Source organism: Curcuma longa, chromosome 2, assembly GCF_044706935.1.
Source record: "Curcuma longa cultivar G26 ecotype Majalengka, Jawa Barat chromosome 2, ITB_CL_G26_1.1, whole genome shotgun sequence".
Taxonomy (NCBI): Eukaryota; Viridiplantae; Streptophyta; class Magnoliopsida; order Zingiberales; family Zingiberaceae; genus Curcuma; species Curcuma longa.
In genome coordinates this window covers 12,421,411-12,493,499 of record NC_133862.1, presented here as the reverse complement: position 1 = coordinate 12,493,499, position 72,089 = coordinate 12,421,411, and the positions used below count along the sequence as shown (strand labels likewise).

The 72,089-nt window shown below is 36.3% G+C and overlaps 5 protein-coding genes and 1 long non-coding RNA gene across 6 annotated transcripts in view; 4 read left to right on the top strand and 2 right to left on the bottom strand.

Annotated features, from left to right (window-relative positions):
- LOC141822000 (uncharacterized) overlaps positions 1-1,568 on the top strand; it is a 7,009-nt gene extending 5,441 nt beyond the window's left edge. Inside the window, exons 8-9 of the mRNA XM_074709409.1 lie at positions 724-1,285; positions 1,354-1,568. Of these exons, the coding sequence (XP_074565510.1) occupies positions 724-1,285; positions 1,354-1,568 (777 nt within the window). The remainder of the gene's footprint in view (positions 1-723; positions 1,286-1,353) is intronic.
- An 877-nt stretch (positions 1,569-2,445) lies between these two features.
- LOC141822389 (uncharacterized) lies at positions 2,446-3,773 on the top strand. Its single transcript, XM_074709838.1, has 3 exons — positions 2,446-2,891; positions 2,987-3,112; positions 3,209-3,773. The coding sequence occupies exons 1-3, from the start codon at positions 2,515-2,517 to the stop codon at positions 3,678-3,680; spliced, it is 975 nt and encodes a 324-aa protein (XP_074565939.1). The 5' UTR covers positions 2,446-2,514; the 3' UTR covers positions 3,681-3,773.
- A 5,282-nt stretch (positions 3,774-9,055) lies between these two features.
- LOC141822001 (NAC domain-containing protein 76-like) lies at positions 9,056-10,231 on the top strand. Its single transcript, XM_074709410.1, has 3 exons — positions 9,056-9,224; positions 9,314-9,594; positions 9,680-10,231. Exons 1-3 carry the CDS (start codon positions 9,056-9,058, stop codon positions 10,229-10,231), a joined length of 1,002 nt encoding a protein of 333 aa, XP_074565511.1.
- A 4,629-nt stretch (positions 10,232-14,860) lies between these two features.
- Positions 14,861-16,926, top strand: LOC141815832 (putative polygalacturonase). The gene is made up of 5 exons (XM_074703706.1): positions 14,861-15,187; positions 15,341-15,461; positions 15,559-15,733; positions 15,849-15,919; positions 16,115-16,926. The coding sequence occupies exons 1-5, from the start codon at positions 14,861-14,863 to the stop codon at positions 16,732-16,734; spliced, it is 1,314 nt and encodes a 437-aa protein (XP_074559807.1). The 3' UTR covers positions 16,735-16,926.
- On the bottom strand, positions 15,662-16,152 carry LOC141815839 (uncharacterized). Its single transcript, XR_012600617.1, has 3 exons — positions 16,054-16,152; positions 15,836-15,949; positions 15,662-15,741 (listed from the first exon to the last, which is right to left on the bottom strand). It is a non-coding gene; the product is annotated as an uncharacterized LOC141815839 (long non-coding RNA).
- Positions 16,927-23,963: 7,037 nt separating the features above from the next.
- On the bottom strand, positions 23,964-71,825 carry LOC141821637 (ubiquitin C-terminal hydrolase 13-like). Its single transcript, XM_074709008.1, has 31 exons — positions 71,686-71,825; positions 71,368-71,431; positions 71,061-71,208; positions 70,798-70,955; positions 63,150-63,415; positions 62,853-63,071; positions 62,667-62,775; positions 62,459-62,574; positions 60,068-60,166; positions 57,904-58,013; positions 47,019-47,093; positions 46,133-46,211; positions 45,905-46,051; positions 45,763-45,843; positions 42,476-42,598; positions 41,582-41,659; positions 41,412-41,500; positions 41,215-41,323; positions 41,014-41,082; positions 40,675-40,785; positions 38,826-38,881; positions 38,545-38,722; positions 38,351-38,452; positions 38,146-38,217; positions 37,877-37,942; positions 37,473-37,538; positions 37,204-37,290; positions 36,727-36,840; positions 26,301-26,375; positions 26,128-26,214; positions 23,964-24,450 (listed from the first exon to the last, which is right to left on the bottom strand). The coding sequence occupies exons 1-31, from the start codon at positions 71,704-71,706 to the stop codon at positions 24,409-24,411; spliced, it is 3,216 nt and encodes a 1,071-aa protein (XP_074565109.1). The 5' UTR covers positions 71,707-71,825; the 3' UTR covers positions 23,964-24,408.
- Between the last annotated feature and the right edge of the window lie 264 nt (positions 71,826-72,089).

Sequence of the window (72,089 nt, the reverse complement as noted above, 5' to 3'; positions counted from 1 at the left end):
GAGAAGTATGCTCTAGATACAACACATTGGGATTACATGCCTTACTCACTGAGAAATAACCATCACTAGTGACAAAGTAATGCCAAATTATACTGCCTCAAGCTCGGAATACCAATGCCATCCAATAAAATTGACTATTAGACAACACTCCATCTAGCAAGATCTCAGACCCGAGAGGTTATCTATAGCTGATTCAAAAAGATGTGTCTTTAAATGAACTTTATTTAGCAATATCTAAGGTAGGAGTTGGTAAACCAAACAAGGATACACCATTGTAGAGGAAAACACACTACTAACCCTTATAAGCCAGCTACTCATCAAGAAAAAACCTTGTTGTCAGGGCTCCCCTTGGTTAGCCGTTCATCACACTAGTCTCTGCTCGTCCTGTAGGTCCCCAACTGAAAACGAAGGTATTGAATTGGAAGCTACTGTATGGAACATTCAGATATGTTTGCCAATAGAGGGCCCTAGTTGCTAGAATAATCAATATATTTAAGTATGGTGTTAAAATCTTTAACTGGATGCATGTTCTGGATATGAATTGTAACCATGATGAAATCCTTCTGCTGCTTTCTTTCCAGGTGACTTAAATTTGGTCGAGAATTTTGTTATGTACCTATGGCAGTTCATTGTGTTTTTAAATGTTGTCATGCTAGAATACTTGAGGTAATAAATGCTGATTTCTACTCATTGCAACTTGGTCAATTTTAATTGATCAAGCAGATTGAAGAGCTAGGGCGCTTACTATGCAACCTCGTGGCAATTGTTCCAGAAGGAATAGTAGTGTTTTTCTCTTCCTTTGACTACGAAGGACGGGTTTATGATGCATGGAAAGCTTCGGGAGTTCTTTCAAAAATTTCAAAGAAAAAAATTGTGTACAGGGAACCTAAAAGTAGTAACGACGTTGAGCATGTACTAAAGAAGTACAAGGAAACCATTGCGAGTTGTGATACAATATTGAAAGATACTGGAGTCAGTGGAGCACTACTGTTAGCAGTGGTTGGGGGAAAGATATCTGAAGGTATAAACCTTAGCGACGGCATGGGTCGTTGCATTCTAATGGTTGGGCTTCCATATCCAAGTCCTGATATTGAACTGATTGAAAGAGTACAACATATAGAAGGACTTGGACAAGCCATACCACAGAGGTGCAACAAGCCCTTTAGGAATTCATCTAATGATGGACACAAGGCTGAGTCTGGTTTTGACTTCCTAAGAAGGTGCAAGCAAAGAGGAAAAGAGTATTTTGAGAACTTGTGCATGAAGGCTGTAAATCAATCAATTGGTATGTTCTCTGTTTAAGATTTAGCCAATCATGCTGAAGTCTTTTTCATCAAAATCTTTCAACTGCAGGTCGAGCGATCAGGCACGTAAATGACTATGCTGCAGTTTTGTTAGTTGACTCACGTTATGCTTGCAGCCAATTAAACCAAAACTTGTCACACCCGACGAACAAACTACCGCTCTGGATAAAGCAGCAGCTTGTCTCATCTACTCAAAACTATGGTGAAGTCCATCGGTTGCTGCATAAGTTTTTCCTATTTAATCGACAAAAGCGGCATACATGAGGAGTAGAGGCACAGATAGGAAACAGTTCTTATCAGCCAAACTCACTTCTATAAACAAAATCTGATGCGTGTTCAAGTTTTATCTGAAAATTTCCAGTAGAACGATGGATCTGCATCTAGGTACATTTCTGCTACTTCCATCTGATATAATAGCAATTTTTTTTCCACAAGAATAGCTATGCAAAGGATTGTTTAGTTCATTCAATTTTCCATTTTGTGTAGCTTAAAATGTGATATATCATGGAAAATGTTTCCACAAGCTGAACACTAAGGCTTTAGGACGGTTGTATAAACATTGAAGGAGAATATGTCAAACGTGTGATCAAAGACTATAATGTTTCAACTAGATTTAAGTGTTTTCTCTTTTGTCCACTAAATTGAGAATAATTCAATTTTTTTTAATGCTCTATAAGTCATGACTACGACTTGTCTCTGGTCTGTTCTCTTTAATCTTATTTATTGCATATTTAATCTGAAATTCATTTTAAATATTTTGGTAAGTCGCAGAGACCGGAGTCTGGACCCTTCTTCTCTTGTGTCACTGTTGAAGCATCTACGTGCTATTATTTTCTCTATTTCTCTTTCGTCCTTTTGTCAGCCGACATCGTTGTTTGCATGCATCCACTCTCATCGTCTCTCTCTCTTCTTTCTCACACCTTTGACATTGATCCAAAGTCAAGCTGGGGAATCCAAGGAATTCTTCTGCTCCTTCCCAGAAACCAAACCCAAACCCGGTTTTGATTGGTTTTGCACTTTTGCTTTGACGAAGCCAAAGGATCCAATGCTCGTCGCAGCCAAAAACTTCGCTGTTACTTTTCTGTTTAAATGTCAACTCCACTATCTCTTACCTTATCCTCCCTTCCTTCCCTTACACAAAGTCAGCGCTCCATTCCTGTAGCCGTTCATTTCCTTCTTTTGTCAACGCCGGCGACCGTTGGGGTGGAGGATGTTCACGGTGGCGGCGGAGATGGACGGAGACAACTGGGACCTCGGCGCAGTGGTGCGGAGCTGTCGGCCGTCGGGGTCGGCAGCAGCGAGGGACGCCGTGTGGGCGTTCCCGCCGCTTCCACAGCCCCTCCGGGCGGTGGAGGGCGGCAAAGGCGGCGCCTTTGTGTGTCTATCGCAAGCACTCCGGAACCAGAGCGGCTTCTTGGAGTTGCAAGAGATCTCCAGATCCTCCTTTCCTAAAGTCCGTCCCCTGCCGGAGCAGGAGACGGTTTCTTGGTCTCCTCCCTCCGCCGCTGTTTTGGGGTCGAATCTACTTCCGCTTCGTCGGGAAGTGGATCGGCTGAGTTGTCTAACTCCCTGCTCTAGGAGGCGAAGGTAAGCTTCGTTCCTTTAGACAATTTTTCACTTGGAAAATTACCAAAAGAGCCGAGTTTTTGAGCTAAAAATTGCATCTTTGGTGGTGTTCTCAGGAAGAACCAGCAGCGGCAACAGCAGAAGAAGGTGGTGCGTCATGTCGCCGCCGACGATCTCTCCTCGGACATCTGTGCATGGCGGAAGTATGGTCAGAAACCGATAAAAGGATCGCCGTTTCCTCGGTAATTAAGCCGTTTCTTGGGCTCCTCTGTGCTTCTTACGTTGCTAAGAGAACGGAGATTAAAGCGAAAAGGGACTAACTTTGATGGGGGAAACAGGGGATACTACAAATGTAGCAGCTCGAAAGGATGCCCGGCCCGGAAGCTGGTGGAGCGGAGCCAGGCGGATTCAGCGACACTCATCATCACCTACACCGGCGAGCACAACCACCCCACACCGACAAACTGCAACTCTCTGGCCGGAAGCACCAGCTCCGAGTTTCCCAGGTCGCCCTCCGGCAGTAATCAAGAAGCCAGTCCTCTATCCTTCGCCGCCACCGCACCTGAGCTCTCCACCACCACGCCGCTCGCCGCCTCCATCCTCAGCCGGCCAAAGAAAGGGGAAGGCCACGTGGACGAGGCAGAGGTTGAAGTAGCAGAAAACGACGACGAGGGGGAATTGCTGGTGGAGGACATGGAAATAATAAGCGAGGACGACTTGCTCTTCCTGGGCGCCACCGCGCCCACAGACATGACCAGGATGTTGGACGGCGACGGCGACACCGGCGACCACCTCTTTCCTCTGTTGTGACTGTCAACCGGCGAATGCAACGCGACTACGGTCGCCGAGACATTCTTTGATTCGCAGGGTAGGAACACCATGGACGAACATCCAAGCATGGGATCCGATCTAAGTAATTATTGCTTGTTAATTCGTATAAAGATGAAAAAAAAAATCTATTGATGTACACGATCCGATCTCTCATCATCTCTTCTTTACGAAAGTCTGCAATCGATTTCGTAAGGATTCTTCTTCTCTACTTCTCCGTTTCATACCCTACCAATCTTTACTCCATTGTCGTTGACCTTTTTCTGCTAGTGGCACCATATTATATGGTTTCCATGGTTTTGGAGGTCACAAGTCAACAAAACTTTCTTGATCGACCATTAGAGTCAATCCAACATGCCCCATGACCGCAATCCCCGCCTCAACGATCGCCTTGGCGGCAGCGATCCGGGACGGCGCACCGCCTTCCAGTTTGATCGCATCCATTCCTCCTCCTTTCAGCATCCTCACCGCCGAGTCCACGGCCTGGCACCCATCCCCAAGCCAAGAAACAGATCGAGAAGATGAAAACGAGTTCTTTGAGGTCAGAAAGGAGGGTCCTCTGAGAAGAGGCTGTACCTGGGAGGCGGAGGACTCGTAGGATCCGAATGGAAGATCGCCGACGAGGAGGGGGCGCGAGGCGCCTCGGGCGACGGCGCGACAGTGGAGGAGCATGTCGTCGAGGGTGATGGGGATTGGGGAGGGGCGACGGTTAGATTGAGCTCCTCTACCGGCCTTCTTTTTTTATCAAAAATCTCAGGAAACAAAACAGTGTTTGTGTAACTAAACAAGGAAAACCCCACTAGATTTTAGGGTTTAGATTTTTTAATAAATGAACAGAATCCAAAATAGTGCATCAAACCCGAACAGCCTGCCCGACAGAATCGACCCAGTAAAATGCGATCCACCGAAATCGCTTTCAAGTTTCCATTTTTGTTTTCATCTCAATCTCATTAGTCATTCCAATCCATCTGCGCGTCGCAGCAGCGTCACTCCCCTGCTCCTGCCGCCTCAGATTGGAGAATAGAGGAGGAGTGAAGAGGAGGAGAAAGGATGTTTTGGCGGCTGGCGAGGGCGGCTGATGAGCAACGTGCTGGAGAGCACGGTGTACGTCGGGCCGAAGCTTCAATCGCCCGCCCACCGCGTCACTCTCTCCCGGCCTCCGCCAGAAGCACCGCCGCGGCCATCCATCACCGTCGTCACCGCCTACGACTACCCGTCCGCGGCCCACGTGGACTCCGCGGGCATAGACGTCCCCCTCGTCGGCGACTCCGCCGCCATGGTCGTCCACGGCTACGATACCGGCCTGGATCGGATCTGTCTTGCAACATCTCGCTAATGACAACTAGCCCTCCGCAAAAATATTCATAAAAAATTATGACAGAGTAAAATGGACTTAAAAATCTTCAACTAGATGAATTATGAATTAGACGAATTAAATTTATTAAAAATTAAAAAATATATATATAATTAAAATTTTTATATTTAGATTATGAATTAGATAGGTTAAATTTAGAAATCTATTAAAAAATAAAAAATATATAAAAAATATTAAATTTGATTACGGATTAAGTAAGTTAAGCCAACCAGCACATTAAATTTCTTATTTTTATTTTAAATTTTAGAAAAAAAAAATTTTCAACTTGCAAATCAACTTAACTGATCCTCTCATCAATTTTGAATCTAGACAGATTAATTCATCTAAATTTATTTTAAAATAAATTAATAAAATATAATCTAATACACTTAAATTAAATTATTTAAGAAGACAGATCCACCTAACGAATCTAATCGAAGCTGACAGCTTTATATACAACAGTCGAGGGCGGTGACGGTATCCAGGCTTGGTGAGGTTGGTGTTGGGTTAACTTAATCACCTTTTATTAAGGCGCTCTGGATACCATCCTGCAGGCCCATTGGGCCACACAATATGCATGGCCCATTAATTCCTTTTGTGTGGTCTGTCTAAGACTTCTTGACCATATAATTCATTCTTGAACCTCACTTAGCATACTTAATTATCCTCTCTAATCGACTCAAACACTGACTTAGATAGCCACCTTATTAATTATCTCCTCCAACCAATTCCAATTTATCTCTCTTTGTTCACCAAATCCATTTAATTAGTCCAATCCGCACAACCCACACTAAATTACACCAAGTGACAAAACTAGCTCGCCTTGGAAATTAATTAGGGTCAAAGTAGAGTGGTGCATGGCATGAGACAGAGCACAGAAATGTTGGCGAAGAAGAAGGGACACAAGTGACAAAACGAAGTTGGTGCCTAGCTCCATCATGCACCTCCTCTCTCTTCTCACCCTCTTCTGCAAAAGGTGGAATCTGCCACCTTAGCGGCCCCACACGGTCGGCCCTACGACCATCTGTGAGAAGGTAAATCAAGAAACTGCAGTTGGTCACGACGCAGGAGGGTGTTGTCTGGCTCCGTCAGGATTCGAACCCTTGCCTTCTTCTGCAACTCTGCTGCGTCGTAACCAACTCAGCTATGCCTCAGGGGCTCTCTTCTCACCCTCTAACTTAGAGCCTGAAAGACACATGCATGAAGGCTTCTTAATTAATTATATTCATTGTGGTAATTATTTAATTTTTAAATGAAAAAATCTCTCTTTTTAAAATTATTTTCTTGTGAATTTGACCGTCGAATAGAATAATGACTATTCTATGATCTAATTCTAAAGAAAATTATCAAAAAAAAAGAATTCTTCTCTTAATTTAATTAAATAATATTAATTTAAAAATCAATTAAATAAATATTTAAATAATTTTAAAATTCTAAAGATATAAAAGATAAAAATAATAAAAAGGATTAAAATTTTTTAGAACTTTTAAAAAGACTTTAAAGGATATTTTTTTTCATTCAATTCAATGAATACAAAATTATGATCTTTTAAAATTTATGATTAAAAATTAAAACTTATGATCTTTTAAAATTTATGATTAAAATGATCTTAAAACCTTAAGCGATGTTGTTTAGCATCTAGAAGTAAGAGAATGGTTAGCTATATCTCCTCTCTTAAAAAATAATATGCATGTCTGCATGAATAATAATAATAATAATAATAATAATAATAATAATAATAATAAGTTTCGTGTTTGACCAGGTGATCATGGATGAAAGATAGATGGATAGCGTGGGAATCTCATGTAATTGTCTTGTGATTAGTATTATAATCACAAGGTAATTAATAGGAGATGGGATTAATTGTGTGATTAGGGTTTTGGGTAGGTGCGAGGAGGCGGCCTCGAAGTGAGGGTGGCGGTGGAGTGCTGCTGCGGGATCCTCTACAACCCTCGCACGTGCACGCCCTTCCACTTCCCCCTCTACCGCGCGCATGCCTCGTCGCGCGTGTCAGTCCTTGCTTTCTTCTCTCTTTTATACTTAATGAAGTTCTCTCTTTGAGATTAATTAATCAGCTAAAATTTATAAAATCCTTGTAATTTCTCTCCAAAAATTTGAATTTCATTGACATCTACTTTAACTTTCAATTAGCAACATAGTCTTAAAATTATGTAGGTTTAACAGAGAAATTTACAAGAAAGGCATTATATGAAATCGTCAAACACATAGAGCTAAGTTTAGGTTTAATCAAATAATGTTAACTCAAAAACAAAGATCAATATCCCTAACATCAACCAAATAACAGTTTAAATAGTCACAAAACCCTAAAGATGCATAGATAAAAGGAGAAAAAAATATTCGAAGTGTTTGAAAAAGTTTTAAACGATATTTTTTGGGCCTAAAATTGGACCGTTACGGGTTAAATTTAATAACAAATGTAAATCTATGAACGAACTTCGATTTGATATATTATTATAGAGTTCGTAATTCTACCCAAATTAAAAATTATGATCTTTCAAAACTTACAAATCTCTCAGCTGCATCAAAATCTTTATATTTTGTGGATGGAAAGTAGGTGCAAGTGGTTCGTAGAATTATGTTATTGTCGTAGTCATCTCATTTGGAAATCTATATAGTGAACTATATGCTTGTAGTTGAACCATTTAAAGGGTCGCATCCATACTTGTTATTTGGATATATCGCTAATCATTTGACGATAATGACTTATCACTTTGATACGATTAGCCATTCAATTAGTGAATATCGTTCGTAAAGTCTATACATAAATTGGAAGTCAATTGAGAATGAACATTCATTTTACATTCAATTAGAAACTAATCTATCTTAATTAGTTATGTCATGATATGATAAGTTTTCACGTCTTTTAGAAAATTGGATAGTCATATTAGGGTACTAATTACGTAATACACAAAAGTTCATATTTATGGCAGACAATATAACTAAACAATTAAAGATTAATCCTTGCAATTATGAATAATTTAGAGGGATATAATTAAGATTTATTTCATTTCAATCACAATTAATGGAGTGGTGGAGAAGCAATTAATTAACCTAGCTAGCTAGCTAACTAACTGATAAGAGAATTAAAAATTTGCACAAGAGATAAATTAATTGATTAATCCTAAAAGATCACAAATTAAAGTTTCTAAGAGATCTTTGAAAACGATATTTCTAATTAATTAAAAATTGTGTCCACAAATTATATATACAGGGACTAAACCATCTTAGCTTTATCATGGAGGACAAACTAGTCACTGAAACCCAGTTTATGTGTGTACATCCAAGTGGAGAAACACTTTAATAAAGAAGAGGAGAATCCCACAATTCAATTCTTTCTCGGTAGAATAAATCTAACCCTAAATCCAGTGCGATGATGGGAATAAAATAGGTGATATATAGCTGGTGAGGAATAGAATAGAATTGAAGCTGATTAATTAATTAATCAATTAATGTAGAATAGAAGAAGAAGAAGAAGAAGATATGGAATGAGATCAGGAAGTTTGCAGTCCCCTCATTCTCTTAATTTGACTATACTCCACACTGACAGTGCATGCATGCATGCATCATTAATCCACTAATTAAATTATAATCCATCAATTCCTAGTCTTCACACAATCACAACTAATGAGGCCATTTTTTGGGGAGCTGGCCTTTGACTGTCACCCTCTCACACACTGAACCTACACTACACACCTAAATGTCTGCTCCTTGCACATTCTTTTTTTTTTTTCTCTCATGGCTGGCTGTGGCCACATCTCATGCTTCCCTGATCCTCTTCCTTAAAGATCATCTTCACAAGAAGAAGAAGAAGAAGAAGAAGAAGAAGTTGAGAGTTTCCTTTGCCCTCTTCCTCTTGGCTGGTCCTGCTGAGGCCTTCTCAGGAAATCAAGGTCAGTATATATATGTTCTTCGAACCGAAAATTTTGTGTGTCGATCTCTTCATCTTCATCTTCAAATAATGTTTAGTGCATTCGAGAATAGAATGATGCCGAGCAGCGGGCAGTTAGCCGTGCCGCCGGGGTTCCGGTTTCACCCCACAGACGAAGAGCTGCTGCACTATTACCTGAGAAAGAAGGTGGCTTATGAAGCCATCGACCTCGACGTTATAAGGGAGGTGGACGTCAACAAACTGGAGCCATGGGATCTTAAAGGTTAATAATTTTAAGTTTACCATTATTCTGTCTGTAATTTTACACGTTAAGTTTGGATCGGAGACATGCATGTATGTGCTCGATCGCAGATAAGTGCTTGATCGGATCCGGGCCTCAGAACGACTGGTACTTCTTCAGCCACAAGGACAAGAAGTACCCCACCGGGACTAGGACGAACAGGGCGACGACGGCCGGGTTCTGGAAGGCGACGGGGAGGGACAAGGCGATCTTCCTCAGCAACAACTCGAGGAGGATAGGAATGAGGAAAACCCTAGTGTTCTACACCGGGAGAGCCCCCCATGGCCACAAGACTGATTGGATCATGCATGAGTATCGTCTAGATGATGAAACCTTCAGCAGTCATGGTCAGGTATATATATATAATCCTAGATGATATAGATAATATCATTCGAACCCTCCCTAATTATTCCTTGATTATTGTGTTAATTTTTCAGGATGATGGATGGGTCGTGTGCAGGGTATTCAAGAAGAAGAACTACCAAGCAGGAATCGCACCAGATCATCGAGCCATCCTTGAAGAAGAAGAAGAAGAAGAAGATCAGCAATACATGAACTCGATCGCAAGTACTGGCTCTCAGAACAACAGCGTTCCGCCGCTCTTCCAGATCCCCTGCACCGACGTCGACGACCACACTGACAGTTTTCGATCGTTCCGTCGTCCATCCTCCATCCACCTCCCTCGTCTCCTAAGCACCGACGCCGTCGCGGCTTCCGGTCACGTACCACCGCTGGTCCTACCTCCTCCTCCTCCTCCTCCTCCAATTCCTCCACTTTCGAATCTCAATTACCCCCCACCGGAGAGGCTCACTGCGGACTGGTCCATCCTCGACAAGCTTCTGGCTTCTCATAGAAACCTGGACCAGCTCTTCAAATGCAGCAATTCCCCTTCTCCACTCACCGACATCGCGGCTTCTTCGGCTGTCTATAGGAGCCCACTGAGCTATCTCGGATGGGATGCTACTGAACTTCTGAAACACTCAGACTGAGAGTTGCCTCTGCAATCACCAAGGTGTGGGGATCGATCGCCTATGTTTTTAAATCGATATATATATCGTCGTGTTTGAGTCGATCGTCTGAACAAGAAGCTTAAGTATCGTTTTAAGTAATTGTATATAGACTCTGACTTGGTAGTAGTCATGCATGTTTAGACCATGCTCGTAATTAGGGTTTGTGACCTGGAAGATTCAAACACATATTCATTCAGTCTGCAGTATGTTCCATAAAATGATGCAAGTTCCTATCTACAAAGCTTAGATGATGAACATATGAATGGTTTAATTGCTAAGAATATCATGAAAATCACATACCTAAGCTTAGTAAATTCATTGCAAAGTTAATTTTAAATTTAATGAATTGATCATTAAGGTTCTAGAGTTGTAATGTAAGTTAGGTTGTTACTTACTGTTATGATAGCATAATACTGTGCTTTATCAACAAATTTACAATAGTTTTTTTTTAAATTTCTTTATAAATGTTTAATTTGATTGCGGATATATATGGTGAATTTACTAATAAACTGTGATAGGTTTGTTAATAGATTTATTAAACTGTGTAAATTAACTTTGTTAAAGTTTTAGCAATTAATCCGATCGAATATGAAATATAATCTATATTGTCTAATTTCCATATCTAAAAATTTTAAAAATTATATTTTGTTATATTTTTTTGATGTGGATTATACTTTAAAATACCTTTTCTTTAATCTTATATTTGAGTTGGGGAAAAAATACTTTTATATCTTTAGAATAACAATAATAATAATAAATATTTTAATTAATAATAACAATTGAAAAACGGAATGCTTGCACATGAAATATAATAAACTAGATATTTTTCAATAAAAAAATATATGAGATTGGTAGATCAGAGCACCCGGTAGGAAAGTTTAGATAGATTTGAAGGATCAAACGTCTAACAGTGGAAGTCTTGGGGGCCGAAGATCAAGGCTAGCAAAAGTTCAACAAGTTTGAAGGATCAGATTAGCAAAAGGTAAATTCTCCCTAGTAGTGAATGGGTGAGGACGTGTTCCCAGGAAGGGGAACAGTAAGCATTGATCTGACTTAGGATTTCACTGAAAAATTTAAAAGTCAAAACTAGACAGTTTGCCAAAACTATCACTTTCCTGTTTATGTTTTGTTCTGGACTAACTTGTGATGCAGGAAAAGAGAGACTAGAACTTTGAGTTTCAAGCGCCTTTATCTAGATCTAGACGATCGGACGGTCCAGGTGCTCGAAAAGGATCCAGGCACTCGGACATCAATCGATCAAGCCAACGAGGAGAATGAGGTGACAAAATCTTCGTGGTTATGACACCTCAGTCTCCAATCGCCCGGAAAGGCTTCAGGTGCCCGGATAGGGATAAAATATTGCGGAGTCAAAGTTGATTCGACAACCTTCATATCAGCATCTAAGCGTCTGAAAGGGATACAGACACTCAGAAGATATCGAATTAGCGTCGGAAGCGGATCGACGAACTGCGTGGAGGCATTCGGAAAGACTTCTAGGCGCCCAGATTGACCTTTATAAGCAGCTGTGAGGGGAAACCCTAGAACACAATTCATACACTACTATGACAACTTTCTATGCGAGAACAACCCATTTAGTACGCAGTCGTAATGTCGAGAAGTTACACCAATTTTTATGTCTCACTTCTATTTTCCTAATCGGTAACATTTGTATTTTCGCTTTTATACTTAAGTTATTAGGACAGTAAAGGTTTACTGTTCTTAACATATTTTGTAAAGCGAAAACTCCTTCTTGTAAGAGGGGGAGTTTAATAGTAGTTTAATAGTGGATTGTTCGTCGGAAACGATCAAGGATCGTATGCTTTGGAGTAGCAACATGTGGCTGTAAACCAAGTAAATAAAAGTGTCCCATTTATTTATTTCCATTGCTTTCAGTACTCTGAGTTTACTTAAGTTTTTCGAACGAGTGAAAAAATAATGAAACGCTATTCACCCCCTCTAGCGTTTTAACTCGATCTTATAAATCTGTTTATCATGATTACGATCATGACCATGACCACGACAACCATCCATGAGATCTAAGAAGAACTTTGATATCCTGGTAGCCGATGGGAAACTTCCGTGGGACCTGACCTTTGATCATCCTCAGGGATAGTCAATGAGGCTAACTGAAGATTTATCATTAAAAAGAACTTTGATATCGCCCCAGGGTGTAGCGCAGACGATGGATGCATGATATTTTTAGTATAACAGTAGGGGTCGAATATTGCGGGAACTCACAACCTGCTATTTACCCCACCATGTGTCTCCTGTCTACAACCTATCATTCACTCCACCATGCACATCTTGTCTGTGTACCTAAATATACCGTCCTCTATATCCATGGGGCCGACCCAAGGGATCATTGAGGTGGTGGATCCATTTTTTTTAGAAGAGCTCTGATACCAACATATGTCGGGCAGGATAGTGATTATCCTACAAGTTTTATTGATTTCATTGATCGACTGTGAATGTCAAAAATAATTTTCTAAAATCTATTAATTGAAAGAATATCGGAAGATATAAAAATAAACGATACTGTCAAAAATATTATTAAATAAAAAATTTCTTATAATTATCAACTAGACAATTACTTAAAATAGACTAAAAACGTAAAGATATAAAAGAAAGAAAAAAAAATCCTAACTAAAAAAAATAAATATTAACATATTCTAAATCATAAAAATTTTAGACGAGTTTAAAATCTTAAAATATAAAATAATAAAAATCATAAAAATATTATAAATTTTAAAAATTATTAAAAAATAAAAATTATAATAAAAATCTTCAAATTCTTTGAGAAAAAATTCTCTACAATGCACTGCAACTAAGTGTCAACCCAAAGATACTTGGGGTCCACGTTGAAGATCTAACCACCATACCGTAACCCCGGGCAATCATGTACCTTTCTTGTATGTGTGATTGCTTAAGTTGATTCTATGCTTGTCTTCATTTCCATTTAACATGGCAAGCTCGTCAGACTACACTTGATCTAGTCAGAGTATAGGCTGGATTTCACCATGATTTATCGATACAACACCTGTTCAGTGGTTCCTTACTTTCAAATTACTGATCAGTGGCTAGTGTCGCAGGATTATTTGTAGTGTCACTTGTGTTGCCTAATTTACAACACATTGTTCAGTGGTTCCCCACCGGCCATAAATCAACAAATTACTGATTGTGAGAGTATCCCTGCAAATAGTGTCGCAGGATTATTTGTAATGTCCCCAGCTTGCCTAATTTATTAGAGACTCATACAAGAGAAGTTATGATACTGATCAGTTTATCTACATAAAATATATCTCCATTTGCTCTTCCAATCATATCCATTTTTATAAAATATATCTACATAAAATCCCTACTCGTCTGATCGATTAGAGCCTCTTTTCCCATCGAATTGTTGTTTTCAGCTCTTACATTTCTCCAGTCACCATTTGATTACAGTTCTCCTATGTTTCGACGAAGACGAAGACAAAAAAAGATAAAAAAAAATTTCTCAAAACTTTGTCGGTCACTTTCACTGAACTTTTAAATCTCCGCTGCTCTTTTGCAAAGGTGGAATCTGCACCCAGTGGTTTTATACGGTCAGCTTTACTCTATTAGGAGGTAATCAAGAAATTATAATTGACCACGACGGAGGGAAGTTTTGTTCGAGATTCACTTTCACTGAACTTTTACGATATCTCCGCTACTCAATTGGTGAGCACTGGCAAATTAAGTATTATAATTGTCCATCGCCTTGGATCTTCATTGAACCCTAAATCTCTGAAACTGGACACTGAGCTTTTGTTCAGGCATTCTTGTAGTCTATAAGATTACCTTGGATCTTGCATTCTCTTTAGTGAATCAGATATAAAGCAGAGTTTTATCAAGCTCTATCAGGTAGGAGTAGACAAAATCACTCAAGGACTGCGAGCACAGCTGCACAGTTCGTGGAGTCGTAGTTATCTCCTGCTGTTCTGCTTCTTATCCGTTGTCTCTGCATTGAATGGTCATCTTCCATGGCTCCATCCACATGCGAAGTGATAATACAGACAGAGCAAGCCATGGCTCCTCGGGGACCCTCGGTGGTGGCCAATTAATGCCAACCATTACAATTGAAGTCGACCCCGAGAAACGCCACAGAAGAGCAGGTCATTGCCAGATTCTCTAGAGCTGGAAAACCAAAAAAGTCCCCATCAACTTTCAGACAATTTCATTAATCAGTGCACGGCACAACTGTGATGCCTCTCAGTCCATTAATGGAGGGCGGGTCGTCCTTTCTTATAGACTCCCCAATCAATTTCACAGCGCTCCCTTCTCTTCACTCTTTTGTTTGATCTCGGGAAGCAAATTTACACTTCTAGCTGAGGTTGAAGTTACAAAAAAAAGACAACTTTTTGCAGTTCTAAGCGCATATACTCCCTTGTTTGGATGCCTAAAGTTTCATCTTGGAGCCTGTTCTTGGACCATTCTGAGACAGGAAATCCACAGCTAGTGCACTTCTTAATTTGCCCAAAAATCCCACAACCTTTCGCTTCCTTAAATCCTCTTTCAGTCAGATAACTACTGTGAAAATCATCCTTGCATCATCTTTTTGGGAATTCTTTCATCGGCATAGAAGTTGTCATCATGCAAGCCTTGGCGTTGCTGGTGGCGCTGCTATCAGTGTTGCTACCGCAAGGTGGAGAAGCAGAAACAGCACCGACTTGCGCCAGCATAGTCCCGATGAGAAGGCGGCGGGAGGTGATATCGATAAGTGACTTCGGTGGAGTAGGAGACGGGAAAACCCTCAACACCTGGGCCTTCCACAAGGCCATATACAGAATCCAGCACGTCAGGAGAAGAGGTGGCACACTGCTCTACATTCCTGCAGGGATTTGGCTCACGGGAAGTTTGAATCTCACCAGCCACATGACACTGTATTTGGCCAGAGGAGCAGTCATCAAGGCAACCCAGGTAGTGCACTTAGCTCCAGCTACACTGATCCATTAACAGTGCATGTAGAGGAGCACAGGAGCTTCGAGTCATAGCAAGATTACTGGAGCTGTCTGAATCTTGGTTGTTCAAGTTCCCTTTTTTTTAGCTTAAAAACAAGGTGGTTGCTTGCAGGATGTATGGAACTGGCCCTTGGTGGATCCTTTGCCATCCTATGGAAGAGGAAGAGAGTTTCCTGGCAGTAGATACGCAAGCTTCATCCAGGCAAATGGGATTCGTGATGTCATCATAACAGGTTGACGAGGGATCCTCGAAAATGTTCTGGTCATGACTTTTCTTATTCTCTTCAACATTCACTCTTCAGTTCTTCTGATCCTTCTTCCCCCTTGCAGGAGAAAATGGAACAATTGATGGTCAAGGTGAGATCTGGTGGAATTTGTGGAAGCAGAAAAGACTTCTTCACACCAGACCGCACCTGTTAGAGCTTATGAACTCCAGGGATATCCTTGTTTCTAATGTGGTGTTTCTCAACTCTCCTTTTTGGAACATTCATCCTGTTTACTGCAGGTAACCATCTGCAGAATTCTCATTGTTATATAAGAATTCACCTAAATGGTTATTTTCAGTCTTCATAAAAGGAAAAAAAAAATGAAGAAAGACACTTCTTACATATTTCTTGCAGCAATGTAGTGATAAAGCTTGTGACAGTGTTGGCTCCATATGACTCTCCGAACACTGACGGAGTCGATCCTGGTATGCATCCTTCTTGAACATTGTCAGCCTCTAGTGTAAAAAAGAAACGTCAAGTGCAATTGAAGGGGAGAAAAACTATGAAAATTTGGAAATTGTTTAAACATGTTCTTCACTTTCAATAACTCGATGATTACCTTAAGGAACAAACATCAAAGCCTACTGACAATTTTGGAACCTCTTGGATATGTGACTTAGATTCCAGCTCAAATGTCTGCATTGAGGATTCCTTCATTTCAACTGGCGATGATTTGGTCGCTGTGAAGAGTGGTTGGGATGAGTATGGAATTGCCTATGGTCGGCCAAGCTATGGCATTACAATCCGAAGGCTCACCGGCACAACACCCTTTTCTGGATTTGCCATAGGAAGTGAAACCTCAGGAGGTGTTGAGAATGTCTTGGTTGAGAACATTAATCTCTACAATGTTGGCACTGGAGTCCATATAAAGACTAACATTGGAAGGGGAGGCTACATCAGAAATATAACAATAAGCGATATCACCATGAACACCGTTGGCAAGGCAATCCAAATTGCCAGTGACGTCGGCGACCACCCTGATGAGAACTTCAATCCAAATGCAATTCCAATGGTTGACGGGATCACCATCAAGAATGTGTGGGGAACAGAGGTCGAGCAGCCTGGCTCCATAGAAGGCATAAAGAACTCACCATTTACTAATATATGCCTCTTCAATGTCAAGCTCTGGGGTGTTGGTGCCTCCCTGTGGAAGTGCACTGATGTTAGTGGAGGTGCGCTCGGTGTCAATCCCTGGCCCTGTCCTCAGCTAACCAGCAGCTATGCAATAAACTCTTGCTGAAAGGAATTCTAGTGCTTCATCAGTGTGGTGTATATGTTGAAACTCTCTGTTTGTCTTTTTTTTCCTGCTCAGATTTCATCAGTGGATGTTGGATGTGGCTTTAAAGATATGAATTACTGTGTAAATGTTGAGATACGTTCCGCTCACGATCCTTTGAGCAACTCAGCAGCTATGATACTTCTACTTCATTTAGATGCTCATGTATGTTCTTTCAACTCAGCAATTAAGAGGAAATGTAACTGAAGAGATATAGAACCTGATAGTGATACAATACAAACTCAAAGAAGGAATTTTTAGTAACATAGCTAATGTATAATGGTTGAACCCACACTACAAAACTTGTAGAAAACACTAACCAGGTGAAGTTTCCATAGCCAATTATCAAAGCAGAAGCTAATAGATAACAAAGTATTAGAACTGAAGCTTCCATCACACAGCTGAAGAGATTCGTGAAACAGACTCAAACCTGTTACTTTTATTGACATAGAATAGCATAGGTGATGCATAATGGTTGAACATGCAGTACAGAAGTTGCATAACACACCAAACTCAAAGCAGGAACTTTTTACAAAGCTAAACATAGCTAATACATATGGTTGAACCCACACTGCATAAGTTTTAGAAAACACTAGACATAGCACTCAATTTCATGATACAAACTTAAAACCTATATCTAGTATTGACATAGAATAACATAGATGATGCATAATGGTAGAACACAGAACGCAAGTTGGATAACACAGTAACCAGGTCATGCTGAACAAATACCATACCCATTGCAGTAGATGAAGAACTGAAGCAACCTGCTAACCTTCATCACGAAGTTCTAAAGCGGTAGCTCTAAGTTGTTCCAGATTTCCTTAAGCGACTCCATCCACACCGCTCCCTCTTTCTTCTTCTCCATCACTTCCTCCTTGTTCTTGTCTTTGTCCTTGTTCTTCTCTTTATCTTTATCCTTGTCTTTCTTCTTCTCTTTGTCCTTGTTCTTCTCTTTATCCTTGTCTTTGTTCTTCTCTTTATCCTTGTCCTTGTTCTTCTCTTTATCTTTGTTCTTCTCTTTATCCTTGTCTTTGTTCTTCTCTTTATCCTTGTCCTTGTTCTTCTCCTTATCTTTGTTCTTCTCTTTATCCTTGTCTTTGTTCTTCTCTTTATCCTTGTCTTTGTTCTTCTCTTTATCCTTATCCTTGTTCTTCTCCTTATCTTTATCCTTGTTCTTCTCTTTATCCTTGTCTTTGTTCTTCTCTTTATCCTTATCCTTGTTCTTCTCCTTATCTTTATCCTTGTTCTTCTCCTTATCTTTGTTCTTGTTCTTCTTAGATTCAAGCTCCGATTTCTCGTCCTGGTCCTCGCATCGCTCCTCCTCCGACTCTGAATCCGTATCTCCTTCTTCTATTTCCTTCTCATTTGATTCCTCCGAGTCCGATAAAACCGAAGTCAACTCCTCCAGCTGCGTTGATCCGTCCGACGCTTTCCCCTCGCCCGTCGTCAGATCGAGGCTCTCCTCCATCTGGTCAGCGCCAGAAAAAGCGATGCCTCCGTCGGGGAGGCGATCGCGGAAATGGCCGCGGCGGTGACGAAGCAAGAGGCGGCCCTGATCATCGGTAGGGATAGTGGAAGCGCGAAGGGCGTCCTCGGAGAGATAGGGATCTGAGGCGACGGTGGACACGACGACGGTGTACGGATGGGCGAGGCGTGCTGCGTGGGAGATGAGGAAGAGGGCGGAGAGGAGGCAGAGCAGGAGGGGGATTTTGTCGCCGGCGGAGGCCATGGATTGCTCGATGGATTGCGTGTGAGAGAGTTGGGTTACTGTATAAAGAAGAGCATTTCTACGGTGAAAGTATCCTCAAGTATATGACAAAAAAACAAGCGGACATCCAATAATTTAAACTTTATGGCTCTGTTTTTTTCTTTTTAAATTAATAATATTAATAATTCATTCGTTAGGTAGTGTGTTAACGTCGGAGCATGTTGAGATTCAAAGTGCCCCGGAGTGGTTGGATAGAATTGAATTGATTATTGTAGAGTAGATATTTTTATAATAAATAAGAATTAAATTTTGATAAAGTTAAAAAAAATATTTATTTTTATAATGATTAATTATAATTTTTTAATTTATCTTTATATATGGTATGTTAACGTGATGAATTTTATTAATAAGTTATTTTTACAAATATTAGATATAATATTTAATAATCTAATATCATATTTAATATTATTCTATACGATCATATAACATATCGATAACAATACCGTAGAAATCTACTGCTGTATCACATAGTGAGGATGATACTTTTGAGATTGCTGAAGAGACTTTTCTTCGTCTAATAGGATCTATTTTGTTAAAAATAATTATAAAGAGCTCATCAAGGATTATCCGCGATGAAATCCTTTCGATGTTCAAGTCAAACTCCAAAAAAAAAAAAAAAAAAGATAATCTTTTTTTTTGATATTATTACCTTAAATAGGGAGAAAATTATACGATCTCTTCCCTAAAAGAGCACATGTTTCATATTTTTTTTTTATCAAAGGGTGCATCCCTTTGTAACCAACGTCACTATTTCATAATGACCATAATTGCCACATCATAATGGAGATACTTATTATGCTAATATGTTACCTTAGATAACGATTTAGATTCTTCAACTCATAAGTCTGAATTCTGCTTATAGAGTATCTTGCGACTCAAGCTCGAGCTCCTAAAGACTTTGACTCCCAGTGTACTCAAGCTCGGACTCTTGAGTCCTCAGCTCCTAGGCTAGATGTTCAAGCACTTGGATTCATTCCTAAGTCCTCTAGGGTTCTCAACGCTTGGGCACTCGACGATTCAAGTGAACTTGGTAGATCAATAGATAGAAGATAGAAGGTCAGGGGATCAACAACTCAGACTAGCTCGACAATCAATCATTTGGTGACTTGGCACTCGGGCATTCGGTGATTTAATTTGGGCGCCCAAGTCCTCTCGGGTCCTCGGTGCTAAGGCGCCGCACAGTCACTTGGGTCTTCATTGCCCGAGCGCTCAATCACTTAAGTTATTGGTTCTCAGACGCTCAATCACTCGGCCTATTCTACGTGTCTTAAGTGACTCAGCACGATGATTTAGCTAGTTTAGGAGATGGGACTGTGTAGGTGTGTCTGCTTGAATGAATTGGATATCTACAATATCATATAATTATATTACACTTTGAATTATCTCTTTATCATACGTATTCTCTAGTAAAATTTAATTCTAAGATTATGTATTGATGTGGCGGGAATTTGTTACCTCCACGTATCATGTAGAATAAAATCATAAAGTTGGTTTATCCTTAAGATTAGAAAACTTTAAGACCGTTTTACTTGAAGAATCATCAAAGGACATCCTTTTTATCCTTTTTTATTGGAATCATCAAAGGACATCCTTAAAAAAACTAAGAGATACATTTTTAAAAATTTTCCATAGTTAATGGTGAGTTTTGAATAAAAATCGGAAGAACATCCTTTTTTTTTATTAGAATCATCAAAGGACATCCTTTTTTAATTTATTATCAAAAGGGCATTCCATCTATATCCGTATATTTTTATTTTCAAAACCATCTTTAATTTTAGCATTATTATAATAGTTATGGATTCATAATCATTATAACATGGACCCTTCAACTCTGATCAATACAAATAAATTATATTGTAGTAGTTATAAACAATAGTTACTATAACATATATAGACACTTTAATTTTGATCAATGCTAATAAACTATATTATAACAATTATAGTTCATAACACTTATAAAATGGATTTTCCATATTTGATCAATATTATATCATAGCAACACTTTGACTCTGATCAACACTAATAATATCGTGTTATGTGTTATGATCACTACATTTCATAATTTTTATAATATGAATAATTTATCTCTAATCAATATTGATTAACACAAATCAATATCATCTTATAACAATTATAAACCATACCTATTACAACATAAATAATTTATTTTTGATTAATATTAGTCAATATTATATTATAGCAACTACAAAATTATAATTGCAACAAATATATAATTAAGTATGAAATCGTAGTTGTTACAATTATATATCAACCACTAGATCATAGTTGTATCCTTACGTAGCAATAATAATCCCGTAACTATTATAATTACAAAATCATAATTGTTATAATTGTATAATTGTAATAATTATGAACTTATAATTGTTATAATTGTGTAGTAGCTATCGTAGCTGTTATAATTGTGTAGCGATAATAATTTTATAACTGTTTTAATAACAGTACCAATAAAAATAATTGTAGAAAGTAAAATATATAGAGGTGAGATTAACGTCTGTCTTTTTATAATAGATAAAAAAGATATTTTTTCGAATGATTCCCATAAAAAAAGGGACGTTTTTTTTTTTTTAAAAATTCACTAAATAATTTTGAATACTTATTTCACAAGTGGAGGGGAAACAAACAGGATGTCAGGTCTCTGTTTGATGCTGCTAAAAACAGAGACCTAAGCATCAAACAGAGACCTGACATCCATTGACGGACGCAGTTTGTCTCAAGGCATGTGAATACTTATTTCAACATTCTGTTTTTTTTTTAAATTTTCTATCAAATTCTTGTTTCTTAAAAAATCAAGAATGAGAGATCAATAAGTTCACTCCAGCAAAACAATAAAAATGATCTCTATCCAGCATGATGGAGATATAATTCATATACGACTTACTTGTTGGCATTACTGTTCAGGCTTAATACATCTCCAACTTGTTGATTGGTGATCAGGTCTGCCATTAAGGTGTTTGTTGGAGCTTCCTGCCTCCAGCTGCTGCGGGTGCTAGCTCTCTGCACTTTTGTTCCTTCCCTCCCTCTGCGACCACAAAGTTGCTTGCTTCTTTTTTTTTCTGCCCACTTTTGGAGGATGAAACTGATGCATTCAAAAATTTTATTATTACTTTTAATAATTTTTATTTTTTATAATAATTTTTAGAGTTTTTGATATTTAAAATAATTTTAAAAATTTTTATTAGTTTTAAAATTTTTTTATGAGTTGATGTTGAAAGAGAAAAAGTTTTTGATTTAATAATATTTTTGATAGAGCCGGTTATTTTCCTATATCCTTATATTCTTCCGATTTAACATATTTTAAAAGATTATTTTCGACATTCGTAGTCGAACCAACGGATTGAATATTGCTCGTAGGATAATTGCTATCTCGTCCGGTGTCAGTTGGTATCAAAGCTTTTAGATTTGATGGATCATCGTCGAGGTTGTGATCATGGTCGTGACAGGCAGGTTTCGGATGAGAAAGTCTCGCATCGTGATCGTAACACTCGAGATGAGATACTTCAAGATATACAAAGACAAGTCACAAAATTAATCATCAAGCGTCTAGCGGCGCAAGATCGTAAAGCGTCAGCTCTAAGATCCCATGGATGGTAATCATTGTCGTGATCGTGGTCGTGACAGGCAAGTTCTGGCTGAGGAAGCTTTGTACTGTGATTGTAGCACTCAAGACGAGATACTTGAAGATTTACAAAGACAAATTACAGAGTTATTCCAACGTCTAGCGGCGCAAGATCTTGAAGATCGTGAGGTACATGGTCGAGGTCATGATAAATAGGTTCTGACTAAGGAAACCTCACACTGTGATCATAGTGTCCAAAATCTTAAAGGTCGTAAGTTCTTTTCTTTTTACTTGGATAAAATTTTTCTTGAAAAAGATATAGATGATAAGATTGAAATAGTCAATGATTCAATTTATGACGAAGACGAGACCAAGTCAACTGGCAAGCTAGTGGATGTAGTATATTTTTCATCAGAAGTACAACAACCGTCCAGAAATTTGACTGAGTTAATATCAGAGGATCTTCCTCCTATTCTACCACTTACGTGATGACTTTTGATTCATCAGTACATAAGGATTTTTTATTTTTAAGACACCATCATGAACTAGAGGATGAGTTTTTTTTTTCAATCTGGGACATTTGATGCAGGAGCATTCGATAACATGATTAGTTTATATTTTTTAATACAACTATATTCTCTTCCGAGCTATAACGAAAAGAACTCAAAGCTATCAACTTCCCTTTTAGATCCGTTGGTTCGACTACGAATATCCAAGGAACTATTAATTGATGTGCACTGACCAATTCTTCAATTTGAAAAGGAGTTGATGTACACTGACCAATTCTTCAATTTGAAAAGGAGCACCAACGAGGATGACGTTTGACAGTTAATGGCGCCAGTAGCAAAGGAATTGAGAATTGCTCGGGCAGCAACACTAACGATCTAAAGTCAATGTGAGATTTTTATTAGGATGGACAAGATTTTTATTAGGATGGACAAGAATTGAATTTTAATGAAACTAAGAATTTTTTTTTTATAATAATCAATTATAATTTTTTAATTTATTTCTTCATTGATAATTTATGAAACTGATTAGATACTGACATGGTAAATTTCATGAATTCCAATGTAAAATAATATCAGGCGACAAACACACGTAGGAGATGATTATTTCCCCATTTACTATATAAAAACTAAATTTAAAATTTGCCTATGATTATTATCTTATCTAACCTCGATAGACATATCTCCGATTCGCTGTGATATGTCGTACACGAATTTCCAGTATCGCCTCTATAGAAAAGGAATCGTCTATTATAATCAAAATATATCAAATACAACAATCCTCCATAATTCTATCAACAACAATATAATCTAAGACTTCAAGGATCGATGTCAAATAATCATTCACATGTTGTGTTTATATACATTTTTTATTGCAACAAAAAGATGATAATCGTCACCCCGTCTAGGACTACTCGACATGATCTGGGGATCAACCCTATGACCTATTGCAGTAACAACACATGTAAGTACCAACTGTATTATCCCGTGGGAGCGTTTATATGCATCTTTTATGAAACAATTGGAGAGGGCTTACATTTCGATCAGTGCATAAAACTAGAAGCAAAGAACTTTGGAATCACAATTAACGTACCAGAATATTCCAAAAATGAAGGATGAACTTCAACTAATTAAGAGAAACATTGATTATAAACTAGGCTGCAAGTCATCAATTGAAACACAGAGAAGGTGAGGAACGTTGACAATGCCTCACTTCAGCATGGCGCTCAAATGCCCATGGGAATTCAGATTGTGATTGGATCTATGATAAAAATAAAACTCTAGCTGACTCTAATAGGCGTTTTAAACTCAACCAGCAAAACTAAAGCTCAATCTATCATGGGAAAAAAAAAGATTCAGGAACAATGTGGCATTAAAAAGGGACAGCAATTCTTTTTACAAACCCGACGCATTGCTATGAACACCGACCACCATTTAAAAGTGATATATACACCCCCTTTCTCCTAACTACAAGAAAGAAGAGACAAGAATAAGACGGGACCAGCATTTCCTGTAAATTTTCTTCTAATCTTCTTTAGGCTTTTCAATAAAAATGTAATTGCAACCAAATTGGTGACCTTGGCAAACGAGGACATAAAACGGTCCAAGGAGATGATCATTAATAAGCATAGTTTCAGTTTCATGGTTTCCTCAAACCTGGCTGAGAGTGCTGTTAAGTGGGCAGGTAGTGTGCTGCCTTAAGATCAAGGATCTCAACAGCCTTTCTTGCTGTAACTTCAGCGTTGTCATTCTTTGAGTTAGAAGAAGATTGCAACCCAGAGATCTTAATTGTAGATTCTTACTGGTTTATCAAAAGTATGACGATTCTGCATGCAGTGAAAATAAATAAATAAATAACAAAATAAATAACAAATAAATTAACTATTTTGGAAACTAAATGCAGAAAATAAAATTTAACACTTCTTGGTTTCAGCAACTGTCCAATAAACAAACGGCATATGCAACCATTGAAATGTATGCAATCATATATAAGAAAGAAACTTGATCCCAGCGGGGAGAACATACTGTACTTTTGACAGGGTTTTAAGGAGCATTCTGTTCACAACCAAGAAAATTATGACTAGTCTTGGTAATACTCAGTCATTGAAATGCATCCATTCCGGAATCAAGTCATATTACCAATACACTGTGGACTCAACTTTTTGAACTTAATTAAGATGTTTTTGCTATTTTAAACACCTCTTGCCAACTATTCCAAGCACGACTTTCTAATTATCTATTCATTTGGAGAATCCGCACCAACACATCGCTGTCAGCAGCCAGATACTGAAATTTCCAATTTCAAACATGATAAACACATTGTTTGCCTACTTATCACAGGTTAGATTCTAAAGTTCAATTAAGAGATTTAGGGATATTTAGATGTCTTTGGGGTATATTTAGGGTCGAACCATTATGCTTAAAAGCTGATTTTAATACGACTGAACACCATTCAAGTTTATTTGGTGTTAGATTGGCCAATTAAGAGTAGGGACAGGTGTGGATTGATTCAATTTTGCATTGGCTCAAATTTTGCTCTGTTCAAACTTAAATCAAAGGTTTTATGGAAAACCCCATTTTAGATGACAGAATAAATGAGTTAGATTGACTTGACCCATTATGAGTTAGGGTTTTGTATTAAATCACTTTCCATCCCACAGTCTGGCACAATTTCTTCACCCTCCCCTCCTCGGTTCTTCTCCTAGATCTAATATGCAAGTCTCCAACCCTCACTCCGTCTCTTGTGTCCTACTAGGAATCACGCATCCTTGGACGCCACCTCCAATTGACTACACTCAAACTTGCCACCAGTGCCACATGAACTCATCAGCACCGTCCAGCCTTGCCCATGTGCTTGTCATTGCACCATTAGGCTGAGAGTCATGCGTGTTTGTTCCGTCACACCCTACAAACAATTCTCCACCTTTCTCACAGAAGCAGAAGGTTAAACTCCCCCTCAACCCCCCCCCCCCCCCCCCCCAGGAGTTCTTTCCTTCTGTTGCCTGCTTCTGAGGTAGGGATGAGAGTGATAGGCATCCCTCTCTTGTTGCCTCAGAACCACAAGAAGAAGATATTAAGGATTTCAGTGGGTTGAGGCCAATATTTAATCTGAGGGCACTTCAAGAACAAGAAATTCAGGGTTTTTTGTTCTATGGCTAATTTCATGTCTATGCAGTTAGTTTTATATATCTTGTTTGTTTGTGTTTCTTCTACTTCCTTGCAAGTGATGTAAGACTTTATAGTTGATTACACAACTTGATTGCTTTTCCCTGGGTTCTTTTTACAGCATGGTAAGTTTTTGAAAGTTAAAATTCTGAAAATATTAAGTTGGAATTTTTGTGTGTCTTGTCCAATGCTTATGGTTGTGTAGACCAATTAGCGTCATGCACTGTAGCATCAAAAATTTGTGGTAATTCAAATATGAATTAAAAAACTTATTTCTCCTGAAAGTCTGAAAATTATGAACTATGAAAATGGCTTTACAAAAACTAAATATAATTCACCTGATTTGCTGAATATGCCCTTTTTGAATAAGCGTCTGAGTGTTCTAGACCAAGGTACTGCTCCCAAGCTCCATAAACGTCTCTTCTCTATTTAAGAACAGAGTACTTAACACAAATGTCTCTTTTGACATACTTTACTGAATTTAATCAAAATATCTGCAAGTATAACAAACCTGAAAACATACTGAGATGATATCTGAATCCTGCAAGTAATCTGGCCGACCCGCAGACACAAATGCAAACTTCCACTATTTTAAGCTTGAAGTTAGATTTTTATACTTAACATCAGTGAAATGTAAATGATTTTTGGAGAAGTATTTAGAACCACATCAAAATCTATATATACCTACACCTAGAGGCTTTTTGTAAACATGCTTAAATAGGACAAGCTTTTACACTGTAAACTAAAGTAGGAAACATTCAAGTACTTACTCTACAGAGGCAGATTTTATATTACAATATTCAATGATTTTTCACATTACAAGCAAACTGCATATTTAATGCAATGTTCTTAAAAATAAGTTTCCAAAATTCAATTGGCACAGGAATTCCTGAGAAACATTTTTTTATCCAAATCTGCAATACTACATTGGTTATGGAAATAGTCCAGTGTTTTCTCTGACATTTTTTATTTTCTAATATTTTTCATGATAAAATTTTCCTTATTTTTAAAAAGGATCAAGCATCTGCAGCATAAATTTTAAATATTATTATAGGCCGGTGTCCAACAGTTAATGGAAATTGTATTTTATTACAAATGAAATTTCCAAATGGCTACAAAAGAAATTACTCTACTCTCTCATTTATTCATACAAAAGCATAAAATCGCCTCTCCTATAGCCACTTAGGTTAGATGGTCTACATTCACTGTGACTCATGCCTCTACTTTCGAGAAATAATAAAATAGAAGAATGAGGATGATGAAAGATTGTTGTGGTGTTGTCAACGTTAAGGATTCATTATTTGATGAAGAGATCCCCACAGACATCTCAATTCTTGCTCAACATATTGAAGAGGTTGAAACTAGAGAAGCTACAAGTGAAGATGCAGTTTTCTAGTGAGACTTTTGCAACGTAAATATCCACCAAAACAACATCTCAATCCCAAGCGCTATAAAAGGTTATAAGCAATAGTAAAGGGAAAGCTTCTACAGTCGCTAGCAAAGGGAACCTATGTATATTCACATCTTACATATGTGTGCATTCCAGTTTCAATTGTGTCAATCATAGTCCACAATAATAATTAACCAATATATATTAATGGGCATTTGGAGAAACCAATTCCAACACTAAATGTCTTGAGAGTAGTATTTGATTAAGTTCTTAAACATATAGGGTGTATATCACTTAGATGTTACAATACTTGGTGCATCCATTAAATTTTTTTTATTAATAAGGTATAATCATTAGTTGAATTTTTCATCATATTTTTGAAATTTGTTCCAAAATTCTAATTCATTTGCCTTTTGAATTGATATAAGCTTCTATTTGGAGTTAAAGAAGGCAAATGTAACGGACTAACATTCATTTGAATAGTTCTCAATACACTTTAGAGCATATTGAAGTATGTCAAGTGTCCATAGTGGATGGAATCAAGATTTATCATGTTATCAGAAGACCAAAACTCTAATTTAGAACAATACTTGAAACCTTTTGATTAGCATAGAACATCTATAAGCAATGTTAGAGTCAAGCATTGTTTGAAATATCATACTATGCAGGGTGAAACTATCAAAACGTATCATTTCCAATAATTACCAAAACTCAATAGACAATGTCTCTTTCCTCCTTCAACCTCCAAACCATTATTTGCAATATGCATTGGAACATCGGCATGATACCAAAAATATTGTCGTTCCCGTTAAAGAACAAAATTTTGACATGACTCAAGATTTTGAACATTGGTTCCAAGGTTCAAAATTTCAAGTCGTACTAGAGTTTCAACTTTTGATAGGAACTCTCAAGGTTCGAAAGGTTGAGTCATGCCAGAGTTTTGACTTTTGATTAAAACAATACTATTTTGGTATCTTGTTGAGGTTCCCAAGTATGGTGTCAGGGGCAAATTGAAGGTGAAAAAAAGAGAAAGAGATTAAAAAAAAAAAGAAGATAAAGTAACTATATGCTTAAGTTCAATCTTTGTTTTTGATTTGTGTGAATTATGCATATGTTTTTGTATTATTTGATATATATTTGTTGCATTACATGAATATATTTTATGTAAACTTCTAATATTTGTATTCATTTTATCTTTTTAGTTTGGATGACTGTGTTTTATGTTTTGTATTGACAGGAAATGAAGATCTTGGAGTTGGTACATCCTTGGTCAAATTTAAAGAGACACATGGTAGAATGATCCACGGCCAGCCCGTAGATCATTTAGGAATTCCACGGTTGTAGATCATTTAGGAATTCAAATTAGCCCGTGGAGCATCAACTGGAGCAAGCAGCAAGAATCACGTTCATCTCGTGGTAGCCACCACGGTCATGATTGATATTGAATTAAAGCGGAGAATCATGGCAGAACGATCCATGGCCAACCTGTGGAACATTCCACTGTCGTGGATTGTTAGGACAAATCAACGACGATGCCCTTTTACTTAGGAAATTATGTTAGGATTCTCGAACTATAAAAATAACAAGGGCGGCGATTTGGAGACATCTGGTGACAAGAGATCAAAAAGGGGAGTCACGAAGAAGACAAGAGATTCTGAACGTCCAAGAATACATGAAGATCTTCAAAAGACATTGACAACATCTACAATCAAGTTCTTCCACTTCTTACTCTTTATTCTGAGATTGTAGAATCCTATTATTGATTTCAATGGATTGTATCTTCAACGTTATTGAGTAGTTTCTTTATTCTAAAATGGAGTAGCCTGATAACAATATCGACATTGAAGTTTGATTTCCTTCTCATATTAATATTATGATTATCTTGATTTAATTCTAGTGTGTTCAATACTTTATGTGCTTAGAAATTAAGGGATGAACTGAGAGGTGAACCTTAGTTTCGGAACTATACAGTGAATATTAAGGATCTTAAAGGGTTTAACCTGATTCAACTACCATAAGAATAGGAGTTGCGTTAGAATAGATACATCGTTGTATTTCGAGAGGAAACATCGACTACACAAGGATAATTCACCTTCAAGATAAACTTAACATTGGAAGAGAAATCATAACGGAATTGTTGATACTCATCGTGGTGAAACCGAAATCTTAAAATGTCTTAAGATTTGGTTTCCTAATTAGATCACTATTCAATTTTCTCGGTTCATTTAATCTCTCATTACCGCCATTTTTCTCGTCACAATTTCATCTAGATAGTCTACTTTGTATGTAACTGGTAGTCAACAATGCAGTACCATAGGACGATATTTTATTACTTCACGATGACCTTGCACTTGCAGTTTCACAGAAACAATTTTCTATCTTAAATAGTATAATTTTAATATTATTTTATATGGATACAAATTATAAAAACTCCGCCCGTGACGAATTAACCTCATCATGGTCGATCCCAAGCCCGGATAAAGGAGGGATGTGTTAGGTTGCCAGCCAACGTTAAATTAAGACAAATGTTCAATGAATGAATCCATTAAACTATTGTGCTAATGCTAGGTTGTTCCCCGGAAGGAACACGTTGTAGAGTTCGACTGTACTGTCTTGACAATGATCGCTACATCTTCAGAACTCCGGTGTAATGATAAATATGCAAGAATTTGCGTTGCAGGGCCCGACAGTAACATATCAGCAAGGACCGCTACATCTCTACGAGAACTTAAGTGTAGTGTTAAATAGGTAAATGTTCTCTCACCATAAGTTGGATAAGAACAAATATTATAGAAAAATTAATAGTCTAAGAGTTGAAACATGGAACATAGGAATCCTCACTAGTAAAGCAATGTAGGTAGTAGATACGATAATTATGAAAAGAATTAATATTTTATCTGTACAAGAGACAAATAGAAAGGCGAAAAAGCAAAGATGACAGAGAACTCGAATTTTAAGTTACAGTACACAGGAAAGAGTAAAACAAGAAATGGAGTGAGTATTGTTGTAGATAATTCATTAAATGGTGAAGTTGTAGAAGTAGTTAGAAAGGGAAATAGAATTATAGCTCTCAAGATAGTAGTGGAAAAAAAAACTATAAACGTTGTTAGAATATTTAGGGATAAATAATCTGTTTATTCTTTTAGAATAATTCTCCTAGAATAAGTCGTTATATTCATGTATAAATAAGGGGGTTATCCCTTGTAAAGCACATGGAAAAGATCTTGGGTTTAATAAGGATGGAAAATATCTCCATTGGCATGAGGCCTTTTGGGGAGTTTTTTCTTTTCCAAGAGAAATTAAAACTCAATTTGGGCTTAGGCCCAAAGTGGACAATGATAATGCACGTGAGTATCTATCTACTTCATTTCAAACTTTTTTGGACCCATAGTGTGTTGCATCGAACGTCTTGTCCTCATACCCCTCAACAGACTAAGTTGCTGGATGAGCCATGATCTTGAGACCACCCATGTGCTTTGAATTCTCATGTTCCTCTTCAAGGAAGTGGGTGCTCCCGTGCATCTGATCTCATCAATCGCAGGACCAGACACCAGGTGAAAGTCCTATAGGTCGGGTGACCGAGGGGCAAAAAGTCCTAGTTGCGGCTAGGTGAAAGTCCTTAGGTCGGGTGGACCGACCTAAGGCAGGTTTGGTGGGTCGAATTCACTGGTCCTTTGTTTGAGGGGGGGATTGTTGGGTTGCAAGGGTGCAAACATAGTCCGATCTAAAGCACATGGAAAAGATCATGGGGTTAAAGGATGGAAAAGGGAGTCTGTGGTCCTTTGTTTGAGGGGGGGATTGTTGGGTTGCAAGGGTGCAAACATAGTCCCACATCTAAAGCACATGGAAAAGATCTTCCTTAAAAGGATGGAAAATATCTCCATTGGCATGAGGCCTTTTGGGGAGAGCCCAAAGCAAAGCCATGAGGGCTTAGGCCCAAAGTGTATATGCTTTGTGGAGATACATGCATTCTTTTGTCATAAATAAGGTACTTGTAATAAGACATCTTTTTCATATTATTTTTCATATATGTCACCTGTTGTACTTTGATTCAGTCGTTCGGAGTTGTTTTCTCTTTTTCAATCTTTTTTCTATGAAATTAAAACTCAATTTGGTATTTCTATTCGAAATTTACAGTGATAATGCACGTGAGTATCTATCTACTTCATTTCAAACTTTTTTGGCATCTCATGGTGTGTTGCATCGGACGTCTTGCTATTTTGGAGTTGCTGAACGCAAGAATCGTCATCTTCTTAAGGAGGAGTCTTCTCCATTCTCATGTTCCTCTTCAGTTTTGGGATGACGCTGTTCTTACTACATGCTATCTCATCAATCGCATGCCTTCTTCCACTCTACAAGGTTAGATACCTCATCATGCCATGTTCATCCTTTACCACCTAAGGTTTTTGGTTCTTTGTTTTGCTCAGCCTCGATCCTGGCATTGACAAACTCTTCGCCTCGTCCTCCATCTTAAAAAGGGTACAAGTGTTATTCCATCTTCGTCGGTACTTCATCTCTGCTGATGTCACGTTCTTTGATTCGGTTCGCCTCGGATCTCCGTCCGAGTTTTCTCCTTCTACGCCTACACCACTTCCCATGTCACCTCTACATTCCCATTACAAGGCATCTTGCTTTGCCACCGCCCACCACTAACACTATGGACACATTTTTGGAGCCAAGTCTTTCGTTCCACTCGTAATCCTTCTCCTTATTATGTTTCTTTGAGTTATCATCGTGTTTCTCCTTCCTATTTTGCTTGTCTTTCCTCCTTGTCGTCTGTTTCTCTTCCGAAGACTGCAGGTGATGTCTTTGCCCATCCAGGATGGAAACAGGCTATGCTCGATGAAATGTGTGCCTTACAAAGCAGTGGGACTTGGGACCTCGTTCCTCTACCGCCAGAGAAGTCAGTTGTCGGTTGTCGATGGGTATATACAGTGAAGGTTGGTCCAGACGGAAAGGTTGACCGACTTAAAGCTCGCCTCGTTGCTAAAGGATATACTCAAATCTTCGGATTGGATTATGGGGACACTTTTTCTCCTGTTGCCAAGATGTCTTCTGTGCGCTTATTCCTGTCCATTGCTGCAATTCGACATTGGCCTCTTTATCAGTTGGATATCAAAAATGCTTTCTTACATGGTGACCTGCTCGAAGAAGTCTACATGGAGCAACCTCCGTGTTTTGTTGCTCAGGGGGAGTCTTCTGGTCTTGTATGTCGCCTGCGGAAATCTTTATATGGCCTCAAGCAGTCTCCCAGAGCATGGTTCGGTAGATTTAGTACTGTAATTCAACAGTTTGGCATGACTCGGAGTGAGGCTGACCATTCTGTCTTTTATCGTCACTCATCTGCTGGTTGCATCTACTTGGTAGTTTATGTTGATGATATTGTTATCACAGGTAGTGATCATCTCGGGATTTCACAGGTGAAGCAACATCTTTTCAAACATTTTCAGACAAAAGATCTCAACAAACTCAAATATTTTTTGGGGATAGAAGTAGCACAGTCTAAAGATGGGATTATCATATCCCAAAGGAAGTATGCAATGGATATTCTAGAAGAAACAGACATGTTAAACTCAAAGGCAGTTGACACTCCAATGGATCCTAATATCAAGCTCATGCCAAATCAGGGGGAGCCTCTTCCAGATCCTGAACGATATAGGCGATTAGTTGGGAGACTAAGCTATCTTACTGTTACTCGTCCGGATATCTCATTTGCAGTAAGTGTAGTAAGTCAGTTTCTCAACTCTCCATGCAAGGAACATTGGGATGCTGTGACTCGCATTATTCGATATATCAAAAGCACTCCAGGAAAGGGTCTTCTGTACGAAGACAAAGGACATACTCGAGTCGTAGGGTATTCTGATGCAGATTGGGCAGGATCTCCCATTGATAGGAAATCTACTTCTGGTTATTGTATATTTGTCGGAGATAACCTTGTTTCTTGGAAAAGCAAAAAGCAGAATGTTGTGGCAAGATCCAGTGCAGAGGCAGAATATCGAGCTATGGTCATAGCCAGTCAAGAGCTTATATGGCTCAAACAGTTACTTCAAGAGCTAAGATTTGGAGAGGTTACACAAATGTCACTTATATGTGACAACCAAGCCGCCATGCATATTGCTTCGAATCCAGTTTTTCATGAGAGGACAAAACATATTGAAGTCGACTGTCACTTTGTCAGAGAGAAAGTCATATCTGGTGAAATATCTACTAGTTTTGTTAACTCACAGGATCAACTAGCAGATATATTCACCAAGTCACTGAGAGGTCCTCGAATTGACTACATATGTAACAAGCTGGGTACATATGATTTATATTCTCCAGCTTGAGGGAGAGTGTTAGAATATTTAGGGATAAATAATCTGTTTATTCTTTTAGAATAATTCTCCTAGAATAAGTCGTTATATTCATGTATAAATAAGGGGGTTATCCCTTGTAATAAGACAAGTCTTTTTCATATTATTTTACAAACGTAATTAACATATGCACCTCAAGTAGATTAGATTAATATATCAAATCAAGATTTTGGAACGACCTAGATAAAATATTACAAAACATTCGCCCAATGAAATGATTTTAATAGGAGGCGATCTAAATAGACATGTCGGAGAGAAAAATAAGGAATATGAGAGGGTGCATAGGGGATATGAGTTGGAACAAGAAATAAAAAAAATAAAACTATATTGAATTTTGCAATAGTATGTGACTAATACTAGCTAATATATTTTTTAAGAAAAAAAAACACTTAGTCACATTCAAAAGAAGGAATAATAAATCGCAAATTGACTTTATTACGATTAGGAAGAAAGATAAAAAGATTTGTAAAGATTACAAGATAATTCTTAAAGAAAGTTAACTACCCAACATATGTTAGTAGTGTTGGATATACACCTCAACATAATATTAATAGAAGTAAAATATACACGGCTCCTAGAATTAAGTGGTGGAAGTTAAAAGATGAAAAACAAAACATATTTAAGGAGAAGATAGGAGTACAAGTATTAGGTAAAATATATAATAACTCTAATACAATATGAGATAAGATGGTATCAAAGTTGAAAATAGTAGTCAAGAATGTACTCGGTGAGTCAAAAGGGCATGCACCACCAAATCAATAATCTTGGTGATGGAAGAGAAAGTACAAGAGAAAGTAAGAAAAAATGAACAACCTATAAAGAATTATATATTTGCAAGAACGAGAAAAACTTTAAAAATATATATATATAATATTGAAGAAAGAGCCTAAGAAAGCAATGAATGAAACTAAGAATGAAACTTTTGAATGATTATATCGAAAATTAGATACAAAAGAAAGGGAAAGAAACATTTATAAGATAGCTAAAGTGAGAGCGAAAAATAAAAATCTTATCCAAATAAGATGTATTAAAGATGAATGCAATATGGTGCTAATAAATGATGGAGAAATAAAAGAGCGGTGAAAAAGATACTTTCATCAACTTTTTAATGAAGGTTTAGGTGACCAACTTAATCTAGATAATTTAAGTAGGTCAAATGAGTATAGAAATCTAAATTTTTATCCTAGAATTGAAACTTTAGAAGTAGAACAAATATTAATTGGGATGCAAAATGAAAGTCGTTGGACCATATGATATTCCGATAGAGATATAAAAGTGTTTAGGGAAACAAGGTATTGAATGACTTATAAATTATTTTTACATGATATTGAAAACAAAAAAATGCTTGATTAATAGAGAGTAAGTACTCTAGTACCCATATATAAGAATAAGGAAGACGTATAAAATTGTACAAATAATAGGGATATTAAATTAACGAGTCATACCATGAAACTTTAAGAAAAAATAATAATAAAAGATTAAGGATACCACGGAGACTGAAAATCAATTTGGATTCATGTCTGGAAGATCAACAATAGAAGTTATATATCTTTTTAGGTAACTAATTAAAAAGTATCGAGAGCAAAAATATGATATACACATGGTATGTATGAAAATGTAATGACCAGAGTAAAGACTTCAAGCGGATTAACTGAAGCATTTCCAATAAAAATAGAATTACATCAAGGATCAACTCTAAGTCATTATCTTTTTACATTAATCATGTACGAACTCACTAAACACATTCAAAACACAGTACCGTGGTGCATGTTGTTTGCAGATGATATTATTTTGATAGATAAGATATAAGAAGGTGTAAATGTTAAACTCGAATTTTAACGGAAAACACTAAAAGTAAAATATTTTAGGCTTAGTAGAATAAAGACAGAATATATGAAATTTAAATTTAGCAATATTAGACGTAATGAGACAATTATTAAGATAGGAGATAACGAGTTGTTTGGACTGAGAGCTTTAAGTATTTAAGGTATGTTTGCAAGACGATGAAGGAATTGAGAGACATGTCTTATATAGAATACAAGCAAGATGACTAAAATGGAAGAGAACATCGGGTGTTTATACGATCGTAAAGTACCTCTAAAACTTAAAGGAAAGTCTTACAAAACGACAATTAGACCTGCTATGTTATATGGCGCTGAATGCTAGGCTATAACTCGAGCACATAAACAGAAGATGAGAGTTGCAGAGATAAGAATGTTAAAATGGATGTGTGGGCATACGAGGATGAACAAAATAAGAAATGAGAACGATACAGAGAAAGTCGGAGTTACATCTATTGAGGAAAAAACTCCAAGAGATATTTAAAATGATACGAACATATACTTAGACGGTCAGCAAATGCTCTAGTTAGGCGATGTGAAACTATGGCAAATACGTACATCAAACGTGGAAGAGGAAGATCAAAGAAGACTTAGTTAGCAACAATAAAACAAGATAAATTTTATTTAAGTATAGATGATGATATAGTAGGGGATAGAGCCCAACGGCATCGAAGGATCCATATAGTCAACCCCACCTAGTGGAATAACGCCTGATTATCATTGTTATTGTTGTTGTTGTTGTTGTTGTTGTTGTTGTTGTTATTGAATGGATACACACTATAAAATATCTTAGTTCATGCTCATTCACATGTTTAACACAACGATATAAAAGATATTTTTTGTGCCAAGTAGTATCAACTATTTCGCTTGGCACAATATAAGATTTCAAACCATGACTAATCTAACCAAATTGAGCTAGCTATATAGCACCTATCCCTTGAACTGTATGCAACCTTAAATCACTAGAAGTATTTAAATTTCTTAAATCATTTTAAAATTTTATTATTCCATCTTCATTCTAGCCCTCACAATTTCAACGCTAATTGATTCAACTTGTCTACTTATACTCATATAGAATTGACCAATCATCTTAACTATCTTTCTCAGTTATCATGTATTAAAGCTAGAACTAATATCCCCTAATAAACTAGCATTTTATATGTCATCTTTTCTAATAAGCCTGCATACTAGCTTTTTATACATTGACGGCCCAACACAAAATGCAAACACCCACCAACATTAAAAAAGAAATTCAATGTAGTAGCGACACATCAATTGTTTAGAGGAAAAAGGGGGTTTCAGAAGAGAAACAGGAAATCCCTGCAATTAAGTAATACATAAGAAAACAGTTACCTTAGAGAATTCTTCATCTAGAATTTGAAGTTTCTTCTGAATACGTACTTTCACTTCAGCTAGAGTTTCATCTTCACGAATAACCATGAAAAAGGGTTCCCCAAAGTTCTGAATCTGTCAAAGAACCAAATACCATCATTGTTAGTTAAAAGACATGCATTATCAGTACAAACTAAGTTCAGGGGAGCCAAACTGTAGGTTGCATGAGGGTAACAAAATAACCATACCTCCAGTCAGAGCGAAAAGAACATCTTTCAGGTGAAGTAAAAAAGACCATTAATAGCTAGATCAATTTAATATAAACAAGTAAACCATTTGAATGACAAAAGAGGGATATTCAATAGGTGATGCTTTCTTGTTAGCAAATAATGAGTACATCTAATTCCACAACAAAATACTCAGCCCCTATAGCAGAAATAAACACTTTATGATGCATTACTTTATGAGAAGGGAAAGATGCAAATGAAGACTACAAACCATCTGATTCTGATTTGGATCTTTCATGAAATGGTATACATGAATTAAGCGATCTTGGGGACCAAGGTTCTTCTCTTCCTCTGGAATCTATGCAGCAAGAAAAAATGACAATTACAAAGTAATACACATTTCAAAAAAGGGAAGTTAAACATGAATGGAAGCAAATTCATCTCGAGATGGAAATGCTTATTCAGAAAAATAAACATTTGAATTATAAATAAGCACATAACCATAGAAAGAACAAACTAATAACATAACTTAAAACTAACCTCCTCTACTCGCAATGTCCAATACTGATCATTTATGTTCTCTATTTTCTCACCAGGAGGAAAAATCTGAAACCAAAAGAAATCGCAGTAGTTAAGCCCAAAACATGAGTCATTTGGCAGATAAGAGGCAATCAAATCTAATATCATAAATTGCAGCTTGTTAGAAGGATCTGTAGTGAAGATTCTGTCTAATGTTATGGTCTAAACTGAAATGTTTAAAACTCACCAAAGTTCCAAAACCTAAAATTAGACAAATAAAATCATCCAAATGAGTTATGCTCACTATTATCTCAGTTTCCAAGGATTAGACCAAGATGCATAGGGGCGTTCCAATAGGAAAAGATCAGCCATGAACAACAGCAGAAGGTTAAAAGGATATAGCTTGCCGAATGCCAATGGATTACCTTGTATATCTTGTGATAAAAGACCTCAATCAATCGAAGATCAGCATTAGGATGTGAAAGATCAACCTGCTTAAACCAATGGGTAGTGGAGTCAAACATTTCCAAACCATACATTTAAGTCTATTATTTCAAGCATGTCATCCTGTTAGATTACCATGATAAAGATTCTATATTACAAAGGACTTTTACATGAACAATATAGTGAAACAAAAGAGAGCATGTAGTTCTTTACAAAGGAAGCAAACAAGATTCTGCAATAGTTACATCACCTTTGTCTTTAGATCATTGATTACATCAGCAACAATACTATTCTTTGGCAATCTTATGCTATGAATTGCAACCTGAAAGAAAACACAGTATAAATGCATACAAAATAGTTGACAAAATTGAACATGGTAAATCCTATGAAAGAAATCTATTATTAAGCATGAAGTTGACAATGCTATATAAAATAATAACAGTGGTAAAATAAACCTCATCCTTAGTGGCATGATGAAATGCAACTTTCAGAGCTTTTAAACCTTGCAATTCAGGTAATGGTATGTCGAGCACTTCATAGTACAGTATATCAGAACTCTGTAATAAACAAAAATATTAGACTCTAGCATACAGCACACAAGCTGAAACTAAAAATAATAATAATAATCAAGTAGGAAAAAAGGGTAAACCAGGGACAAATGGACAAGCATGTCAGAAAGCTGATCCACCCCTCTAAATTTGATGGGTTGAGGTTTAGGCTGCTGAGAGTAGCAGTTATGCGGTGTAAGTCGGATTTTTGATGGATCATCCAGGCCAAGTTGGCCTGCTACTTTTTCCACAACAGTATCATATGAATCAAGCTTTGACCTTTACAAAAGCAAAAGGATTATCAGATCCGCATAGAGTTGAATCATGTACACCAAACCCACTACAATAAACAAAAAGCACATAATAAAGATTGAGTACTTACAGCTCTATGCTAAAATCTTCTTCTTTTGGCTTCTCTAACAATCGAAAATGAACCACCTATATATCATCACATGATTAAGAACAAAATCAGGAAAATAAATTAGGATAAAGATGTTAGTAGCTAGAGAATAGGAAAGCAATTCAATTGTGGTATGCAGTACATAACAATCAGTGTAATGTTGAAGAGGAACTTCATCCTAAAATTATAGATCACTTGGGAGGATCACCCCTCAATAAAAGCACAATATGAATGCCCACACTTATCAAAGGAGTTCTATAGGCATGAAGCAGAAGCACCCCAGCCTTAACACACCTCACACCCATCACAAAAAGATGCACAGATTTAGTTATGTCATATTGAAACGGAGAAGAGCTCAATCCTGAAATGACTAGCACTTGGAGGATGCCCCCATATAAACAAGTGTAAAATGGCACAATGCTATATAAAATAATAACAGTCGTCCATGCTATTATCAAGTCTTTAGTTGACAATCACTATTCTTTCCTGCTTCACCCTGAACTTCACAATCATCTAGAGAAGGCTTAACTTTATAGGTAATTGTTAGTTTGTTACTAAATGTACCAAAATATGTTTTACATCCATACAATGTTTTATCAAAATACAAATATAGGCTTTTCAGAATCTAGATTAAACAGATTTGTGGTCTTCATGAAAAACTTCACACGTGCATAATTATTCCGGTAAAAATACAAGCTGAAGATAACTATTTGAATATTGATTTATGCTTAGCATGCAATTATATATGGTGCCAAACTAAATATAATGCTGAAAACTGCAACATCATTTGAGGCTCAAAATCTCAAGCTATGCCAGAATTTCAATCTTTAACTATAACGATATTATTTCAGTACCATATCGGTGTTCCAACATATGATGCCCATAGAGAATTGGATAGGGAAGGAAGAAGATGAAAAAGAAGAATAAAAACACCAAGTATATTCCTAACTTTCATATGGAATGGTGCAGATTTGACATTGTATTATATAGACAAAAGCTTACAAAAATAACAAATATTATTTCAATTCATCATGACGCATTTAGTAAAATGTCAAAGGGTACTGAATATTAATATAATATAATACTCATCGATATGATTGGCATAACACAGAATAGATATCCTACGTCAAGTATTATTGAGTTTCAATAATTTATCAAAATCTTATATTTTTGACCGTGCCACCAAAGATGGTACAAGATTTCAAACCATGATATCATCCAAAAGGTTCTTTGAGTTGATATGTTTAATTTTTAGCTGCATTGCAAGATAGAATTTGATCATGTGGATCCTCAATGGTTACAAGCTTATGTTGTAACCTTCACTTAACAACTTGGACCAAGTTACTCATTCACAGAGCAGCAATTTATCATTGCACAAGCGCTACAACACATTTAATCCATCAATCACCAACAACTTTCTAAATCGATATGATCCTTAGAAAAGTAAACTCATCAGGAGGCAGCTTCTGACATATTCCTAAAGATTAACAAACATCATAGTTTCCTTGAGTTATATTCCAGTACATGTATTATAAAGAGATTACATACATACATACTGAAATGCATCAGTCGAAAATATCTGTTTAATCCATAGAGCTTCCTTTCCGAGATAACAAAGCAAAAAAAATTTCTAAAACTAAATGTTTGGGCAACATTTGATTTGGAATATGATATCATAGGTTCAGTTCCATGCACTATTTGAATTTCCACAAGAATTGAAAAGCATAAACAACTGATTAAGGAACAATTAATATGCCTAGAGGATGTTAGGAGGACATGAAGGTATAAGCTAATCTTGTTTATTTGATACACAAATATGACAAATATATACCTGTCGATTACGGATATATTCCAGAAAAGATGGAACGTCAGGATAACGGATTTGATCATTGCATCCCAATGGAAGTGATTTCTGATAACATATAATATCACCATCTTCCAACTACAAGCATTGGGAAACAAAAATCTAAGATTATAACTCAATTCATACAAAATATGACCCAGACCCTTGTGCAGGTTTCAATTTTAAAAAATTGGCTCCATAAGCCACTCGACTGTATGACATGTGGGAGATTTAGAGACTCCGACATGCAAATTTCTTCACCTTCTTCATCCATTATTAAGTGATTAGATAACAATTAGACATCATTGGTCTATGCTTTAGACTAACCTGGCTAGAATGGAAAGGAACATTATTGTCAATATGGTCGCACATCACATTCGGCTCAAATTTTATTTCCTGACAATTGTTTAAGAAGTAAATATAATAAGCAAACAAAAGAATTTTAACAAACGCATAGTAACAAATTCAACAATGATATACAGCATCAAAGGTGAAAGTTGATCATATAGAGTTTTCTAAAAGATATACCTCAAAAAGCTGAATTTCAACGCTTGGTGAAAAGCCGGCCATTTCGTTCAGTTTTGACAGTATATCTGCAGGTTTTCCAAGCGCCTTCACAAACAACCTTCCAACATATCTGAATATAATAATGGGTCAAAAGCAGAAAGGCAAGGTGTTATTTGAAAAAAAAAAACAGATTTATTGGTAGGAAAATAAATGAATACCTAAGCTCTTCCTTCTCAGGGTCATAAAACTTAAAGAAAAGCAATATGTCTTCCTTCGTTTTATCAGGTAGAGGACAAGGGTGTAAATCCTGGAGGAAAGTAGTAAAAACCAAGTACCATTGGTTATTGAAAAATGCATGTAAATAAAAATAGGAATCATAAGTAATTACCAGTCCAAGTTCTACTTCTAGGAATAGCTTAAGCTCATGATTCTGCATTTTATTAGATATCTCCCTCAACTGCCCAACCTATATAGAAGGGAAAAAATGCTAAGTAATACATAAAATGACCAAGACAGGTGTTCATATTTAAAAACATAGAGAAGTGCATAGGGAGAAACATAGAAAAAAAAGTACTAAAAAGGAAAAGTAAGAGATGCCAAATAAAGACAGCTAATGAACCAAAATAAACAGCCAAAAGTAAAGAATTACACCAATCATGTGGCAAGATGAAAGAATAGATAACAAATGAAATGATGACTAGATGACTGAACATCATCTCATCTAAATTCTTATGAAGACAAAAAAACAAACTTAACAGTTTATCAAGAATTAAAAATACGAGCGAATAGAATAATGCATGCATCATATGAATAATTGATTTGCCATGTAATTAAAAACCAACTTCATTTCCATGTACATTTAATAAAAACAATGAAGGAAAATTTTGAGTTCAATTTCCTAAATTCCAAGTCTTCCCAGATTTTTTTCCTCCAAAGACCGGTAGGAAATTCTCCATACGAGAAAAGTTTATCTGCATGTTATGTTCACGCAAATGCAATGATTACAATTTGTCTTTAAAAAGAGCCATTTTTAACTTTCTCATTGCAATATGACAGTATATGGCAAAATACATGCAATCCTACGTGTCTTAATTAATCTTAACCAGGAAAGAAAAAACACATTTGATGGGCAATGCATTTGGGCAGTAATAAGATCTTAGCAAACAACCTTAAAAGCAAGAAACAGAAAGAACCAATAAGGACACAGACAAGTAATAATAAAAAAGCAAGACAGCAATTCCATACGAAATTAAAATCAACACAAGCATCAGCATTAACTTACAGATTCTGCTTCTTGTTGAGTACTTAAAGGCCTGATTGGGCGGTATGTGTTGTTCTGTCGTTTAGCCCACAACCAAAATCGCTGAAAGTGAACAGGTACACCAAATTCTTTGGCAACCTCCTCCTGTCAGCCCATATATCAAATCAAGTAAGGGTGAAGAAATAGATATTTCACGTTTACTCCCAAATGAATATAGTAAAATCAATTCATAGTAATATACATAAAAAAAACAATGTAAAGCAATTATCATCGTGAATCCATGCCTGTCCCAACAATTTGAGGTTGTCTACATAAAATCATGAATGTTATCTGTATATTGAGCTACATCTTTGAGCTCAATTCAAGGCTATATTGCTAGAAATTTACCACTCAATTAAATAATTTTTTATTATAGATACTAATATTTTCATTAGTCTCCCTCTACCTCTTAATCCATCCACTATAATCAATTATAGTCTTCCAATATATAAAAGTTATGTTCGCCCTTGAACATATTTACACCATCTTACCATCTTAATTCCTTTTGTCTCATTTATTGATCAATTGGAGCAACACCTAATTGCTCTTGAATATTATTTTAATTGTGTCCTTTCTAGTAACTAAGATGGTATCAACATGTTCAAAGGCAATAATAAATTTTATAATTAGAATAATTAAATTGATTAGAGTGGAAGATCTAGAAAAAGAGGTGACCAAAAGAATTTAGTTAACATAGTACAGTGTAATTTGATTCCATGATGTTATCTACTTTCTACCAATTCCAATTTATCTTGATCTCAACAACTTTGCTAATCTTTAAAACAATCTTTTTCCAAATTAATAGTCAACACCCAATTCTCTTTATATGTTCAACTATACCATTAAACACTCCAATGATTCATCTTGCTCCATTTTAGATCTTATGTGAAATACATATAGCATGAATATAATCAAACTCTTCATTCCAAACTTCTCCATTGATTCTGTCTTGGGGAAATCTCATAGTATTTTCCTTAATGTTCCACCGTCTAATTCTTTAAAATTAAAAACATTCTTTTTCTTCTTAAATTTTCTACATTTTAGTCATTGTTGATTAATTAAGTATTCCCTAAGAATCTTACAATTTTTACATAAAATTGGATCTGCCTTCTTAGTAAAGAAAAACAATCTATTAGATAATGGTTACTGTCACTTGTAAAAGTAATCAAATATTCATTTTATTCATTAAGGAATTATCAACAATTATGAGATCATTATATATAGCAAAATAAAAATCCATACTACCCTCTACATTTCTTTCACCAAACCCAAACCCTCCATGTACATCTTATAATCTCCAGAGTCTCCTTACATGCCCATTTGAATCTACTGCAATAACTAGTTTTTCAATCATAGGTATATGAATAATTTCATCTAGGTTCTCCCGAAATTCAGTATTGATTTCCATTCAGTACACCTTAAGGGGCTTAAGCACTTATAATATCCAGTATCTCATTCCTAAAATCAACTTTGTCACAATAATTTTCTCTCTAGATCTCTTAACTTTGACAACTTTATCCTATAATCCTTACTAGATAATACTTACTCCATGTAATTTTTTTTTCTTTTATTGCATTTCCAAATTTTAAAACTAGCAATACCTATTTCTCCACCTATTCTCCAATTCATTCTGTCACTTGTAAGCCTATTATATTTATTTTTTTCCTAACCATCACATCTACTTATTCTAGTCATTTCCCCAAAGGTGTTCCTATATTCCAAATTGCTAACCAAATCACATAATCATAGACTAGCTTCTTTACCCACATTGGTCCACAACCAAGTGAGAACCTTGCTGATTTTGCATCATAGTCAGGAACTAATGTGAAGGGTCCAATCTAGATAACCTTATGGCACAGCTCCATAGCGTAGATTATAGTGAAAACCATTGCCTTTGAGCAGGCCTTTTTAGAGAGAAATATAAAAGTGTTTTAAAAGGTATTCTGGCTATCCTATTCAAGTACTAACTTTGATACCATGGAAGCCTAAAACAACTTAAAGAAACAAATTCCATAAGCATAGGATCTTAATGCATACTCATGAGATTAAAAATAAAAGTTATTGCATACTCATGGAGGTGCACTTCTCCCTAAAAATATTAGCACTTCTCCTTCTGCATTCATCAGTCATTTTAACAAGAAAAATATAGCAAGTGTCCTAAACCTGACAAGGGCTTCAAGGAACATTATGGGGTGGCCAAGTACTCATCAATAAATACTGACACGTTTTATATAAATACACAAAACGTTAGCTAAAATCTTTTCAAAGACAGTGTTACACAAAATTAGTAATGAAAATCAAACTAGTCACAAGCGAAAATGCTCAAATTTTTCATGCATGAACCTACAAAGCTTTTTGATGCAGGACATGGTGACAGATCCAAGACCATTGCATAGAGCAGCAAAAGCATTAATAAATATGCAAATGGAGAATGACGAGTTTCCCCATCAAAGCGAAGCGCACGGCAGCTTCTTCCACTCCGATACGTGCCCTTCGCTGAACTCGAGTGATCTGACGGCGCGGAACTCGAGCATACAGCTAGCATCGTCTCTCCTGTTGGGCTCCTTCGACTCGATCAACATGTAGAAGCTCAAGGTCACGAAGGGTGACAGCCCTTGGTTGCGCACGACCAACAATCACGTCGGAAGACAGGTGTAGGAGTTCGACCCCAGCCTTGGCACGCCCAAGGAAATCCAGGAGGTGGAGAGGGCACGAGAAGCTTTCCAACAGAGCCGGTTCGAGAAGAAACACAGTGCCGATCTGCTCATGCGGTTGCAGTTTGCAAAGAAGAATCCACTTGAAATGGACTATCCTATCATCAGGATTCAAGATGATGAAGATGTCACAAAAGAAGCTTTGACGATTTCCTTAAGAAAGGGAATTAGTTGTGTTTCTACTCTCCAAGCACGTGATGGACACTGGCTTGGGGATTATGCTGGCCCGATGTTCCTTTTGCCAGAATTGATAATAACTTTACATGTTACGGGAGCTCTAAATACTGTTCTGACAAATGAACACCAGCAGGAGATCTATCGTCGTTATCTCTACAACCATCCATCAGAACAGAACAGAGATGGAGGGTGGGGTTTGCACATTGAGGGTGAGAGTAGTAATATGTTTGGTTCGGTATTAACTTATGTTACTTTAAGGTTGCTTGGACAAGGACCTGATGATGGAGATGGAGCAAGGGAAAAGGGAAGAAATTGGAAGCTGCAACAAATAGCGGACAAGATGATAATGGAGATAACGATGGGATTGTTTGAATAAACCTTGATAATAGTATACAGATGAGCCTCTGATTTCTCTATCTTCTTTTGTTCTTTTTCTTCTTGTTCTCTCTTCAACCTTATCTGAAAAATATTATGCAAATTACATATATTCACTGGAATTCAGAAGTTCTGTGAACCTTACCCTAAGGTGTTCTGCTATGTCCTTCTCATCTACATTACACATTATTTTGTCTTTATCACTCTCACGGATATATACAAGCATGTATGCATTTGAATACTTTGTAAACTTGAAAGGAGTGTTATTGAAGCCAGGATTCATCTGTGGTAACTGCAAATGAAATGGAGTTAAATAAAGAAATTGACAAACGAAACCAAGAAAAGAAGGGCTCATAATAGTGACAACAATTACCTCCTCTTCACCACCATATTGTTCCTCTATCGCCCTCTTTATGTCTTCCTTTGTCACCCGCTCATCATCAAATTTAAACCTAAGGAGGTCTAAATGTTTACCAACTCCAGCAGATATATCATTGGTTTATATAATTTTGAGTTCTGAAATATAATATCTACAGGCATCAGAATATTGTATCACTGGCTAGACAATATTGATGGAAGAGGGCATGCATAACCCAAAAACTTCATCTTAATTAACAAAGTACAGGAGACAAAAAAGAAGAACACGAGTAGTGTTTTATTCTCAGGTCCAGCTTTATATATTATATACCACATTATAATAAAATCCCATAAGGAACACAAACACATCATAGTCCTAGATATCTAGTTTAAAATAAAAGATGAGAATTAATAGTTTGATAATGTTTATGAAATTAAAATAACTATAACTCAATCCAATCTGTTTTCAGAGTGCTATGAAATTTTTTTGGGAACTATCCCTTTTGCATAGCAAATTTTATTTGAAATAAATTCTCATAATGTCCTGAAATCTTCATTTAAGTAACTTCAAAAGCCCTTTTATTTCAATGAAGCAAATGTTGTACAAAAAAAGCATCAAAGATGGACACGACTTATTTTTTATCACAATCCAAATTTGCAAAACAATAGAATAGGATCATCAAGGTATGCGAAAGAAAAACCAAGATATTGCTTAAAAATTGGAACTTAATAAGCAAACACATGCACCAAGATTTTTTAGTCTTTGAAGCACTTTGTTAATTGAAAGGTCACAGTAACTAAAGAGAGTAAGTAACAATTGACAGCAAATGTTTACAACCAAAAATCACAGAGCTTTGACAAGAATGGTTAACCAAAAAGGACAGAGTCAGAGAGATTCATACCATTGTTCAGAAAGATCTGGTCTAATAAAAGCATAGTAGTGACCACCATGCACTCCACCACTGTGAACAAGCACACTGCATAAATGGCCAAGATAAAATCAATACTCACTATAGCACATCTAAAAAAAAGAAAGAAGCATTACACGAAAAATAGTAGAAATTATGAGTCATGATAAAGAAAGAAAACACCAAATGTTCACGCACTGATAAAATTTGGTGTAATATAAACAATATACTCATCTAACATGAAAACCAAAAAAAACAGCAATTAATAAAAAAACAATCAAAGTTACACTAAAATAATCAAATATAGTTACAAAACTTACTGTTCAACATATGATATCTTCTAAAACACTATAACTTCAAGTCAAAATAACAATGTCACAAAAAAAAAATACTGAGTGGCATTCATATCTATCTCAAGTGTTTATGATGTATTGCTCCACAAAAATTTTATCGGCATCCCCTTAGGTAAAATAAGTGTGCATTATGTTAAGATTTCTATTAAGAATGGCTAGCAGAATAAAATGCCTAACCAGACTATACAAGCAAGAAGAGATGCCACATACTTAACCTTCAGGTATCTAAGTATCAAGTCAAATCTCCTTCATCACAAAGAATCAGCATTGGGAAAGGCACAAAGCCCTCTAACACGCCAAAGTCCCATATTGTCTGAGGTGCAGCACTCACCCAAGTAATTCAAGTTGCTTAAATATGCATATAAATATTAATAAAACTGATATTATCACCTAAGGGTCAAGTTGTAGATTTCAAGCGTCTCTTTAAAATCAAACTTGTCAAAATTCAAGGTTGCATAGTTAATAATACATTGAAAAATGATCAGTAAATTTGATACTTAATGACATCAAGAAAACGAATCCCCCAAATTTTCAATTCATAAAATAGAAACATCGTTTACTAATCAAATATCTTCAATGTACTCAGCATTGTTATCTTCATCATCATTATTATCTTCATCAAATTTGTATCCTTCAATCGGCATCAGTCATGCCAGACCATTGTCGTTTCAATGATTGCAAGTGTGCACAAGCCAATAGCTGAGACTCAAGAGAATTAAAGAAGATAATACCCTTGCTACTTGATGCAATGAGTAGCAAGGGCATTTCAACTTTTCTTAAGCTTGAAAGTTAAATTTGTTTCTGTTATCATTCTTTAAAAAAAAAACTTTACCATAATGGTAAAAGTGTTTATTACCCTGCATACAGGCAACAACACCCACTAGAAATGTTCAGGTGGATCACACCTCACCTTCCTTTTGGGCGCCTAAGCGAACAACTGGGAGCCCTTTAATAACACTAAAGAAATACGAAGTGCAGACTGCATGCAGAATTGTATGTACAATTTCAAGAATTTCATGAACCCTGCACTGAAAGATAGATATGAAATGATTGCTTGGATCATCTACACCACAATATTCAGGTCAGGAATTCCAACTAATATTGATATCCATTATAAGAAGCTTGTGTTATTAATGGTAAATCCATGAGCACATTTCCTTAAGTTGCAACAAGAGAAGATACATTAGGGTGTTACACCTTGTGTATCTTTCAACAAATTCCTGCGAATATGTCTATTCCCTGTGTGTGAAATAACAATACATCTAGCATATGTTGCCAGATCAGCCAAAAAAATTATGGACCAAACAATTTGCAATTAATGATAGTAATTGTGTATCTAACCATCTATCCAACCCAAGAGGCGTTTCTAAAATTTAAAAAAGAACTAGAATGTTCCATGGATTCAACTTAGCCTATATAAATAAAGAAACATCTACAGTCATATGTCTGTGCTATGATATCACAAGTGTGATCAGAAGAAGCCTTCAGCATAATCCAGATCCTTATGTCAATTCTGGGCAATGAAGATATTGAAAAAATGTCAATCTTGATCAGTGGACCAAGAATAATGAAGTATATGATCTTAACCAGTGCTACAGATACTATAAAATACATAACATTTTAACCCAAGACATATAACCAATAGACTGTAGACATACCCGAATTGCCTACTCAACTTTCCACAATCATTACTCCTCAAAAAAAACTTTAAAAAAAAAGAAAATTGTTCAATTAGTATAGCTTCTCGAAGCAAGTAATTTGTTCATGTAAGAGATCCATAGCAACATTAAAAAGTTGAACATGATAACCATAGTTACTACTACAAGCTGCTCCCGGATTACTGCTAGTGACATAGATATTACTATATTCCACTAAACCTTAAAAAAGATGTTGGAAAAAGGTAAAAAAGGGAGATAAAAGAAAAAAAAACAATACTGTATTTTAAAATCAAGAAAAGATTTTGTGATGAAAAAAAGTAATATGCCAAAGAGTATGTGCAATGCCTCATTGATCCAGCTTGAAATTTCAGCCCCAAAGAGCGAAGCTATGATGGGGCAGATTCTCAGTCAGTGTAACAGAATTAAACGCTACTCTAAAAGAAGCCAATAAATTTTAGGTTGTGTAAGGGAATTCTTGATCAAAGTGCTTTTGTGGGGCAATAGCACTTTTGGCAGTGAAATATAGTGTTTGGTGAACTTATGACTAAAGACATTTTTCCCAAAGATTGTTTTCCAATGCAAGAAGAGTGCATTCTAAAAGCTGATTTTCCAATGCAATTTTCAAGTACTTCCAAACATGATGTAAACATTAGATTATCATATACTTTATATCTTTTAACTAATCTATAACATATTTTACAACTCTTAATAAATCTATCACATATTTTTTTAAATAGTTTAATTTATCACTTGCTATATAAAATAGAATAAAACTACTGCATAAAATTTCACTAGAATCCGTTAATCAAAGATATACTAATTGAGATATGATACATAAAGAAATTATTAGGCATATGGACACTTTAAAAGTTAATGAATTCTTAACAGAATTTAGCTGGCATGATATATTTGTTACATTCTTATATGGTATGTTGTAGATTAATTATTTTTAAAAGTGCATGATAAAGGAATAGATTTATTATTTTTTAAGACCTGTAAAATAAATATTAGATAAATGTTTAACATGATAATTATTAACCTAATCTAAATTTGCATAGTGGAAGAATAAATTATTCAAAATATATTACATAATTAAATAGTATCATTAAGATTATTTTAATCACAAAATATTATAACAATAACGTAATATTAATTACTAAATAAATGTTTGATGACCAAATTATTAGTTGTATTATATATTGATAAAAGATCTTTATTTAAATTTTAAATTGCTATTTGATTAAATAATCAATGATTGTATGTTAATGAAATCATTAAAAAGGGCAGCCCGGTGCACGAAGCTCCCGCCATGCGGGGTCCGGGGAAAGGATCCATTGTACGCAGCCTTACCTTGCCTTTGGCAAGAGGCTTGTTTCCAGGATTTGAACCCGTGACCTCTAGGTCACATGGCAGCAACCTTACCGTTGCGCCAAGGCTCCCCTTCTAATGAAATCATTATAATTTTAAAAAATAATTGCATAGTAAGAATGTGACATATAAAGTAGAATATGTTTTGCCACATAAATTAATGCTAATTATCAATTAAATATAAATACAAAACCATATAATATGTTTAGTAAATGAAGTTACAAGATAATTTAATCAAAAGTGATACGTATATTTTAAAATTATGATAACAAGTATTCATTTAATTTCATATTAGTTAAACATATACAAAAAAAATAGTGATGTGCACTTTTTTCATACTTCAATTACTATTAGCTAGTTTATTCCAATTAGTCATCATATTATCATTGTTCTACAAGAGCTATCTAAGTACACTTTTACAAAATACTATAGATTAAAGCAAATCTGAGATATAAATTACCAAACACCAAATGTTATATCTGCTTGGAAAGAGGGAGGTTGGAGAGACTGGAGAGGGTAGAAAGAAGGGAGAGGGAAAGAAAGGCAGGAGAGGGTAGTGTAAAAAATTTCTACTTGGATGAGGAGAGGGAAGGAGAGGAAATGAAAAATTCCATTTCTACGCTTCAACATGTTGTCTACTCTATTTGAAAAGGTGACAATGCGGATTGAAGTCTGGTGATGGTCTGGCCATGGTGCAAATGTGTGCCCACTTAACGAGGGAGGAAGAAGGTGAGATCTTGTCCACTTGGCAGAGAAAGAAGTTGACATCAAAAGAGGATTTAGGTAAAAAAATCCGCCTTTTATTCTCTAAATGCTAAAAGGGAGGGAAGAAGGAAGAGAGGGGCTAGGAAAGCCAAGTACCTTACTCAATGTGAAAATGTTGGGATTCAAAGTCTTCATATCCAGAAGGGACAAAGGTAAATGGTATATATTTATATTTGTTGGAATATTCATCCCTTTCTGCAATTGTGCAGACAATTGTTTTTAATGAGTTGGACAAAGAGTTTAAGTTAGGCTTGTTACATCTAATATGTGTGTTGATATGTGTGTGTCAATTTTTGCAGTATTTACCAAGTTTACAGCTGACTTGCATGTCCAAGGTGGTTGATGGCTCGATGTTCATAGAAATCGGAGAAGGATGGCGAGCATTCGAGGAACTATAGGATAAGGAGCATCGAAGCACAATCGAGCAAAAGAGGTGAACTACATAAGCGATGCGTGAAAGGATGGCATGAGTGAACCAAGATCTCAGTGCATTTGAGAGACAAGTAGCTTGACAAAATAAAATTTCAAGGCTCAAAAAGACTCTACAGGTGATGTGAGTGGAATGACCAGTATATAATGGATGGGGGGTAGATGCCAACTTAGGCGGACTTGACTTTAGATGTGGTTGCAGTCAGGATGTCAATCGACTCATATGGGAAGATAATAGATTAATGACTGAGAAACTTAATACCTTAAGTGCTTCAGATTGACCAGTTGACTAATGTGGATCCACATTAGTACAGTGGTGACTGAGTCATGTTAGGTAAATCAAACCCCTAAGTTTGTCTCTTTGGGCCATTGTGAATTGACTGATGATTAAGATACAGTCGATTGATGACTCAAACTATTTAGTAACCTAATAGAATGTTTTAATCATTTGAGTTGAGAACAAATTATTTTCTAGTCGACTGACCAATCGACTCAAGAATGAGCAATTGACTAATACTACGACTGACTGAAACTAAGCAGAAGTCACACTGATGTTTGCCACCTCTATAAAATACAACATCAATCAAGTGTTATTACTGCCCAAACTTGTCTTTTCTTTAAGCTTCATTGTAATCCTTCTCCTCAATCATGTATTTCTGGAGTGCAGAATTATAAAAGGTTTCTCCACCTTTGATGTTGTTGAGAAAGAGAAAATATAGAGGCGCTCTCAAGAGCGATTCACCTAAAGGATCATAGGTTATGGATTAAAAGTCTAGGGGTTGCCGACCCGCATTAAACAAGTGCATCATCTAGTTAGACTTATTTTGTGTTTGTATTTCTACTGCATTGTTTTTTATAACAGTAACATCACACAAAAAGTTAGGCAATGTGAGACCAATAAATGTCTCAGTTAGGAGATGTGAGACCATGATAAATAGGCACATTAATCGAAGAAGAAGAAGACCAAAGAATACCTAATTAGCAATGATAAAATAGGATAAAATTCATTTAAATATAGATGATGATATAGAGTAAATTGAGCTTATGATGTAAGAGGATACATATATTCAACTTCATTTAATGAGATAAAGGCTTGGTTGTTGTTGTTGTAACATTGTGGAAAATAATATTCACTTCCCTTTCTTCAGTAAAAAAAGGTGGAATCCGCCACCCCAGCAGCTTCACACGGTCGGCCCCACGACCATGTGAGAAAGTAAATCGAGAAGCTGCAGTTGGCCACAACGGAGGAGGACATTGCCTCAGCTTCGCCGAGATTCGGTCCTTGCCCACTTCAGCAAGTCTAGCCCGTCGTAAATAACTCAACTATGTCCCGGGAGCAATATTCACTTCCCCCCTCTACCACACCAATAATCGATTGTACACACCCCAACAATACTATTATACAAATTAATTATATGATATAAATTATATGAGTTATATGATTATTTCTTTATATAATTATATCCTATATATTTAAATTTATATAAATTATATCTTATAGTTTGTAATTAGATTTATAAATAGATTTAATTTATGTTTAAATTAAATCATGTAATAACTAATTTAGATTAATTTATGTATTGAATCATATATCAATGTATAAATAAATATATTATATTAAATCAAAATAAAATCACTAATTCTGGTAAATTTTAATTTGAATTGTGTTAAACCAAATTTCAATATATAAAAATGATGAATATTAATTTGTATCAGTTTATGAACTAAAATAAATTTCAATGCATAAAAATAGTTCAATTTATAAATATAATGTATTACTTGAATTAAATTTTAATCAACTCCGCCCATGACGAATAACCCGTCATGGTCAGTCCCAAGCCCAGATAAAGGAGGAGAGTTGCATTAGGTTGCCAGCCAGCGTCAAACTAAGGCAAATGTTAATGAATGAATTCATTAAACTATTGTGTTAATGCTAGATTGTTCTCCGGAAGGAACGCGTTATAGGGTCCGACTGTAACGTCTCGACAATGACAGCTACATCTCCAGAACTCGGGTGTAATGATAAATATACAAGAGTTCGCGTTGCAGGGTCCGACTATAATATATTGGCAAGGACTGTTACATCACTATGAAAACTTGGGTGTCGTATTAAATAGGTAAAAGTTCTCTCACCATAAATTGGATAAGAACAAATATTATAGGAACACTAATAGTCTAAGATTTGAAATACAGAACATAGGAACCTTCATTGGCAAAACAATGGAGGTAGTAGATATGATGATTAGGAGAAGAATTAGTATTTTGTGTGTACAAAAGATAAAATGGGTACGCGAGAAGCCAAAAATGATAGAGAACTCAGATTTTAAGTTATGGTTCACAAGAAAAAGTAAAACAAGAAATGGAGTAGGTATTATCTTAAATAATTCGTTAAAGGATGAAGTTGTAAGAGTAGTTAAAAAGGAGGATATTATTATAATTCTCAAGATAGTAGTGGAGAAAGAAACTATAAACTTAATTGGCATATATACACCTCAAGCAAGATTAGATGAAGATACCAAATCAAGGTTTTAAGATGACCTAGATGAAATATTACAAAACATTCCACCAAATGGAATGATTTTAATAGGAGGCGATCTAAATGACCATGTCAGAGTAAAAAATGAGGAAACGAGAGGGTGCAGGGGGTTATGGATTTGGCACAAGAAATGAATAAGAGAAAACTGACCTTATACTAGCTAATATGTTTTTTAAGAAAAGATAAGAACATTTGATCACGTTCAAAAGTGGGAATATAAATCATTGAGTTTTTTATAGTTAGGACGAAGAATAGAAAGATCTGTAAAGATTATAAAGTCATGAAAAAACTTAACTACCTAACATAAGTTAGTAGTCTGAGATATATGCCTCAAGCATAGTATCAATAGAAGAAGAATATGTACGACTCCTAAAATTAAGTCATACAAGTTAAAGAATGACAAACAAAATATATTTAAATAGAGGATGGGAGTACAAGTATTAGAAGAAATATACGGTAACTCAAATACAACATCGGATAATATGATATCAAAGTTGTAAATGGTAACCAAGAATGTACTCAGTGAGTCAAAGAGACGTGCACCACCAAGTAAAGAATCTTGGTAGTGAAATGAGAAAGTACAAGAGAAAGTCAAGAAAAAACGAACAGCCTATAAAGAATTATATATTTGTAAGAACAAAGAAAACTTAAAAAATATACAAGAGTCAAGAAAAAGACTAAGAAAGTAGTGAATAAAGCTAAGAATGAAGCTTTTGAACGGTTATATCAAAAATTAGATACAAAAGAAGGAGAAAGAGAGATTTATATAATAGTTAAAGTGAGAGAGAGAAAAACAAAAGATCTTATCCAAATAAGATGTATTAAAGATGAATGCAATAAGGTACTAGTAATGATGGAGAAATAAAAGATCGTTGAAGAAATATTTTCATCAATTTTTAATAAAGGTTTAGGTGATCAACTTAACTTAAGTAATTTAAGCAAATTAAATGAGTATAGAAATTTAAATTGTTATCGTAGAATTCAAACTTTAGAAGTAGAACAAGCTTAATTGAGATATAAAATGAAAAAGTCATTAGACCAGATAATATTCCAATAGAGGTATGGAAATGTCTAAGGAAACAAGGTATTGAATGGCTTATAAAATTATTTAACATAATATTGAAAACGAAAAAGATGCTTGATCAATAGAAGATAAGTACTTTAGTATCCTTGTATAAGAATAAAGGAGACATACAAAATTGTACAAACAATAGAGATATCAAATTAATGAGTCATACCATGAAATTCTGGGAAAGAATAATAAAAAACGATAAGGAAGGAGACCATGGTGACTGAAAATCAATTTAGATTCATGCTTAGAATGTCAACAATAGAAGTTATATATCTACTCAAGTAACTAATTGAAAAGTATCAAGAGCAAAAGTAAATTCTACACATGGTATTCAATGACTTAGAAAAAACTTATGATATAGTCTCAAGAGAAATTATATGAAAAATTCTAAAAAAAAAGAAGTGTTAGCGTAACATATATTGAACTAATTAAGGATATGTATGAAGATGTAAAAACCAAAGTAAAGGCTTCAAGAGGATTAACTAAAACATTTTCAATAAAAATAAGGTTACATCAAGGATCAACTCTAAGTCATTATCTTTTTACATTAATCATGAACGAACTCACTAGACACATTCAAGACACAGAATCGTAGTGCATGTTGTTTGCACATGATATTGTTTTGATAGATGAAATACGTGAAGGTGTAAATGTTAAACTAGAATCTTAACGAGAAACACTAGAAATAAAAAATATTAAGTTTAGTAAAATAAAAACAGAATATATGAAATTTAAATTTAACAATATTAGACCTAATGAAACAATTGTTAAGATAGGAGATGACGAGTTGTTTGGAACTAAGAGCTTTAAGTATTTAAGGTATTTTTGCAAGATGATAGAGGAATTAAGAGATATGTCTTACATAGAATACAAGCAGGATGGTTGAAATGGTGGAGAGCGTCGATTGTTTTATGTGATCGTAAAGTACCTCTAAAACTTAAAAGAAAGTTTTACAAAACGACAATTAGACCTGCTATGTTATATGACGTTGAATGTTAGGCTATGACTCGAGCACATGAGCAGAAGATGAGAGTTGTAGAGATGAGAATGTTAAGATGGATGTGTGGACATACGAGGATGGACAGAATAAGAAATGAAAGCATAAAGAGAAAGTCAGAATTGCATCTATTGTAGAAAAACTCCGAGAGACATATTTTAAATGATATGGACATGTACTTACACGACCAATAAATGCTCCAGTTAGGCGATGTGAAACTATGACAAATACGCACATCAAACGTAGAATAGGAAAATCAAAAAAGATTTGATTAGCAATGATAAAACAAGATAAAATTTATTTAAATATAGATGATGATATGGTAGGGAGTAGAGCTCAATGGTATAAAAGGATCCATATAGGCGACCCCATCTAGTGGAATAAGGCTTGGTTGTTGTTGTTGTACTTGAATTAAATTTTAATCAGTAACTATACTCAAACTAAAGTAAATTTGAATAATAATTCATATTAATTTGTGTTAAAAGCAGATTTTAATTTTAATATATAGTTGAATAAATTAAATTTTAATATAAATCCATATTAATTTATGTATTAAATCAGATTATTTTAATGTATAAATATAATGTACTAGATCAAAATAAATTTTAATCAGTAATTATATTTATATTAAATTAAACATAAATATTAATTAATATTAACTTTTGCATAAGAGCAGGTTTTAATGTACAAATATAATGTGTTAAATTAAATTAAATTTTAGTTAGTGATTATATCAAATTAAGTTATATTTGAATACTAATTTGTATAAATTTATGTACTAATACAGATTTTTAATATATAATTATTAATGTGTTAACTTAAAAATAACATTTTAAACAGTAGCTATACTCAAATTAAATTAAATTCGAATATTAATTTGTATTAACTTATATATTAAATCAGATGTATAAATATAATGTATTAAATTAAATTATATTGGTTAGTGTATAAGTTATTACTTGTGTAATTGGTTAGGCTAATTTTTCAATTCGATAGACTATACAAAGCATCGAAATTGTATCAAGACAATACAATACAATACCAAAATAGATATTGTTTTAGTCAAAGATCGAACTTTGGACACCGCTTAACTTTGGCTTACACACAATTTTGACTTTGACCAATTTGAAGTCTACCACATGAAATGTTTTTTATATTGAATGTTGAATTCATATAAGCACCGTCATGGCTGCCAAGTCAGGTGGCACATAAACACCGTGCGCAACATCCGTCTGTGACTGAGTGGGCAGGGTAGCCGGATCACTTTTGGACGCCCCGATGCGCACTCAATCGCGGACGTTGTGCGCACGGGAAGGTGCGCAGCATTCCAGGTTTATCCCATGTGAACGACATCAATGTACCCCTTTTTAAAATAAAAAAAAATCCTTGAGCACCAAAAATATATATTGGTTTACCTTCTTAACATGAATGTAAAATATCATCATTACCTAGTACTATTATTTTTCCTCGAGGAAATTGGATCTTGCTGAATGATAAAGCACCCATATCCTAAGTACTATATTACAAGAAAAATGAGCAATGAGATTAGAAATTCATCAAATATTAATTTCAGTGATAATCTGTAAAGATTGGAATATAAATATCATGTCTATTATTTAGACAATACTTGTGAGGAAAAAGAAACATTAATCTGGTTTTGTCCAGACAAAGGAAGGGGAAAAATTCTATAATGAACAATACCTATGAAGTGTGTATAGATTGTGAATCCTTCTATCTGCATCTGGGGAAAGATATTTGCCATTATCTCGATCCAGATCTAATTGAAGTGGGAATTCATAACGGTCATTAATCTGCATAAATGTTGTAAATCAGATCAATTTAAAGATATATAGTGCTATCCAATCAAAAAGAGAATAAAGAACCATCATCATCAAGAATTAGGATGGAAAAGAATGGAAACACATCAAACACAAGTAATCTTTCATTTGGTGAAAATTGTCACTTCAACCACAACCACAGAATAGATGAAAGATATGCTAAAACAAAGGGAAAAAACTGTTCTAGTGGATCATGGAAGAATAACTTAGAGCTCAAGAAAACTAACAAAAATTTACAACCATTGAGGCACAGTTTTTCCATTTATATTTGCCAACTAATTTTAAAAAAAAAACAGTATTTTCTGCCTGGTTGCTCCAGTGACTAAAATCTTCTAGATGGATAAGTTATTGAGCAATGCAAGTCTTAACTATTTGGCTCAATCAACTCTAGGCAATATTATCTGTAGCAATAGTCAATTTCTCTTGTATCTAAAATGTAAAAAAATCTTTAACAAACTTAATTTTCCATTAAGCAATTAGATTTCACAAACTAATTTATGTGAGAAAAAAGACAAAATCAAAATATAGAACTTAAAATAAATTTAAATCTAGTCCTCAAAACATTGAAAATCTAATCAGGATGAAAGGAATTATCAACTGTAAAAGACAATTAAACTTGCTTCATTTAGCACCTCAATATCAGGCTTTCAAAGAAAATCAGCAATTCAAAACGTATGCTCATAAAATTATTATGAATGCACAATAAGGATGAGGTACCACTAGCAAGAATAGTCGGTGCTCTCATAGAGAAGAAAATATTACCATTCTTATAAAAGAGAATAGAAGAAGTTATTTGAGATTACAACTTGCTTGATTATTATTAACATAAGCATTACATTATAACAACTTCATCTTTGTTACTGCTAACACAGAGTCTCATTGACATGGTAAATAAACAAGTAACATTACGTCCTCTCAAAAGTGTGTTCATACTCAATCACGATGTGGAAAAAGGATCAAATTACTCAGAAGAGGTGATGGAGATCTCCACATGTAGCGCAAGCAGTGATGATCTAGAGGAGTCAAGAAAGACTAGTAGAGAGTTTGAGTTGGACAATGAAGATGTTGAATGGGGGTGAGATGAAGTGGTATGGGTGAAGAACTTGAACAAGAAAAAAAGCAAACAGGACTTGGATGGGTCTAATTGTCATCTAGTCCATAATTGACCTTGTTTGAGCTCTATTATACAAAAGGGGATCCACTTAAGAGTGTTGGGAGAGCAAGAGAGTTTAACCACGTAAATGCACCAAAGGGACCTGCTATAGTGTAAAGGGAGCAGAGGTAAGTAGCTAATGGAAAGGGGTTCGAGAACAAATATGAATGACGCAACAGCAAAGAAGCAGAGTACAGAGACAGTTTCAGTTTGTGTGGAAGAAAAAAAGGAGGTGCTAAAAGACATGGCGTTATTTGACAAGAAGAAAAAGGGATAAAAAATGAGAGAATAATCAGGGGAATTATTTGTGATTAAACTTGTCTGATGATTATTGATGTGATATATATATATAGCCAACCCTTGGTGTACAAAATTAGTTATATGGTCCAACCTAACAAAATTAAACTCATTAGAAATAACTAAATTTTATTTTAATATCTTAATCTACAGTGGACCACATCGATATTAAAAAATAATTATTCAAAATAAAATTAAAACTGAATAAGTCCTTATCCTTCGTTATTACTGATGCAGAGCCACACTGTAATCTCTATGGCAAATAAGAATTTAACATAGCTCCATTTTGCAAGGACCACATTTATTTATTTGCTTTATGTATTTTACACTTTATTTGGTTCAACCACAATAGAAAGGATGGTTTACTGGAACATCCTTGGTGATGCTGTACACGTTACAGACAAATATCTGTAACGTCAAACTTAGAGAAAGTATTAAAAAACCAGAGAGTTACAATCTACTAAAATATTATTATTACAGATCCAAATTTTACCTATCACCAGATAAAAAGTTGAAATATGAGATCAAAATAGATTGCAAATCAATGCCACCAACAGTATTTTTCAACCATACCAACCTTGATCATTGCATCTCGCATAAAATCATATTCGAACCGTTTAAGCTGAAGTTGCAAAACAGGAGGGAAATCAACAAAGAGGACACCTTTCTTGGCATCCTGACAGAAATACAATCCATTATTAAATTGGAGAAAAAGAAAGCTCTGCATTAATGCAAGCAAAGTATAATAACATCATTGCACAGCATACAAGAAGGGCATTCAAGTTTAAAAGATATGAATGAACTATATGCATGAAGAAATAAATAGAGAAGGTACATGTTGATCAATCCAGCCACAGATCGTTAGGCAGCACAACGAATAAAGTAATGTCACATGCGGGGTTTCAAATGTGGATTGGAATCAATCATAATGTTTCGACCACCTACTAATACCGACATAGGATACCAATGTTATTACCCTGCGTGATTGAGGGGGAGATCGCTAGAATCCCAAGTGGTAAAGCCACAATTTTGATGTGTTATCAACTAAGGTTAAGTTAGGTCTTGCCGTATTTAATATGTGCGTCTAAGCATACAGAGACTTAGGAAAACACAGAGGTACTCGATAGCTTAAGATCTGATGGAATACAGTGAAAGGTCGAACCAAAAAGGACAAGGAGCATCGGAGACGGCGAACTTTAACAGAGGATACAACAAGGGAGAATGATGGCATGGGAAGAGAGTTGATGAGTTCAGTGCATCCGAGGGACATGGAGCTGCGGAAGAGTACTCCAACATCCAAGGCACGCGAAGCCGAAAGGAAGCATGCACAGGGTGTCATCGACTAAGCCAAGAGTTTCGGACAACCAAAACAATGTTTCTGGTTAACCAGACTAACAGTTCGATCGACCAATAACAAACAGTTGGGCGAGGACCATTAAATGGATGAGCTCATCTGCCACGTTAGCAAAAGGTCGATCAAGGATCGTTGAGTGGATAAGTTCATCTGCCACGTCAGTCTGCCATGTCAACAAACGGTTAATCAAAGACCGTTGAGTGGATGAGCCTATCTGCCATGTCAACCCACCACGTCAACAAATGGTCGGGCAAAGACCATTGAGTAGATAAACCATATCTGCCACATCAACGTGTTCGGTCGACCAAACATGCCACATCGTCAATTCGAGCAAAGGCTATAAAAAGAGTTGAGGAGCTCAGTTGAAAGAACAACACACTTGAACTACATTATGCTTTTCCATTTTTTATTATTCTCACACTCAATTGTTGTAAGAGTCTTCTCCACCTTCGACGAGTTCCCGAAAAGGAGAACATAGTGGGCGTTCATAGTTCTTGGACTAGCAACCTATGAGTTGCAAACCAAGTAAGATATCGAGTCCCTTACTTTTATATGTTTTCTTTTTGATTAATTAATGTGTGTGTCCTTGCTAAGTTGTTAGCAAGAAAAATTCAAAATTTTATTTGCAGGTTGCTATTCGCCCCTCCCCTCTAGCAATCCAAACCGCTTCCGCCGTACCAATAACCAATAAATACTATGTCAACATGGACAAATGTCATTATGTTACTTGATCTGACATTTTCAGTGGTACCGACCAAGACATTAATTGTCTTGTCTGAAATCAGCCAAAATAGGAACATTCTCTGCTCATGGCATCCTTCGATTCCATTGGCCAATCACAAGAGTAGATGGAACACTATACGAAGAGTGGGTAGAGAAAAGGAGAAGCGCCAACAGAATTATTAGCAACAACAAAGAAAAGTGACATTGGAGTAAGAGAAACATAGAATGGATGTTGCAATTCTAATAGTCCAAGCCAAGTCTAACTCCAAGTGATTAATTCAGAGATATGTATAGAAATGTAGAGAAATGGTTACTAATATCAAATGTCTTGGGAGCATTATTTAATTTACAACAACAATCGAACCTTATCCCACTAGGTGGGGTTGGCTAAGCATTATTTAATTTAGATCTTGGAAAATTACCCAATGCTCTCGTCCAATGCACAAGAGTCAGTTCACTGTTAGCAAGGTATGTTTGTTATCTTTTTAAAACTTATTGCTCCAAAACATTAATTTCATTAACAGTCTGATTGCTATAGCAATAGGTTTATAATTGGAGACAAAGAAGCTATTGGCTTATATTTGGAAATAAGCAAGGTTCCACGTACTGAGATAATAGGATCAAAATATATTTGAGTTGATCTCGGTGTGCATTAAAACATGTAAAGTGTCAACATGATGCACTATTTACTAAAACCATACTATTCTGGTGGAAGAAAGAAATTCGGCATGGAACAATCCTTTAAACATAAAATTTGTGAAAAACCCAAGTAGTAAGTTGGAATTCGCATACCAAAGCTAGCAAAATCATCCATAAATATGAACCGAAATGCCCAGTAAAATAGCAAAGTTGATTTAGCAATAATTTGTGCAAGCATAACCAGCAACCAACCTGTAAGCCATACTGTTCTGCATGGTATTTGTTATCCCCTTCAAGATGTTCAACTTCAACAAACTTATCAAAGGAAGCATAAACATCTTGGCAACCTTTGACATCAAGCTGAAGATCTATAGAGTACTTTCCCATCAACCAGATTGCAATATGTAGCACATTGTGCAGCTTAAAGCATAAAAGATGAATTTACATTATATATTTTTACCATAAAATGACTCTTTTCTGTTGGACTTGTAATCAACATTGATGCATTCTATGTAATTTGTGTGATGACCTTCAAACAATTGTTGTATCGTTCCCTCAACAGCAGTCCCCTGTGATTGCATCAAATGAATTAGTCCAATATATATGTATAGAAGCATCAAGACATCGTGTTAGCCCAAAATCATACCTTCATTTTGTCTTCCAACTTCTCACACAAAACCCTATTGAGTTCTTGAACATCATGCTGCATAAAAGAATCATATGTATCCCATCCAAATGAATTTGTCAACTCTTTAGTAGCAACACTGCTATCATTGTACTGCAGCTTATAGAACAAGCTCTGCATGGCCAACGGAATACTTGCTGATGGCATATCATTCTCAGTTGTAGGCATGTGATATACAGCCTGAAAATCACAAGACAGAAGTATTGAATGTAATTAATCATGTGAATAATGAGACAGATGAAAAATATGATCTCACACCTTCCTGAAATAAGGAATATGATACAAAGTCTGCAAAAGAGAGTTCATGTAACAGGTAGCTCCCTGATTCTTGAGACCAACATAACCTGTCTCCTTTTTAGAATCATAAGACCAGTAATCAATGATCCTTTTTACAAAGACCTCAACTTCAACTACTAGAGTATCATTCAGTAAAAATCCTCTACTTGGATCATAAACTTCGGTCAAAGGCATAAATGAAGTAAAACCCCAATCGCTTTCTCGTTCATTAAATTGGTGGTGGGTATCTGCAACCAAATAAATTTCATAAGCTGTTACTTCAACCCACAGTAGAATAAATTATTTATCTCTGAATAAAACGAAGAAACCTACTTATATATTATAATAAATTGCAAAGTGGAACCAAACATTAAGTGTCATGCACAAGCTTTCTCAAGCTATCGCCATCAAGCATTGTTATACCCTACTAGAAAATCAATACAAGTATGATTCGGTATAAAACATCTAGAAATCAAGTGCACATAATATTACAGTTATTAACTCATTAAACAGAGGTCGCAACTTCAATCAGATTTTGTAGCAATGACAAACACACATACAAAGCATAGATAGAATCCCGCCTATGTTACCTCAACTCAAGTAGAGTATCTCATAAGAGTATAGATCAAAAGGTGTCAGACATGTGATTTGTTCAAAGTGAGGAAACAGGGAATGCATCAAAGTTTAACTATCGGATCTAGGTTGGTTTGGAAAATAGACTCGGTCAAATCAATATTCAGATCAACGTGCAGTTAGACCAATTTTGGCCTACAACTTCGACCACTAGAACCATGGCTCAGAACTCAACCAGTTCAATTTCCAGTTTGATTTCTCATAACAACGGGAAAACATGGGGTTTGGGGGCACACTAGGCCATTTTCCCAATATGCTCCTCTCTCTACGTAAACTCCCTCACCTCCTCTACAAGCTTCCTTTAACAACCACCTCCACCCCCTTTGACAGCCCCCTTCATAAACCCATATGAGCTCCTTCAACTGCTTCTGCCCTGTCAATGAGTCCCCTTGCTCCTCCAGCAGTCCTCCACCAAACCCTAATAAGCTTTGGCCCTCTCTGCCCCCTTCATGTGGCCCTCGAGCCCCCAAACATCTCCGCTTCCTCAGATAATTATTCTCACATAGTTATGAAAACAGGACCAACTAAACAATAGGCTAGACCAACCAATAGGATAGAAAAAAAATGATTCTTAATCTAGTACTAGTATATTGAGATAAGATGTGCAACCGACCTGAATAAACAGGTTGACTTATACAAAACTGGGAGAACTAGCTGATTTGGTGAAAATTGGAATAGTTTAGAGTCAAGTCTCAAATTGATATTTTGTCATTCCATTATTCTACTAGCACAAAGTCAGCATCAAGAGTCTACAAGAGTCTGGGTATATCACCTATTATTTAACAACAAAATAGGACCATAGTGGTTGGTTGACTATGGTTGCACCATCAATATGGTTATTGTTAGAATAATTAGGAATATATATATATTTTATAGAATAAGTCTCCTATAATAGGTCCCTAAATATGTATATAAATAGGGCTTTATTTCTTGTAATGAAACAAGTTTTTTCTTGTATTATTTTACACATGGTATCAGAGCGTTAGGTTTAGGTTTTCTTTCCTCCGCCGCCACGCGAGGAGCCTTCTTTTCCCGAAGCGCGGCGTCCTTTCCCGAAGTCGTCCTCCTCCTTGGGCGGCAGAGGTTCACGGGGGTGCAACGTCTTCTTTTCCCGAAGCCGTCCTCCTCCTCGGGCGGCAGAGGTTCGCAAGGGTCGACGTCTGCATCCACGTCAAGCGCGACGCGGCAAGACTCCTCTTCCTTTCCTCCGTCTTCTCTCACGATCGAGGCTCTTCTCTCGCGCAGACGAGAGCGGCAGCGTGACGCGGTTGGAAGAAGAAGAAGCAGGTTCGATCGGTGGCGTTCGCGTGTGGGGCGTGAAAGACGATCTTCGGCGCCGCGCTCAGTAGGGAAGATGGCGAACCAGGATCGACCACCAACAACGCGATTTCTCAAAACCAACCCGCGCAGATTCCTTTTGCTTCAAGTACCTTCTCTCCTCTTTGGCAATAACCTCATCATCCAGATTGGTGACAGTCTGGACGACTCTTTCAAGCTCCCCACCGAGACCATTGCTATTGGTGACGAACCGGTGGTGTTCTTTGGTCGAACGCTAGTCGACCGCCTTGTTTTGGCCGCGCTCAACCTCTACTTCTTCCGTGACGAACCGGTGGTGCTCACAAATCACGGATCTGTGAGCAGAAGATCTGTGAAGATGGTGGCCCGTGCAAGTTTGGTCTTATTAGCTTTGATATCTCGAAACAACAACAAACCTTCACCTTGTAAGGATGGCAAAGGACGCCCTTGGTGTGATCATTGTCATCGACCTAGACACACGATTGATAAATGTTGGAGTCTACATAGTCGACCTCCCCGTGCTGCGTAGATCGTCTAGAATTCTGTAGCTCCTTCAACTTCCACTTCACAGTTGCCACCAGATCCGATCCCACCGCCTTCCTATGACGACTTTCTGAAATGGTATGAGGATCGAAAGGTCTCTGATTCCCCTGTTGTCATTGCACTCACTGGTAATTCCTTTGCCGGCATATCTCGCTATTCGAGTTCTTGGATTCTTAATTCCGGGGCCACCGATCATATCACTGGTAATAGATCTCTTTTTTCTTCTCTCGCTACTTCTGGTTATTTACTCATTGTCACCATGGCAAATGGTTCTCAAATTCAGTCTCAGGGTGTTGGTGTTGTTCATCCTTCTCCATCTCTTTCTATTCATAATGTTCTTTATATTCCCGATGCTCCCTTTAATTTATTATCAATTAGTCAGCTTACTCGGTCTCTTGATTGTGTCATCTCGTTTACTAAATCTTCTGTTTCCTTACAGGACCGGAATACGGGGAGGATGATTGGCTTCGGATATGGGTCTCATGGCCTATATCATCTTCAACAGTCCTCTCTTGTTGGTTCGACGGCGGCATCTCCCCTTCGTATTCATGCTCAGTTGGGACATCCTGATCTTGATAAGTTGAAACAATTTCATCTGGGTCTTTCTCACTTAGAATCTTTGTCTTATGAATCACGTCAATTAGGAAAGCATGTTTGTAGTTCTTTTTCTCCTCGCACTGTGAGTCGAGCGTCGTCCCCATTTGCTTTGGTTCATTCCGATGTTTGGGGCCCAAGTCGTGTTTCTTCTACATTGGGGTCACGATATCTTATTACCTTTATAGATGATTTTTCCTGTTGTACTTAGTTATATCTGATGAAAGATCGTTCGGAGTTGTTTTCTCTTTTTCAATCTTTTTTTTATGAAATTAAAACTCAATTTGGTATTTCTCTTCGAACCTTGTAGAGTGATAATGCATGTGAGTATCTATCTACTCCGTTTCAGACCTTCTTGGAGTCTCATGATGTGTTGCATCGGACGTCTTATCCTCATACCCCTCAACAGAATGGAGTAGCCGAACGCAAGAATCGCAATCTTCTTGAGACCACCCGGACTCTTCTTCTCCATTCTCATGTTCCTCTTCAGTTTTGGGGTGACGCTGTACTCACTGCGTGTTATCTCATCAATCGCATGTCTTCCTCCACTCTACAAGGTCAAATACCTCATCATGTTCTTTATCCTCATCAGTCTCTTCATCCTTTACCACCTAAAGTCTTTGGTTCTATATGTTTTGCTCATGCTCTCGATCCTGGCATTGACAAACTCTCTTCCCGATCTCATAAATGTGTCTTCCTTGGGTACCCACGGTCTCAGAAAGGGTACAAGTATTATTCCCCTACTTTCCGTCGGTACTTCATCTCTGTTGATGTCACGTTCTTTGATTCAGTTCTATTTTTGGGCCTAATGGATCTCCGTCCGAGTTTTCTCCTTCTACGCCTACACTACTGGCTATTTTTTTTCCTCCGAAAAAGTCTCTGTCATCTCCGGAGACATCTCCTCCTTTGCAGGTTTATCAGCGTCGTCCTCGTCCTGCTTTGCCGTCGCCCACCACTGACGCTGCCATGGACACATATTTGGAGCCAAGTCTTTCGCCTCGTCCTCCGATCCCATCTCCTGAGTCTGATATTCTCATTGCACTTCGGAAAGGTATGCGGTCCACTCGTAATCCTTCTCCTCATTATGTTTCTTTAAGTTATCATCGCATTTCTCCTTCCTATTTTTCTTGTCTTTCCTCCTTGTCGTCTGTTTCTCTTCCGAAGACTGCAGGTGATGTCTTTGCCCATCCAGGATGAAAACAGGCTATGCTCGATGAAATGTGTGTCTTACAGAGCAGTGAGACTTGGGATCTCGTTCCTCTACCACCAGAGAAATCAATTGTCGGTTGTCAATGGGTATATACGGTGAAAGTTGGTCCAGATAGAAAGGTTGTTTGGCTTAAAGCTCGCCTCGTTGCTAAAGACTATACTCAGATCTTCGGATTGGATTATGGGAATACTTTTTCTTTTGTTGCTAAGATGTCCTCCGTGCGCATATTCCTATCCATTGTTGCGATTCGACATTGGCCTCTTTATCAGTTGGACATCAAAAATGCTTTCTTACATGGTGACCTGCTCGAGGAAGTTTACATGGAGCAACCTCCATGTTTTGTTGCTCAAGGGGAGTCTTCTGATCTTGTACGTCGCCTGTGAAAATCTTTATATGGTCTCAAGCAGTCATCCAGAGCATGGTTCAGTAGATTTAGTACTGTAATTCAACAGTTTGGCATGACTCGGAGTGAGGCTGATCATTCTGTCTTTTATCGTCACTCATCTACTAGTTGCATCTACTTAGTAGTTTATGTTGATGATATTGTTATCACAGGTAGTGATCATCTCGGGATTTCACAAGTGAAACAGCATCTTTTCAAACATTTTCAGACAAAAGATCTCGACAAAGTCAAATATTATTTGGGGATAGAAGTAGCAAAGTCCAAAGATGTTTATCATATTCCAAAGGAAGTATGCAATGGATATTCTAGAAGAAACATGCATGTTAAACTCAAAGACAGTTAACAACCCCATGGATCCTAATGTCAAGCTCATATCAAATCAGGAGAGCCTCTTCCAGATCCTGAACGATACAAGCGATTAGTAGGGAAATTAAGCTACTTTACTGTTACTCGTCCAGATATCTCATTTGTAATAAGTGTAGTAAGTCAGTTTCTCAACTCTCCATGCAAAGAACATTGGGATGCTGTGACTCGCATTATCCGATATATCAGAGGCGCTCTAGGAAGGAGTCTTTTGTACGAAGACAAAGGACATACTCGAGTCGTGGGGTATTCTGATGCAGATTGGGCAAGATCTCCCATTGATAGAAAATCTACTTCTGAATTTTGTATATTTGTCGAAGATAACCTTATTTCTTGGAAAAGAAAAAACAGAATGTTGTGGCAAGGTCCAGTGTAGAGGCAAAATATCGAGCTATGGTCATAGCAGTCAAGAACTTATATGGCTCAAACAGTCGCTTCAAGAGCTAAGATTTAGAGAGATTACACAAATGTCCCTTATATATGACAACCAAGCCGCCATGCATATTGCCTCGAATCTAATTTTTCATGAGAGAACAAAGCATATTAAAGTCGACTGTTATTTTGTCAGAGAGAAAGTCATATCTGGTGAAATCTACTAGTTTTATTAACTCACATGATCAACTAGCAGATATATTCACTAAGTCACTAAGAGGTCCTCAAATCAACTACATATGTAACAAGCTGGGTGCATATGATTTATATTCTCCAACTTGAGGAGGGGTGTTAGAATAATTAGGGATATATATATATATTTTATAGAATAGGTCTCCTAGAATAGGTCCCTAAATATGTATATAAATAGGGCCTTATTTCTTGTAATGAAACAAGTTTTTTCTTGTATTATTTTCCACAGTTATATTGAGTCATGGCATGTTCTTCTACTAGTTATTGGCAAGAGATAAACCAACAATATTCTTTTGCAGGAAATTAAAGCTTACGCATGGGTTGCCAACTATATACCCTATTGTTTCACATTAAATTATAGCGATCAGAGATACAAAGGCAACATAAGACTTAACACTTTTTGTATGTGAGGCAGAGACTCAAAATGTTTTTTTTTTCAAATCATATAATTTATATTGATATTTATTTTACAAATGACTAACTTATAATTAATGTAATTCTTTTAAAATAATAAAATATTTTAGATTTTATGAATTTTTAAATAAATATTTTTTATGATTTTATATTGATAAAAGAAATCTCAACCAGTTGACAGACCTAGGTTGGCAGCACCCTAGGTCATGTTGAGCCCGACACAAGGAATCTTAGGCTCGAATCATGCCCAACCCAAGCAAAGCACAAGCTATTGATGCCCCCAGAATATGTCTCTAGTCCATTTTGGAAACATTAATTACTTTCCCAACAACAAGACTCAAATATCAAAACGAACAATACTAAAAGGTGGGGAAAAAACATTATAAGTAAAAACTAAATCACTTGAAGGGAGCACTTTTCCATTCCACTATAGGTAAAAAAAAAAGGTCCTACTTAGAGTGATGACCATTATCAGATCCTTTTACTAATTCAAACAGATTGTGCAAAAACTAAGCAAAGAGTGGATAATGAAAGCCACCAATGCATTTATTACCATAGTCAATCACTCTGATGTATATCTCAAACAAATCAAGTGTATCAACAATGGGCATTGATGGTTGCCTAAAGACGTATTGTTTATGCACTCAGGATACCCAATTTCCACTCAAAGCCACTAGTAAAACACTTAGATGGAACCACAGCAGTGAATCACATTCGAGGCATTGGGTGAAAAAATGAGAAATTCATAAGCAAAATGAAGTTAAGCGCACTGCAAGTACATCATTGAAGCGCACTGTAAGTAATTTTTTGGTTTAAAAAATTATGACAATTACATCAATAAGTGACTTGGTAATTTTTTGCATCAGCAAGAGAAAAAATAGTGGTTCTTCCATTAACACCAAAAATATCTTTAGTTTTCTTTTTATCACATGATGTTTGTCATTGAATGTTTCTTTTGACTTGTTTCTACTTTTACTAAGACTACTGTCTTAAGCAATATCCTTTAACAAAGCACTAGTGGGCATTGGATTGAAACTGTTCTTAGTAATCTATCAAAGAATAATGAATATGAACCATTAGACTTGAAACATCTGAAGATACTGAATCCAGAAATCTGAGCATTGCTCATTGTACCTGCATCGACCAACTTTTACACAAGGAATTTAGAAAAATCTGTCGCTAAATAAATAATAATTACAGTCTTTCTTATCACCAAAATGCTCCTAAACTATCAACATAAACTTCATCAGTCTGAATGAAAGAGTTTTGCAAGTATAGCATCCTAACTTGGAGGAAGAAAAAGGATAGCTTATTTAGTATCAGGGTGATCGATCAAAAACATTTATGTAATCAAGAAGATATATGTTCATGTGTCATATTAAAAAATTAATGACTGAGAATAGATAGGCTTTTTGATAAATAACTACATAGGTACAAATTACAAACTATTAGTGAGCAGCCAGAAACTGAAATTAATACAAAGAGCTAGTGGGCAATTTGAATTAAATTGGAATCATCCATGAGCAAAACGATCAGGTGACTCAAAATACCTTTTCTTATTGAGTACTTATTATGAATTTGATTGATTACAGACAGACCGAACTTTGCATATCTACTCCAATCATAAGGTAGGTTCGCTGAATCAGCAACATCCAGGTACATAGACAAGTACTCAACATTATTACCTCTTGGGAAAATAAGCACTCTCCTGTTGCAAATAATCAGATAAAAGGAAGGAAAAGAGAAACGTTAATATAATGAACCTAGTCCAAGGAGTAATCAGAGAAATAACAAATAAAAGCAAACTACATACCACTGGTAACCACCTACTATAAAAATGTCCGAGTAGAATTTCTTGGTGTTCAACCTCGAAAAGTTACTGATTGCCCAATTAAAACAAGAAGATGAAGGTTCCTCCACCTGATGGTTCTCAGCGGTACTTAAGGCCTCGCTCTGAGAAACTGTACGGGCAATAAAGCAACTTAAAACTCCAGAACAAATCTAAAACCCTTGTCAAACAGGAATTCTGAAATCATCAAACAACTAGCCACAAAAAAAAACAAATGAAAATAAGAAATCGAGTAAAATATGAGAATCGATCGATTCAAGTTATCGCTGACCTTCCATTGGCTGGGGTCCTTCGCCGATCTCCTCGCGCGTTACAAGCACCTCTTCGTCCTCCCGCTGCAAAAATCGCCACGCAAGTCAACACTTTGAAAGATAGATTAAAATCCTAGAACTCAAACTCGGAGGCCAAACGGTGATCATACGACTGCTGACTTGCATTTCACAAGCCAGACAGCTGACCTAAACCCTAGAAAATCGAGAACCGCAGAGCGTTCAGGAGACGGGGCGACGAGAGGAAAAGGGGATTGGAGCAAAGATCAAAAAGGCGAATCGATTGACAATCAAGAAATTGGGTTGGTGGCGGTGCGCACGTCGAGAGGTGGGGTAACCATGACCCGTACAGCAGGGCGACGGCGGGATCAATCCACGGCGGGAGGGGGCGGAGGGAACCTCAGGAAACCCTCGGAGTAGGCGTCTGCGTCAGAGGCTGCAGGGCCAAATGAGCCGAAATAGGAGCTCTCAACGGCGACCTACGCCACCGTAATGAACGCTTCGCGGCGACGAGGGAGCCGTGTGAAATGTGCTATCGGTTGAAAAATAATTATTAATAATTAATTTACACAATCTTTTGTTAAATCATACTTTTTATATTTGATTTTTAGCGAGTCTTAATTTTTTTTATTTAATAATTTAGATATTTAATTTTATAAGATTCTATTAATTTTGAAAATGATACTATACTATTAAGGTAAATCAAAGAACATAAATAGTAGCT

What these genes read in the sequence shown, in the direction of transcription:
- LOC141822001 (XM_074709410.1), top strand. Translation starts at nt 9,056, where the DNA reads ATGATGCCGAGCAGCGGGCAGTTAGCCGTGCCGCCGGGGTTCCGGTTT. An exon ending in GGAGCCATGGGATCTTAAAG is followed by an intron (nt 9,225 to 9,313) that starts GTTAATAATTTT and finishes GCTCGATCGCAG; the next exon opens with ATAAGTGCTTGATCGGATCC. An exon ending in CCTTCAGCAGTCATGGTCAG is followed by an intron (nt 9,595 to 9,679) that starts GTATATATATAT and finishes TTAATTTTTCAG; the next exon opens with GATGATGGATGGGTCGTGTG.
- LOC141815832 (XM_074703706.1), top strand. Translation starts at nt 14,861, where the DNA reads ATGCAAGCCTTGGCGTTGCTGGTGGCGCTGCTATCAGTGTTGCTACCG. An exon ending in CAGTCATCAAGGCAACCCAG is followed by an intron (nt 15,188 to 15,340) that starts GTAGTGCACTTA and finishes GGTTGCTTGCAG; the next exon opens with GATGTATGGAACTGGCCCTT. An exon ending in ATTCATCCTGTTTACTGCAG is followed by an intron (nt 15,734 to 15,848) that starts GTAACCATCTGC and finishes TATTTCTTGCAG; the next exon opens with CAATGTAGTGATAAAGCTTG.
- LOC141821637 (XM_074709008.1), bottom strand. Translation starts at nt 71,706, where the DNA reads ATGGTTACCCCACCTCTCGAC. An exon ending in TGCTTGTCCATTTGTCCCTG is followed by an intron (nt 38,453 to 38,544) that starts GTTTACCCTTTT and finishes TGTTTATTACAG; the next exon opens with AGTTCTGATATACTGTACTA. An exon ending in TCAATGATCTAAAGACAAAG is followed by an intron (nt 37,943 to 38,145) that starts GTGATGTAACTA and finishes TGGTTTAAGCAG; the next exon opens with GTTGATCTTTCACATCCTAA.
- LOC141822389 (XM_074709838.1), top strand. Translation starts at nt 2,515, where the DNA reads ATGTTCACGGTGGCGGCGGAGATGGACGGAGACAACTGGGACCTCGGC. An exon ending in CCCTGCTCTAGGAGGCGAAG is followed by an intron (nt 2,892 to 2,986) that starts GTAAGCTTCGTT and finishes TGGTGTTCTCAG; the next exon opens with GAAGAACCAGCAGCGGCAAC. An exon ending in AAAGGATCGCCGTTTCCTCG is followed by an intron (nt 3,113 to 3,208) that starts GTAATTAAGCCG and finishes TGGGGGAAACAG; the next exon opens with GGGATACTACAAATGTAGCA.